The sequence below is a fragment of the Hyperolius riggenbachi genome, chromosome 7, assembly GCF_040937935.1.
Source record: "Hyperolius riggenbachi isolate aHypRig1 chromosome 7, aHypRig1.pri, whole genome shotgun sequence".
Lineage (NCBI taxonomy): Eukaryota > Metazoa > Chordata > Amphibia > Anura > Hyperoliidae > Hyperolius > Hyperolius riggenbachi.
The window spans coordinates 28,098,365-28,170,453 of NC_090652.1; the positions used below are offsets into that span (position 1 = coordinate 28,098,365).

A 72,089-nucleotide genomic window follows, 5' to 3' on the forward strand; every position below is an offset into this window, starting at 1 on the left:
TCCGGGTTGAAAACTGTGCTGTTCCAATTGTGTATTGGACACAATGTGGGCTTCACGACTGCTGTCTGGAACCTCATGGTGTTTATTTACGGCCCTGAAACCACCGCTAGGACCCAGGGCCTATTATGTCTCGCTGCATGCCCTCCTGCCTGCTGCCTGCTGCCAGTCTGCCACACACTCAACCTCCTCACGCTGCCTGCTGCTGTATTTCCTCTTGCTGTCTGTATGTTTCCACTGCCAGGGAACACATTACAAGGTGCTGCTGCCCATGCACCACCAGCTATTTACGCTCAAAAATAGCTGCATTATTTTGAAAAAAAAAATTAAAATTATTTTAGAGGTGTCCGGGTTGAAAACTGTGCTGTCCCAATTGTGTATTGGACACAATGTGGGCTTCACGACCGCTGTCTGGAACCTCATGATGTTCATTTACGGCCCTGGTACCACCGCTAGGAACCAGGGCCTATTATGTCAGCAGTCACATCACATTGCCTGACACACACTACTCCTCCTCCTGTAGCTGCATTGAGCTTCTGCTGTCTGTGTGCTGCTACCACTGCCAGGGAGAACAGAAGAAGAACTATTTTCTGCTGCCACCCACTTTCCTACCAGCTATTACCACACTACAATAGCTGCAACTACTTCCACCTCCTGCTGATGTCTGTGTTTTACCACCGCCAGGGTACACAGAAAAAGGCGCTGTGGCTTGCAATGTGCCACTAGTACTATTATGCCACCAACACAAATATAACTATGGTGTTATTAAAATAAAATATTTCCACAAATGAAGTAAAAAAAAATATTACAAAAGAAAGGAAGAAGGAGAAGGAGAAGGAGAAGGAGAAGAAGAAGAAGAAGAAGACGACTTACAACCATTTTGGACACACCTTCTCATGCAAACACTTTTCATGAAGTTAATTTACTTTTTTTGATACCTTTTTTTATAACTACTACATCATCACATAATCACTTGATGTTTTTCTTCATAAAAAAGGTGGTTTCATGCATCATTGACCTCCAATACAAGTTTTACAAGCTATTTAAGGCCATCTCTAATATTTTACTCGAATACAGACTCGGATAGTGACGTCAGATATCCGAGTTCGAATCGGATATTCGATTAACTCGAATATCGAACTTCGAGTGAATTCGGTTAGTTCACTATCCGAATTCGATCAAACTCGAATAGGATAATGAGGTATCCGATCAACACTGTCTCTGGCTACCTATACTTGGGTGAAGGGGGGTGTCAGAGGGCTACCTATACTGGAGGGAGAAGGGTTCTCTGGCTACCTATACTTGGGGGAGGGGTGTGTCATCGGGCTACCTATACTGGAGGGAGAAGGGTTCTCTGGCTACCTATACTTGAGGGAAGGGGGTTGTCAGAGGGCTACCTATACTGGAAGGAGAAGGGTTCTCTGGCTACCTATACTTGAGGGAAGGGGGGTGTCAGAGGGCTACCTATACTGGAGGGAGAAGGGTTCTCTGGCTACCTATACTTGGGGGAGGGGTGTGTCATCGGGCTACCTATACTGGAGGGAGAAGGGTTCTCTGGCTACCTATACTTGAGGGAAGGGGGTTGTCAGAGGGCTACCTATACTGGAGGGAGAAGGGTTCTCTGGCTACCTATACTTGGGTGAAGGGGGGTGTCAGAGGTCTACCTATACTGGAGGGAGAAGGGTTCTCTGGCTACCTATACTTGGGGGAGGGGTGTGTCATCGGGCTACCTATACTGGAGGGAGAAGGGTTCTCTGGCTACCTATACTTGGGTGAAGGGGGGTGTCAGAGGGCTACCTATACTGGAGGGAGAAGGGTTCTCTGGCTACCTATACTTGGGGGAGGGGTGTGTCATCGGGCTACCTATACTGGAGGGAGAAGGGTTCTCTGGCTACCTATACTTGAGGGAAGGGGGTTGTCAGAGGGCTACCTATACTGGAGGGAGAAGGGTTCTCTGGCTACCTATACTTGGAGGAGGGGTGTGTCATCAGGCTACCTATACTGAAGGGGGGCGGCTGCTGACAGTGGCCGTGGGCAGTAAGGAGTACAAATCCTGCCCTGGGGATCTGTAACACGCTCCTGTGTGATGGAAGTTTCACGTAGAAGAGAACCCGCAGGTGACACATATTAGGCGGATTATCAGAACAGCCCGGAACGTGAAGGCCTGAGCAGGGCGGGAGCGAGTCACAGATCAGCGGAACTCACGTCCCGTATCCAGTGACTCCGGGATCACACGCTGGGGCCGCAGCTTACACACTGAATTAAGCTGTCAGACGGGGGAATACGGATTTAGGACTGATGAGATTAGTTACACTGGTAAATGGCAAAAAAAAAGAGCATTAAGTGAAATTTCGCTACGCTCGCAAGAGAAGATTAGAGAGGAGCTCCGCGGGAAATTAATCATTTATATTAAAGCGGACCTGAACTCAGAACCTCTCTGCGCTAAAAGATATGCAACAGCATAACAACCTTTAAAGTAAAACATTTCTTTGTTACAGCTGATACAAAGCCTGCAATAAATCTGCTTTCATGGAAGCAGACATAAGGTTACCATCCTGTGTATACAAATTAGCTGCTCTGCCGAGAAAGCCAGCTGACACAGCTGAGAGATCAGATTACAGTGGAGATTAGTCACAGATGAGGGGGAATTAGACAGGCTAAACCAGGCATGGGCAAACTCGGCCCTCCAGCTGTTACGGAACTACAAGTCCCACAATGTATTTGCCTTTATGAGTCATGACTGTGGCTGTCAGACTCCAGCAATGCATTGTGGGACTTGTAGTTCCTTAAAGGGACACTTAAGCCAGGAATAAAAAAATCAGTTTTACTTGCCTGGGGCTTCTCCCAACCCCCTGCAGCCGTCCTGTGCCCTCGCAGCCACTCGGGGAGCCTCCAGTTCCCTGCCGCCAGCTAGTTTCGTTTTCGCTGACAGGCCCTGACAGGGAGTTGGTGGGGTTTCTGCGCCTGCACAGGCCAGGCCGGGCGTATCCTTCTTCATGTTCCCATCCTCAATAGCGTCCTGCACAGGCGCAGGAAGCTATTGCGGATGGGATCACAAAGAAAAATACTCATGGCCAGGCCTGTCGGGCCTGTCAGCAAAAATGAAACTAGCTGACAGCGGGGGACCAGAGGCTCCCCGAGTGACTGCGAGGCAGGGGAGGACTGGCCCAGGGGGACGGGGGGCAATTGCCCCCCGGGCCGCCCGAATCTTAAGTAATTAGGGCCGGCCGCTGCTATACGCAGCGGCCGCAGACATACCACAGGTGACAGGTTCGCAGTGGGGATCGCAACCTCGCGCGATATTTCCCGGCAAGTTGAAGTATCCAATCAGAGAAGAGGCTGAGGCGGCCGGCCGTGGTGTGCCCTTGTGCGTGGCTGCACCTGCGGTGGATGTGAGCGGCACAAGGACACAAATAGCTTAGGTCCTCTCCGGCCCGGTGGGTTGACCCTGCTTGACTCCGCCCCCCACCTGGAGCCATTGCCGCCCGCAACGTGCTGCTGTGCCTGCGGTGTCGTCGGAGTGAGCTGTCTCACTCTTCAGCTTTCTGTGCTGGGGGGGCTGGGGGCCTGGAGCTGCGGCTACGAGTGGCTGGCTGGCTGTCCTGGCTGGAGGAGTCGGACACTCTGGGGGCTGGGAGTCGGAGATGCCACGTATAGCTGCTTGCTGCTGTGGAGGTGGAGGAGGTGTAGGACTGAGGAGACAGGAGAATAGAAGAGGTCGGGTCCAGTTTGCCAGAGGAGAAGGTGGTTTTTATAAATTTTGTTTCTGTACTTCTCTTCTCCCTTCTTGTCACTGAGTTACTCACACTTTGCTGCCTGCCTGCTACTGCTGTCAAATTCAATTCTCAGCCCAGGCCAGTGCCCTCTGAGGTTTTTTTTTGTGTGATAATCATCCCCATTCTGACCCTGGCCTGAGGAGGAACGTTTTTTCTTCTTGTGGTGTGATTGGCGGCAGGGGAGGGGGGAGGCAGGCAGTTAGGCACTGTCAAACAGGTAGTTGGAGGGCTGGGGCTAGGTGTCAGACAAGTAGTTTGTATGGTGGGTGGGCAGGAGTGGGGTTAGGCATCACCAGGTAGGTAGGTTTGTGTGTGTGTGTGTGTGTGTGTGGGGGGGGGGGGGGGTTGTTTAAAGGAGTTATCAGGCATTTTTAATGAAATAAGTGCTACTTACCCGGGGCTTCCTCCAGCCCCACGCTCCCAGCATGTCCCTCGCCACAGCTCTGCAGTCAGCCATTCGCTGCTGCTGCCTCCCAGTCCCCGGCGATGGCACCAGTCCGACATGGATGTCGGCCTGTACTGCGCCTGTGCGAGCAGCACTGTCAATCACCGCCACGTGGACCGGAGTGTACTGCGCAGGCGCAGTAGTTCTGCGTCTGCACAGTACGCTCTGTTCCATGTGGCTGTGATTGACAGTGCCGCTCGCACAGGCGCAGTCGGCCTGAGGTCATCGCCGGGGGCTGGGAGGCAGCGGCAGCGAACAGCTGACTGCAGAGCTGTGGCAAGGGACATGCTGGGAGCTTGGGGCTGGACGAGCCCTGGGTAAGTAGCACTTATTTTCATAAAAAAAAAGCCTGATAACTCCTTTAAGGTTAGGCATCAGACACAGACAGGTAGATTGTGCGGAGAAATGGAGTTAGGCATCAGGTACATAGTGTGTGTGTGTGGCTGGGGCTGTTAGTCATCACAATTTGAAGATTTGCACACAAGAAAGATATGGCTTTAGGCTGGGGATGCCGTGAAACGGGCCTCTAGTTTGTGTTGTCCCCCCAGGCCAAAAGGTCCCAGTCCTCCCCTGCTGCGAGGGCACGGGACGGCTGGATGGGGCTGGTGGAAGTCCCAGGAAAGTAAAACTGTTTTTTTTTATTCCTGGCTTAAGTGTCCCTTTAACAGCTGGAGGGCCAAGTTTGCCCATGCCTGGGCTAAACTCTCTATACATACAGGCTGGATTCTTTACATTTTCCTTATGTTCTGTGCAAGAGTTCAGGTCCACTTTAAACCCTCACTCCAGGCATAAATGTGGTGCGATATATGTGCGGAGCCTGGCGGGGGAGCTTGCTCTTATCCATCCAGAAGCTCTCCGTCTCTTTCTTTGGTGGTGGATCATGCACATTTAACGCCGCTCCCAATGGGGGGGAGGGGAGGGGAGGGAGGGCATCAAGTCATTGGCTGCTTAAAGGGATACTGTAGGGGGGTCGGGGGAAAATGAGTTGAACTTACCCGGGGCTTCTAACGGTCCCCCGCAGACATCCTGTGTTGGCGCAGCCGCTCACCGATGCTCTGGCCCCGCCTCCGGTTCACTTCTGGAATTTCTGACTTTAAAGCCAGAAAACCACTGCGCCTGCGTTGCCGTGTCCTCACTCCCGCTGATGTCATCAAGAGCGCACAGCGCAGGCCCAGTATGGTCTGTGTCTGCGCAGTACACTCCTGGTGACATCAGCGGGAGCGAGGACACGGCAACGCAGGCGCAGTGGTTTTCTGACTTTAAGGTCAGAAATTCCAGAAGTGAACCGGAGGCGGGGCCGGAGCATCGGTGAGCGGCTGCGCGGGCACAGGATGTCTGCGGGGGACCATTAGAAGCCCCGGGTAAGTTCAACTCATTTTCCCCCGACCCCCCTACAGTATCCCTTTAAAGGAGTGGTCCAAGGAAAATAAAAATAAAAAATCCACTTACCTGGGGCTTCCTCAAGCCCTCGCCGCAGCTCCGGTGGCTCCGGGTCCCCTCCGGTGCAGATGCCGACCTCGCCAGGTTGGCTTCCACGTCGACTCTCTCTGCGGTCCAGCGTGCGGTTCACTGGTCGCGCTGAAGTCATCTGGACTGTACAGATCAGGCGCAGTAGTTCTGCACCTGCGCTGTACAGTCCAAATGATGTCAGCGCAACTCTGAGAGCTGCTCGCATAGGCGCTGTAGGAATCTTATGCCGAGAGGACCCAGGACCACCAGCGTGGAGCGAAGCTGCGGCGAGGGCACTGATCGGCAGGCAGGGGCTGTGTAGGAAGCCCCAGGTAAGTGGATTTTTTATTTTTATTATGCTTGGATGTGTCCTTTAAGGCTACAAAAACCTTAGCCGTGCCCCTGCTTTCAGCTTCAGTGCTGTTGCTGTAGATCGGAGGTGGGTTGGGGACATGCTTTCTGAAGCTGATCATCATCTCGACAGTTTTGGCTGTGTTGAGGACCAGCTTGTTCTCTTTACATCAGTGTCATGAATGCTGTGATCTCTATGTGTAGGGTGAGAGGGGAGTTATCACAGAAGAGCACAAGGAAGCAGGGGATATATTCAGGGCCGGATTTGTACTTCTTACCGCCCAAGGCCGACTATTACCAGCCGCCCCCCACACACACCCACCCAATAATTTTTGGGCCGCTGGTGTCCACTATTGCGGCTAGCGCCGAGGTCTCCTTGGCAACGTGAAGTGAATCAATCACGTCACACGGGGGAACAATCAAGTCAATCAAGCGATCTACAGGTGATGGGCGTGGTGGGAGCCGTCCACCACTCACACATAGTCAAAAGTGGCTCACAATTGGACATTGGGTGGGGTCAGCAACACGTAAAAGTGAGTCCTGTACCCACTGCTGTCTCCAGGGTAACAGCGCTGGCCAATCAATAATTAAGAAATGGGTACTGTGAGAGGCTGCCTTCTGTATTCTGTACTATTTGCTGGTAATGCCCCTGGACCTTTCATCCCCCATGCCAAGTGTGTGAGACCCGGCCTTCTGTAACTGCCTGTAGCTGCTGCTATGCCATTGGACAAGGCCTGGCTTTTTGTTAGTCACACACTGTTCACAAACGTTTGGTTAACGGACTGCAGCTGCCTGTAGCACAGCACAGGCAGATGCCAGCTGGTACTAATAGTGCAGTTATCCTGACCCCTTTCATTTGTTTGGACACTTGCAAATAATGCCCTGCAAATAATGCCCACTGTCTGCAGGCCGCCCCTTGTTTATCTGGTGCCCTAGGCCATGGCCTATGCGGCCTTGACAGAAATCCGGCCATGGATATATTGCAGCAGAGCCCATCACTGTGATGTTAGGACACATTTTAGCGCAGCAGGCACTTTAGTGCTATAGACTGGTGCACGCCCTATGCAGGGTTGGCCCGCTCATGAGGCGGGGTGAAACATTTGCCTCAGGCGGCAAACTTCTAGGGGCGGCACCCGCCCGGGGGGGCCGGCCGCCGAGCCGGAGGGGTAGCGGGCAGGTCGGGGGTATTGGGCCCAGCGGTGGGGAGGGGGGTCGGACCCCCCACTCCCTCGCCTGGGTCCCCCGATCTGCGCTCCCCTCCAGCTGTAATTAGGAAGCAGCCGCTTGCAGATCGTAAGAGGCAACGGGCGGGGAGGACTCACCTTTTCCGCGTTCCAGCGAGCGCTCCACTGACGTCACTTCCTGAATCGCCGCCCACTGTATTGTAAGTGGACGGCGATGCAGGAAGTGACGTCAGTGGAGCGCACGATGGAACGCGGATAAGGTGAGTCCAACCCACCCATTGCCTCTTACGATCTGCAAGCGGCTGCTTCCTAATTACAGCTGGAGGGGAGCGCAGATCGGGGGACCCAGGCGAGGAAGGGAGGAGTCCGACCCCCCTCCCCATCGCTAGGCCCAATACCCCCGACCTGCCCGCTACCCCTCCGGCAGCAATTTTCTCCTAAATTTGCCTCAGGCGGCAAAAAGTCTAGGGCCGGCCCTGGCCCTACGCACGAGTAAGTCAGGGTTCAGGCGAACACCAGACCCCAAATTACTTCTCCTTTCCAGTTGCTATGACTCGGAGGGGGAATAGTATTTAATACTGCCGGGAATTTGAGCAGCAGCAGGGTGAGCCATCAATAGGCTTTCCCTGCACCCAACTCACAGAGGGCCCACATATACAACTGTACATGAACACACACATGGAAGTAACTATCACCCCTGCAACCCCTGCCATCCCTGGTTGGGGGCCCCTCCTCCTCCCTCTCTCCAACCTCAAGTGCAGCCAATCAGAAAAATAACCTCTCCGTTCACTTACAAGATTCGTGTGCGGGAGCGTGCGTCATTTTTTCCAGCTTCCAGATGATGCTTAACAGCAAAACACTCTTGGATGCCATTCACCAGCTCCCGATCACATGACCCTCAATGGGGTTTGGGGACCAAGGGGGCCCCATGCTATTATTTTTGCAGGGGGCCCCTATTAAAGCAGAACTTAAGGTCTTAAAAAAAACAAAGAGTTGGGGCTTCTGCCAGCCCCCAGCAGCCGTCCTGTGCCTGCGCCGGTCCTCCATGATCCTCCCTTCTCCCGCCGCCAGCTAGTTTAGTTAATGTCGACTTGTAAGCGCAGGACGGTATTGCGGGGGCGGAAACGCAAAAAAAGCTGCGCGTATCCCGGGGTGCGCAGGCGCAGTTGCCGCCAACTTACAAGTTGATGGTAGAAACTAGCTGGTGGCAGAACACAGAGGATCGTGAAGGACCGGCGTTGGACCGGACGGCTGCTGGGGGCTTGAGGAAGCCCCAGGTAAGTGAGACGCTTTGTTTTTTTTTAAGATTTTTAGTTCCGCTTTAAAGAAAATCTGTAAACTCAAAAAATTCCCATGGGGGGTACTCACCTCGGGAGGGGGAAGCCTCCGGATCCTAATGAGGCTTCCCACGCCGTCCTCCGTCCCTCGGGGGTCTCGCTGCAGCCCTACGTACAGCGGTGAGGCGGCTTTCGGCTCCGAAATAGGCGGAAATACCCGATCGCCGTCGGGTCTGCTCTACTGCGCAGACGCAAGTCTCCGGCGCCTGCGCAGTAGAGCGGACCCGACTGAGATTGGGTATTTCCGTCTACTTCGGAGCTGAAAGCCGCTAGTGTCCCCGTTGGAAAAATTAAATGCTCCTGCTACTCTGCATGGTGGGAGGAGGTGGCGGTGGGCGGTTTTAATGAGCAAATGGGGAGGTATTTTTGCTAAGTGGCTGCACTTGCGGTTGTCGAGAGGGAGGAAGAGGGCCCCAAAGTCTCTGGGCCCCCCTGTGATGGCAGGGGTCACAGGGGTGATCGTTACGCCCATGCCCCTGGACACACACATTGTATAACCCACACACATGTATACATACAATGCAAGCCCAAATTTGGGTCAGCTTTCCAGGCCATTTTGCATTAACCACTTTATCCACCACTACAGTATATCTACGTCCTCTGTGACTTCATCTGAGCCACGAGTCAGTAGATATACGTCTTGTAGCAGAAGCAGTGCTGTGCAGGATTGGGCTTGCTCCTGAGCACATTTCTGGCAGCATCTGATGCAGCACTAATTGGTGAACAGGAATATATGTTTCCTGAGCTAATGAGATCGATTTTAACCATTAAAAATACTTTTATTTTCTCAGCTCATAGCGAAAAATACGCTTTGTAGCATTATTTCATAATAACATATTTTCACCATAAAGTCTGACAGGAACATAATCTAAGTTTTGTTATAAGCGGTAAGAATAGCCAAACAAAATGTGTGTTTTTATCTACAGTAGCACTTTTTATTTTTAAACTGGAATTGGTAAAACTGAGAAATAATGTGTTTTTTCTATTTTTTTCCTTGTTTTTTCATTAAAATTCATAGAGAACAAAATTGTTAGAGGCAAAAAATGGCATACAATGAAAGCCTAGTTTGTTTTGAAAAACAAACTGTGTCCTTCAGAAGTAGGGATAAAGTTATTTCTGATTAAATTAGGACATAACTAAACTGTCAAAACCGCTCTGGTCCATAAGTGGGAAACAAGGTCTGGATGCGAAGTTAGCAGGGAGGGTAGAACTGCTTGCGAATCACAGGATCTGCAGAAGAGGTGCCTCCAGGCAATATTGTACAATAGGAGGTGGTGTGCAGGTCCGCCATGTGAAGCATTAGGCCTGATTCGTGTTTTGACCACGAAATAAACTTGGACACAGATGATTAAAGGACAACTGAACAGAGGGACACGGAGGCGGCCATGTGTATTTCCTTTTAACCACTTGGCGACCGCGCACTCATACCGCGCATCGGCAAAGTGGCAGCTGCAGGACCAGCGACGCAGTTCTGCGTCGCCGGCTGCAGCCTAATTAATCAGGAAGCAGCCGCTCGCGCGAGCGGCTGCTTCCTGTCAATTCACGGCGGGGGGCTCCGTGAATAGCCTGCGGGCCGCCGATCGCGGCTCGCAGTCTAAATGTAAACACAAGTGGAAATAATCCGCTTTGTTTACATTCGTACAACGCTGCTAACAGTAGCAGCGTTGTACCAGATCAGCGATCCCCGGCCAATCAGCGGCCGGGGATCGCTGTCACATGACAGGCAGGAGCCTGTTAGAGGCTGCACAGGACAGATCCGTTCCTGTGCAGCCTCGGATCTCCGGGGAAGGGAGGGAGGAGAGGGAGGGGGGGAATGTCGCCGCGGAGGGGGGCTTTGAGGTGCCCCCGCAACACCCAGGCAGGCAGGAGCGATCAGACCCCCCCAGCACATCATCCCCCTAGTGGGGAAAAAAGGGGGCGATCTGGTCGCTCTGCCTGCACCCTGATCTGTGCTGGGGGCTGTACAGCCCACCCAGCACAGATCAGCTAAAACAGCGCTGGTCCTTAAGGGGGGGTAAAGGGTGGGTCCTCAAGTGGTTAAACAGCAGAGATTACCTGGCTTTCCTACTGATCATTCTGGCAGTAATAGTGTCTGAATCTCATACCTGGAACAATCATGTGGCAAAGCCACTCACCTAAACTGCATGCTTGTTCAGAGCTTATGGCTAAATGTATTAGAGGCAGAGGATTAGCAGGGCAGCCTTGTCGTCATCGTGCGCTGCTTGCCGCACGTCCCTGCGCTCTACCGCCCGACCCGTGTAACTAAGTATTAGCTGCAGCGGCAATTTAGGTGAGAAAGGAGGGGGGCCGAGGAGTACGGAGGGAGAAGTGGGCACGAGGACTGCATCCAGTACATCCACAAAAACAATCAACAGTGCGCTAATGGATAAATACAATAAGTTGTGGTGCACTGGTCAATAGCACCTGTATGTAATGCAGCACAAAAACAATCCTTATTTTGACCGCGCTCAAAGTTTAATGTCACCATCCATATAGGGTTCCACATGGGGTACACAAACCAGACCGATACTATTCAGAGCAGGCCAGTAAACCACTTCTTCACTTCAGTCCATCACGTAGCTCATATACATAGAGGAGAGAGAAACAAGAGGGCACATAGCGTAACCAGTTACTAATATTGACACCTTCACCATACCAGTGTGAACCAAACGCTTTCGCCACCCTCTCCTCTGTGCAAGGACCCGCACTTACCCAGCAATCCTCCTATACAGTATGTCCGGAGGTAGGATGGTAAAGGCTTTTTTGAGGGGTAGGCGGAACGTCACTAAAAACTTGCAAATCTGCAAACTGAAACCGCTTTGAATAGTGTAAAACCATTTAATAATAAAAAGGTAAAAAGTAAAAACCATATTGCACACACAAGGAACGAAGATAACAGCGCATTGTATTAGTGAAAGTAGGTCCCGGGTGGCCGCCTCCACATACGCTGCCTTGAATCCCCGCGTCCTCTTCGCTACATCAACTTCTAGTCGCGTGGGAAGTGGCTTCGGCCTACGCGTTTCATCACTGTATGACTCATCAGGGGCTGACGTAACCATGTTAGACCGGCATCTTTATCTCAACCTAGGACCTCCCACTCCCTCGTAGTAACCCCTAACTACATTTCCCGACATCAAGATTGCAATATATGCAGGTGCCACCACGGGGGAGTGCTTCTGATGTATGCCCTGTATTTGGTTTTTAAAGGGTTTGATGTGTAAGAAGAGTATAATTTATGACCTTTATGACCGTTAATAAAAAAATTATATTTTTACAAGTCCTAGGAGTGGCAGTCTGATCGCTTTTTTCTGCATCCAATACATGCCTGCTCCCCGTTTGTAACAACTGTTTCAGCTCTGGTATCCTGTGCATACTTCCAATTTTGTGTATGTAGAACAGGGGTGTCAAACTCAAATACAAAGTGGGCCGAAATTGTACACTGGGACGTAGTCGCAGGCCAACCTTAATGTCTACTGGCCACCTTCCTTCCTTATAAAGTTCCCAGGTGTCTAATGGCCCTCCTTAATCTCCTCTACAGTTCCCCGGTGTCTAGGGGTCCTCCCTCCCCTCTACAGTTCCCTGGTGTCTAGGGGTCCTCCCTCCCCTATACAGTTCCCTGTTGTTTAGGGCTTTTCTCCTACCTCCCCCATATGGCTTCCCTGGTGATCTAGGGCTGCACCCCCAATATAGCTTCCCTGGTGGTCTAGAGTGGGCTAAACATAATGTAAAGTGGGGAAACCACTTGAGGGCCAAATTGAATTGCTCTGAGGGCCAGATTTGGCCCGTGGGCCGGAGTTTGACATGTATGATGTAGAAGGATAGGTCGGCACCAGACACACCAGCCAGCAGCAACAGTAGCCAAATACTCAGCTATGGATGTGCTCCCTCAGTAGCTTTATCAATGTAGGAAGTAGATGATAGGTGAGGCATCAAATCCATGCAGTTAGGGAATTACTAATTCAGTATGAGGGTACAAACAACATTGGCCTAACAGTCGTTTCGCGGGTATCTTGCTTCTTCAGAGACCAAAATGTGCAATAGTTTCCTTCCAACATTCCATCTATGTATACATATACAGTTACCATAGTGACGCTTATGAGGTGGGGGTTACGCGAGTGGTCTCCAGGACGACGCGTACATGCGTCTCCTCTCTGCTGGGTCAGGTTTCCATGGTAGCAGAACGCTCCACACCTTCGGGCTATGGGCAGCGCCAGACATGATGACGTCTTGAGCCCTGAGTGGCTAGGACAGGTTTGTGACCCCGGAAGGGCTGGGACTACTCCCGGAAGTGATCAGGGGCACGATCTTGGCGGGCAATCTGGTGTTTTTCCAATCTGGCGGGCAATTTATTTATTGTATATATAAAGCGCCAACATATTACGCATTAGTTTAAGTTACAGACAATATTTAGGTGTGACATACAGCAATATGACAATAAAGGAATACAACAAAAACCAGATCACGCAGTACAAGCTAATGCTCACTCAGTCACTGGATGGGAGCATGGGGATTAGGCAGGCTGAGTTCACTCAAATGCATAGCATGAGTGCACAGTAATGGAGGTGCATGATCAGGTAGCAGACACAAGGAGGAGGACCCTGCTCAAAGGCTTACAATCTAGAGGGAGAGGTAGGGACACGAAAGGTAGGGGGCCAGAGTTCAGCTGCGGGTTTAGAGCACTTGTGAGGGGTGGTGGTAGGCCACAGTGAAAAAGTGAGTTTTAAGGGCCTTCTTGGAGATGTTGAAAGGAGGGGGCTGCCCTAATGGGTGGAGGTAGGAAGTTCCATAGTGTTGGAGCAGCTCTTGAGAAGTCCTGGAGGAGTGCATGGGACTGGGTGATGCGGGGGGCGGTCAGGCGAAGTTCATTGGAGGAGCGAAGTGAGCGGCTAGGTGTGTTTCTCTAAATAAGATCGGAAATGTAGGTTGGACAGGTTTTGTGGACAGATTTGTAAGTCAGACACAGTATCTTGAATCTGGATAGGAAGCCAGTGGAGGGATTCACAGAGGGGAGCCGCCGTGGTGGAGCAATAGGAGTAGTGGATCATTGTGGCTGCCGCATTCATGATGGACTGCAGCAGGGAAATACGGGTCATAGGGAGACCAGACAGAAGGGCATTGCAGTAGTCAATGCAGGAAATTATAGGCTTGGGCATGGTGAGGAGTTTGGTGGTAACAGAGGTCAGGAAAGGGTGGATCTTGCAGATGTTACAGAGGTAAAAGTTGTATGACTTTGTGTGTTTTTGGATGTGGGGAGTAAAGGTGAATGCGGAGTCCAAGGTGACACCCAGACAGTGGGCTTGAGAGGTAGGGCGAAAGGTAGTGTGGTTAACAGTGACATGCACATCTGGGAGGTCCAGGGATGACCGGGTGGGAAGATCATAAATTCCATTTTGTCTAGGTTTAGTTTCAGGAACCTAGCGGACATCCAGGAGGAGATGGCTGATAGGCAGGAAGAGACCTTGTCCATGGTAGTGGTGGATATGTCAGGGGTGTGGAGGTAGATCTGGGTGTCATCTGCATACAGATGTTAGTTAAAACCCATGGAGGAGATAGCCTTGCCAATGGAGGATGTGTATAGGGAGAACAGTAGGGGGGCCAAGGACCGAGCCTTGGGGGACTCCCACTGAGAGGTGGTTGGGGGTTGATGAGGACTCGTTGGAGGAGGACGTGAAGGAGCGGTTGGAGAGGTAGGATGAAAGCCAGGACAGGGCAAGATCGTGAATGACCATGGACTGGAGGAGTAGGGGATGGTCCACTGTGTCAAAAACTGCTGAGAGGTCAAGGAGGAGAATGGTGTATTTTCCTTCAAGAGAACCAGAGATGAAGCAACCTCATGTATTTTACCTTATAAATCAGTGGGAACATGACAGTAAACACCTAATCTGCTCTTTGTTACATTGTTCTCTGTTTAATTTGCCTGTTATCACCTCTAAGATAAGAATCCCGACTAAGCAGTCGGTCTGGCTTTGCTACAGAATAATTATAGCTGAGACTGTGTTCTTTGCTGTCTTCAAGTCCAAGCCTGCCCCCTGCTGGCTTTGCTCAGGAATCATTATAGCTGAGTCATTATAGCAAAGCCAGAATCAATGCTCAGTCCGGGATTCTTATCTCAGCTAGATAACAGACACTTTTAGCAGTGAGGATGGAACAGAGAGCATGGTAAATGTTTTCTCTAATGTTCCCACTGATTTCTATGGTAAAATACACAAGGGTGCTTCGTCTCTGGTTCACTTTCAGCAATCTGGCATTTTGATGCCTCACCCGTCATCTACTTCCTACACTTCCAATATTAGTTGGTCAATTCTACCACCTCCATGTAGTATGTGGGATTACCTACACAATCTGTTCATAGCATTCAATATATGTTGGCCCTCATACTACATGGAGGTGGTAAAATTGGCCAATCATAAGAAAGCAGGAAATTTGGACACCTAAGAGCTGCGTAAGTTTTGGTGCTGCCATAGGCACCCACACAAATATCCTTTATAGCAGGAAATGTGGGCACCTGCTATAGATATTTGTATGTTCGTTTATGACAGCGCCCGATATCATCAATAGAAGAGTGGTTAGGAATTGGGGGGGGGGGGTGGTTAGGCATTGGCAGAGGGGGTGGTTCTGGGTAACAGTAGGGTTGGGTTTAACTGTGGTAATAAGATATCAGCAATGTTTAACTTACAAAAAAAAATTAAATTAACACTTTCAAATAGTCAAATATTGGTATACATTACCAATATTCTATAGGCCAGTGATGGCTGACCTTGGCACTCCAGCTGTGGTAGAACTACAAGTCCCATGAGGCATTGTAATACTCTGCAAGCTCTAAGCATAACTCAGGGAGGCAGAGGCATGTTTTGTCACAGCTGGAGTGCCAAGGTTAGCAGTCACTGCTATAGGCCACGTCCCTACCTCCAAACTTCCTGGTGCCTTTCACATCTGCAATCATAGGCCAAACCAGTCCAGTTTGGATGTGTGAACACCTTAGAATAAAGTTATGGAATAATACCATCAATGTGGTTTGGAGATGTTCCCAGATGAATCTGTGTGCACCACAACAATACGCTGATCATCCAAAACATAGTTGGCCTCAATTCACTAAGCAGTTTAGACTAGTCTACTGATGGTTTGGTGTAAATCTGTCACATCAAAGGGGAATTCACTAACAATCACTAATAATTACCAAAAGTTTTAGACCTGGTCTAACATTCAGTAATTACACAATTCCCAAAGGCAGACAAGGAGTAACCACGCCCACTTTTTCTGACAGAGATTACACCAGCTGATTTCTGTCAATAAAGTACTTTTGTGAGGTATTTTAGACGTAAGGATGGAGCTTTTTGAATTTATTAACGATGGCTGGATAGTGTAATGGTTAAAGGCTCTGCCTCTGACACAGGAGACCAGGGTTTGAATCTCGGCTCTGCCTGTTCAGTAAGCCAGCACCTATTCAGTAGGAGACCTTGGGCAAGTCTCCTTAACACTGCTACTGCCAATAGAGCACATCCTAGTGGCTGCAGCTCTAGTGCTTTGAGTCCGCCAGGAGAAAAGCATGATATAAAATGTTCTGTGTTTATTATGCAGGAGTTTAATTATATCCAGAGGAGAGATCATCAGGAGAAGGATATCAGTCATAGCTACTCGTATCTTTAGACCTTGTACAGTAATTAGACCTAATTACCAAATGTTTTAGACCAGGTTTAAAACATTTGGTAATTATTAGTGAATTCCCTTTTGATGCGACTGATTGCTGGTTTACTCCAAACCATCAGTAGACTAGTCTAAACTGCTTAGTGAATTGAGGCCATGTGCAGGTCCCTCCTGTGTTGCCAAAATAGCTCTGCTGTTAGTGATGTGTCAGGTCTTGTGTATGAGGCTGGGCCTCCATGTGTCAGACTCTCCAGCGTACCACAGGTGTACAACTGCACAGATATCCATAGGCCTGGAAAATATACAATGGATTATGGACCTTGCCTCCTTCCAGATGAAAGAGAAACAAGTACGGCAGTATATAACACTCTAGTATCTTAGTGTGTAACTGCAAATGTCAGGTGATTAACGATTGAAGTGAGTCTCAATTACCATTTTTAACCTCCCTGGCGTTCTGGACGAGCTAAGCTCGTCCAAAGATGCCGGAGAGCACCGCTCAGGCTCAGCTGGGCAGATTTGAACTTTTTTTTTTTAAACACGCAAGCACTTTGCTTGCTGCGGGTTATACCTGATCACCGCCGCGATACAGGCGCACCCCCCCCCCCCCTTCCTGGCCAATCAGTGCCAGGCAGGATCGGGACCCCCTGTGACGTCCATCGCCATGGCGACCGGAGGAAGCCCTCCTGGAAATCCCATTCAGAACAGGATTTCCGGAGGGGTGATTGCGGCGGCAGCGATCGGAGAACAGGGAGAGACGCCACAGGGAGGGGAGGGGGGAAAATCATGTAGCTAGCACTAGGCTAGCTACATGATAAATTTAAAAAAAAAAAAAAGTGCAAAACGTTCCCGCGGCCACAGGAATCAGAACGCCAGGCAGGTTAAATAGTATTTATGTAAAGAAGTATAGGGCATGCTAAACCGCCGCTATCCCACAGCAAAACAAGGGGTTTATACCCCCAAATCCCCTCTTCTAGGTCCAGGGAGTGCTTCCTCAGAGGCAGAGCTAATGGCTGTAGCTCTGACTCTTGGCGCATCAACCTCTGCTGACCACCGCCTCTCCTCCACCCCTCTCAATCTGCCTTCACAGAGAGGGGCGGGGGAGAGGTGGAGATCAACACAGCAATTGAAGCACATGGAGGCAGAGCTGCAGCTCATAGCTCTGCCTCCATGGGCAGCAAAATCCACAAGAAAGTTGTGCTTTGTAGAGGGGATTTGGGGGTATAAACCCCTCGTTTTGCCACAGGATAGCAGCGGTTTAGCATGCCCTATACTGCTTTACATAAATACTATTTAAAAAAAGAAAATTGAGACTCACTTCAGTGTCTCTTTGAAGAGTTCCTGAGCTATTGGGGGGATGTAAAAATAAATCTACATACCTGGGGCTCCCTCGCCATCTTCCCAGGCCACCTGGATCCTCCGCTATTCATGCCACATGAAGTCCTTCAGTCAGAGCATGCGCAGTGCAGCTGTGCACTCCCCTATCACAATCCCCATCACCAGGCACGTTGTGCACCTGCACAGTAGTACTGACAGGAGTGCAATGGGGCCACATTTTACTCAGTACACCCCAGACTGAAGGCCGTTACAGGCCAAATAGCAGTAGATCCAGGTGGCACAAGAAGATAACAAGGGAGCAAACAGTGTAAAGGGGGTGGGAGGACGCCCCATGTAGTTTTTTTAATTCCCCCTCCTGGGGCTTCCTCTAGCTCCCTTCAGAATAGGAGCCCCGCCATCCGGATCTTCTGCAAATCAGGTCATACTGTGTAAAATCCAGTATGCCGGATCTTCAGCATATGTCTGGCTGCTGTGTACACACACACACACACACACACACACACACACACACACACACACACACACACACACACACACACAGTTCAGACCAGCATGTGTCCATAGCTTCAGTCAAGGCATCTGACCTGTATACTTGTTCTAGGTCATTAACTTCTAGCTTTACAGACAGAATCAGGACAGCCAGGCAACCGGCATTGGATATAAATCCAGAAGCCTCCACATCCCTGTCTCACCGCAAGATATTTAGGCTTTACCATTACGCTCAAACCCTTGATTAATAAATGTCTGACATTGACACAAAGTTGAAGCATTTGTCATGCTGATGTCAAGCAGCATATTTAACCAACCTGCAGGTGGCCAGTTACAAAAAAAAAGTGGTTGTGGGATACTATGCACTTTAAAGAGAACCAGCTGTGAACACGAAAAAGATACTTACCTAAGATGGAAGCCTCTGTATCCTATACAGCAGGGGAGTCAGAAACCTTCTTGACTGACAGAACTATAAACTCCGCATCTTTAAAAAATTTTGTGAGAGGCACACAATGTTTCAAACTGGAACAGTGCGCATGCAGAGCGTTCACATCCCTGTTGCCATGGTGATGTGTATACAGTTGATCCACCGGGCAGCGGAAGTGTCCGACACGTCTTTAGCTTCTCTTGGGTTTCAGCAACATCAGCAAATTCCCAGACAGGAGAAATACAGACTAACAGCTTGTACAATTAGCTAGCTGACTTGGGTGTTGATTCACTTTGTAGAACAAGATCTCTGCACTTTAAGCCAAAGTGCGAGGATCTCATCCTACAAAGTCACTGGACCTGACAGGGTCCAGGGGTGGGACAATTCAAGCAGCTGTTAGCTTTGGGGTAGCGTGAGTAAGTTAGTAGTGCCTGCTACAGCAGTAGCATGCCTACTTTGAAACAGTTACTTGCACTGCCACAGTAAGCTGTGCTGCTTGAGCAGTGTAGCTTAGTGAATCAACCCCTACTGATTTGTCTGTGAGCCAGATGTAGCCATCAAAAGAGCCACATCTGGCTCCTGAGCCATAGGTTCCCTAACCCTGCACCCACACCCTACAGCTGCTGCCCAGGACCCTGAAGATCAAAACTGCAATTGTTTTCATTCACAAGCGTAGCCATGCTGCACCTGCCCCAGAGTACAGCCCAGCCATGCCAGCGCAGCAGCTCTATTATACTTGCACAGGCACAGTTGTACTAGTGCATGAAGAGGAACGCATTTATGAACTTTCAGGGGTTCACACATGGCAACAGTGGGGGAAGGAGGATGTGGTAATCCTCTTCAGGATCCAGAGACTTCTCTCTCAGACAAGTATCTTTTCCCTAACTTGCTTTATGTACACTTTAAAGGGCATCTGAAGTGAGATGTATGGAGGCAGCCATTTTTATTTTCTCTTAATCAATGCACATTACCTGGCTGTGCTGCTGATCCCCTGCCTCTAATACTTTTAGCCATAGCCCCTGAACAAGCTTGCAACAGATCAGATGCCTGACAGTCACATCTGACAAGATTAGCTGCATGCTTGTTTCTGGTGTGATTCAGACACTACTGCAGCCAAATAGACCAGCAGGGGCTGCCAGGCAACTGGAATTGTTTAAAAGGAAATATGACAGCCTCCATATTCTCAATTCAGTTGTCTTTTTAAGAAGAGGTAGAACCAACACTTTTTTTTTAGAAAACCCAATGACTCAAAATTTAAGCCTAAAGCCATGTATACTAAATACATTTGCATAGCGCAAAATTTAAGGTTAAAGACCAGCATGTACAAGCCTCCCAAGATTAGCGATAAGAGGTTTTTGATTCAAGTCAGACTATTAGCAGCATGCTCATTTCAGGTGTGTGATTCAGCCACTACTGCAGCAGCCAAAGAGATCAGCAGAATGCCACATTTTAAATATGGCTGCCTCAGAAACCCCCACCCACCAAGGGCACTGTTCATTCAATCAACCCTTCTCCCTTAATAACAGAATGTGTTAGCCTAGGGCAGTGTTCCAACCCAGTCCTCAAGGTCCACCAACAGTAAGTTTTTCAGGAAATAAAAAATAAACTACCTCTGGCTTTCCACAAAACATGCAGTGTTGGTGGGCCTTGAGGGCAGGGTTGGGGAACACTGGGGTAGGCCAGTGTTTAACATTTTATTGTTATGTACACCTTATAAAACCCTGTACTCACCAAGTACCCCTAGCATAGTAAGATCACCACAATTACCCCCTGGCAAATATATATGTAGACATAGTACATGATAATTGGTTCTAAACAATTTCCAAGCATTTCCTTTTAATTTGCTAAAATACTAGTTTGGCATTTAGAGTATTTGAAAATGCTAAATCCTATATAAATGTTATTCTTTAAGTGTAATAAAGCCAGTGTACCCTCTGGAACCATCAGAAGTACCCCATGTTGAGAACCTAGAGCATAGAGGACCACAGCCCAAACTCATCTGAGCGATAGTGTCCCCAATCCTTGCAGGGGGCAACATTAGTCATGTGTCTACACAGCTTTAGGTCTGGAACCCACTACAAAGCGCCATCGCTAGCATTTTTGTATGAGTGTTTTGTAAGCGATTTCATGAGCTTTTTCTGGCGATTTGGGTAGAGATTTTAAAAAGTGTAAGCATTTTGCCAGCAATTGTGTAGCGATTAGCTTTAATTCGGATTAGTCCTTTAAATTCATTTTAATTTTACAGTGTGCAGTCATTTCAAAACACTAGCAAAATCACTCTGTGCAGGTTTTGATGAGAGGTTATGCCAGCGTTTATATACTTTACATTGCAGAAACATAAACGCTAAAAATTCTGCATGTCCTGCGTTCTGGTCATCGCAATCGCTCCAGTGTAATTTGGCCTATCCAGTAACAGTCGCTGAGTGTTTAGGGAAATCACTAGTGGTTTGAATCGCTCCCTAAACACTCACAAAATCGCTCTAGTGGGTTTGAGCCCTTACACCATTTAGCAGCAGTACACCAGAGCAATTACAAGACATGAATACCGTTTATTTGGCAGGATTGGATGATACAGAAGGAGTCGCCAGTTTCAAGGTTTTATTGGAATGAAAGTGCTGTGATTTGGCTCTGAAGCAGCCGAGATGGAGGAAGTGAGGCATAGATAATACTTCAGGAAAAGTTAACGGAAGTCAGGAGGCGTCCTCAGTTCTCATACACCCACTCGTAGGCACAGTTTTTCACGTCCACTAATTCTTCGTCTTTAAACCACAAGGCAATCTCTTTCTTGGCACTCTCCACAGAGTCGCTGCCGTGGCAAATGTTCCTATAGGAAAGAATAGGAGTCAATGACCATTTACCACAGTCACAAAAACTACCCAGAACACACCTAGGCAGCAGAATGTAACCCTGCTAGGCATGCCTGCAAAATGGGGTCAACCAGAGGGCTGCAGTACGCCTGCAAGAGTAGAAGGGATGTAGAACCGCAGCACAAGATGACTGCAACAGTGAAATACCACAGCATACAGGAGAAACTCGAAAAACTAGATTGTGCAAGTACTTATTTCAGTAATTTAATGAGAAACTTCATCTTCATCCCAATCAGTAGTTGATCCTCTCTTTCCCATGAGAAATCTATTCCTTTTCTCAAACCGATCACCAGAGGGCTCTGTATGGCTGATATTGTGGTGAAACTCCTCCCACAGTGTGATGTCAGGACCATGGTTCTGACAGTAGGAGCCTTGTTGCATTGTGGGAAACCGCTGTTTACAGCAGTTTCCAACTGCCAAAAAAGCAAGCAGCATCTCCTTCCACTGACATCACTTGCCAGCAGTAAAAAGGTCACCAAGTGTTAAATGTCAGAATGTAAATCAGGGAGAGGAAAGATTTTACAGCGGGCAAACACTGATTGCTTCATTTTTACAATTATGTATAAATGATTTACTGTTTTATTACATTATTTTTACTGGAGTTACTCTTTAAAAGGTGAAACTAATATAGGAAATGAAATCTTTTGCTCTGCATTTAATGACTCCATGCCTGTATTTGTTATAATGATTATGCTTACAGCTTATGAGAACCAAAAAATCAAAATCTCAGCCCATTAAAATATTAAGAAAGTGTTGAATATGCTAGGCTCAAAGTGCCAGACTAATCAGCCAATTCAGCCGAAACACCTGCAAAGTGTTCATAATATATTGGTCTTACCTTTCATGTTAAATTACATGGACTTTTTGCACAATCTTATAATTGAGTTTCACCTGTAGTGCATCAGGCAAACCACTATGGGCCACATCCCTCTTGCAGCCTGCATGGCTACCCTCTAAGTTGCAGGGGGTGTGTTAGGATACGTTTTAACTCACCCAATCACATGATCAGCGATCTCCATGGCCACAAGTGTGTCATGTGACACTGGCATGTACTGACTGTGGGTCACATGATGCCACTGTGGCCATAGATATCAGCGAGGGAAAATGTGGTTGGGATTCAAAAACACCCCACAGGCCAGGTACGGCCCACAGGTTGCCCAGCCCTGGCATAGCCACACCATGCCTGGGTGGGGAAGGGATCACAGCAAGAACCTCACTATCTGAACAAGACTTCAGATACTTTAAAAGTACCTTCAGAGGACACGTAAAGTGAGGGAAATGGAGGCTGCCATATTCCCTGCTAAATACCAGTATCCTGGCTCACCTGCTGTTGCTATGCCTCTAATACTTTTAGCCATAGACCCTGAACAAGCATGCTCTGAAGTAAAGACTCTAGAAAGGTTATTAAAGACAGGAGAGAAGCTTAGAGTTGTTACCATGGTGATAAGGCATGTAGTATTCTGGAAACCTTTTACCTCAGGCAAACCTAAAGTTAACTCATGTCTTTAAGTTAACTCTTCAATCCTTAAAATAACTCCACAGTTAAAAGACAGGCTGTTTATTAACTGCATGTGAAACTAACTACAGAGGAGGTAACTTAAGGAATGAAGATATAAGATAACTCTTACTGTGTGGAGGCAAGTTTTCTCTTGCCTTATCTCCAGCAGGATCTTAGTGAATTGAGGCCTAGGTAAGCCATATGCTTGTTGCAGGTGTGTGAATCAGACAGATCAGCAGGACTGCCAGGCAACAGATATTGTAAAAGGAAATATGGCAGCCTCCATATTCGATCACTTCAGGTGCCCTTTAAACGCCATCCAAGGTTTCTCCGCAGAGATTATACAGGGAGCAGAATGGAACAACTGACCACAATGTGACCTAAATGCGGCTTTTTACATAAAAAGACACGGCGTGACCTTATGATATACAGCTGTTACACCACCAGCTCTATTCCGAACGCTAATCCTGTCACACTATAAGCAGATTATAAGGTCACCAATATGGATGCTGGCAGCCATTCACAGATGCCAGGAAGCAAACTGCCAATCGGATTTATGCCTCTGGCCAAGACAGGAACCGGCCCAGGAATTAACAGAACTGATCTGATCTGTCTCCAGGCTAAAGCCGCTTAGTAACTGAGCCACACATGTAAACTGAGCACAGCAACTTTCCTTAGACTCTTGTTAAAGAGATGCTGTAATAAGAAAAAAAAAACCTGGAGTATACTTACCTCAGGAGGGGAAAGCCTCTGGATCCTAATGAGGCTTCCCCATCCTCCTCAGTCCTGGCAATCCAGCACTGGCAGCCCCAAACCACACTCAAGGATGTGGGCTGTGGTGAAGGCACAGCAGCGCCTGCAATATTTACCTTATGCTGCTCCAGCACAGGTGCAGCAGCGGCTATCTGACCGGGCTCGGTTGTTTCCGCCTGATCAGAAATCTGCTACTGCACCTGTGCTGGATCATGGTAGGAAACAGACAACTAGGGGATGGGAGCAGCAGGCATACTGGTGCAGAGGGAGGAAGAGGCAATGGAGGAAGAGGATCCCAGTGGATGGGGTGAGAGGATATATAGGATCGGTCCAGGACTCACCTTCCAACCTGGATGCAGAAGTCTCCTCGGATGGTGCCGGGTTTGGAGTCGGCAGGGTTGGTCTCCCCCAGCATCACACGGCCAGTCTTCACTGCATTCAGACCCTCCCAGACCTGCAAGCAGAGCGACAGTCTCAGCAAATACACAAAACACTTGCATCTAAATACGTTACACTAGGAGACTGAACAACGGATTGCACATTACCATTGTGAGGGCTAAGGGCCGATATGTGCTGTTTGATTGGGTCACACCCCTTTGTCACTGCTCTCAACCCAGCCTACTGACCAGGTCTGCGGATTGCTTGTGGGTCAGCGGTCACTGTACACACACCTAATTAACACACTGGACGTTGATCAGCCACCTCAGCCATCTAATCATCTGTAACCCCTTCCTAAAGGTGGCCACCAATGATCCCTTATTACATAGAAATGAAAAGATTGGAACTGCATAAATTATCCATTTAATATATTCACCCTAAAGGTGGCCACTAACTGGTCCAATTTCCAGTGAAAAAAAATAGTTTCTCTCCCCCTGCTTATGTGCAGTGCTAGAGGAAAGCCAAGGTAAAAAACTGATGTGATTAACAATTGTATCTATCCTCCTAAAAACGACTTTAGATACCCCACAGTTATTATACATTTAAATCTAGTTTAAGTTTTTACCGTTTCATCGGCTGATAAATGACACCTTCATTGAAGTATGCTACAGATCAAATCTGAATTGACATTCTTTCCTGCTCTCAGAAGAAGCCATTTACTGACAGGAAAGTGTTTTATGGCTGCAAATCCTTATCAGTGAGGGTTATGCTATAGTCTGACCCAGTCCCGACCCAGACAGTCACTTGCATGCCTGATTTTGGACTCCGGCAGAAGGGGGGGGAAAAAAAACAAAAAACCAGGAGTTAGCTCACCTGGTAACGACATTTTAAGTAACACTCCAGGACAGGTATACATTGAGACTTGGCTCCTCCCAGGAACAGGAAATATCCTTCAGCCTCTCTATAAATCAAACAAGGACCAAGGGTCAGGCAGTATAATATAAAGGAACAGGAACAATATACTCAACATAACCCTACTATATTACATTTACATACATATAACATAACATAACATGTATATCATGCAATACTTGATATATATGGGGGTGGGTACCCCCACCTGTCCTGGAGTGTTACTTAAAATGTCGTTACCAGGTGAGCTAACTCCTGGTTTTTCCAATAACACTCCAGGACAGGTATACATTGAGATGATAAGCAAGAAATCAATCACCAACCTCAGGGTGGGCTAACTGCCTTTAAGACAGTTCTTCCGAAGTCTTGATCGGACTCTGTTATTCGGTCCAATCGATAGTGCCTCATGAATGTTCCCAGATTCTTCCAGGTCGCCGCCTTGCAGATATTCAACGGTGATGTACCTGCCCTGTAAGCCCACGTAGTTGCGGCTGCCCTGGTGGAATGGGCCCTTAAGTTTTCTGGAGGATCCTTACCCATAATGCTGTATGCTTGTATGATGCAATCCTTTATCCATTTGGCAATGGTCTTTGTGGAGGTTTTTAATCCTTTGGATTTGCCTGTATAGTTGATGAATAACGACTCTGATTTTCTGAACTCTTTCACTTTTTCTAGGTAAGACATTAGATTTTCTCTAACATCTAATTTATGCTGTTTACTTTCTTTTTCCGTTTTTGGGTCTCTGCAGAAAGAAGGTAGTATTATCTCTTGTGTTCTGTGGAACATGTCTCCCACCTTTGGCAGGAATTCCGGGCTTGTTCTAAGAACGACGCGATCGTCAAAGAAAGAGCAGTATGGTTCTTTACATGATAGTGCGTGTAGTTCACTAATCCGTCTGGCAGACGTAATCGCTACTAGAAATACTGTTTTCAGAGTACACATCCTTAGAGAATCCTCATCAAATTCATCAGATGTCAATGCCTGCAAGACTAAAGATAGATCCCACTTTGGGAACTGTCTGACTCTTACTGGTCTATTCCTTTCCACCGATTTGACAAATCGAATAATTAGAGGGTCTAATGCTAATTTCTTATCTAAATAAACTGATAAAGCGGATATCTGGACCTTAATTGTGCTTAAAGGGAAGGTCCAAGCAAAAAAAAAAAAATGAGTTTCACTTACCTGGGGCTTCTACCAGCCCCATGTAGCCATCCTGTGCCCTCGTAGTCACTCACTGCTGCTCCAGTCCCCCGCTGGCAGCTTTCTGACCTCGGAGGTCAGGGCCACATTGCATACATTTTTACGCATTCCAGCTAGTGCAGGAACAAAAATTTACGTGTTGCACCACTAACGCACCACTAACGCGTAAAAATGTACGTGTTAATGTTTCTGCACTAGCGGTAATGTGTAAAAATGTATGCAATTCGGCCCTGACCTCCGAGGTCAGAAAGCTGCCAGCGGGGGACTGGAGCAGCAGTGAGTGACTACGAGGGCACAGGATGGCTGCATGGGGCTGGTAGAAGCCCCAGGTAAGTGAAACTCATTTTTTTTTTTTGCTTGGACCTTCCCTTTAAGGCCAGTCCTTTCTCTACTCCCTCTTGCAGAAATTCTAAAATTGTTGCCATTTGTTGATTGGAAGTTTGAGTTTTCTAACCATAAAATAAAAGTCTTCCAGTACTTCTGGTATATTAAACGAGTATTCTCTTTCCTACTCTTTAACAGAGTATTCACTACTCTTGAAGACAATCCCTTACTTTCAAGGACTGCCCTCTCAGATACCACGCTGTAAGTTTCCATTTTCCTAGATTGGTCACAGCCTGGTCTTGTACCTGTATCATATTTTCTGATAACGGTATTTCCCATGGTTGCTTCGTTAACATTGAGAGGAGAAGCGGATACCAGGCCCTCTTGGGCCAATTCGGGGCAATTAGTATCATTTGGCACTGTGACTTCATTAATTTTTGAAGTACCAGGGAAATCAAATTTAACGGTGGGAATGCATACAGTAAACTCTGATTCCAGTTCTGCGCCAGAGCATCGATTGCTAATGGACTGTCCATGACATTGAGGGAATAAAACTGTTCGCACTTTCTGTTGGCCTTGTTCGCAAATAAATCTATTTGTGGTTGTCCCCAATTGCTCACTATTGTCTGAAATAAATTTTGATTGAGGGACCATTCTGTATTTGAGGTCTGTACCCTGCTCAATTGATCCGCCAGAACGTTTAATTCCCCTTTCAAGTGTACTGCCGTTAGGGATAGTAACTCGAGTTCTGCTATATCCAGGATCTCCATAGTTAGAAATAGTAATCTTTTGGATCTCGTGCCCCCCTGGCGATTCAGATACGAGACAACCGTCGAGTTGTCTGACTGAATCTGAACATGAGATGACCTTAGAATATGTATCGTGCTGATTAGAGCCATCTTTACTGCCATTAGTTCCCTGAAGTTCGATGAGTGTTCTGCCATCGTTTGACTCCATACGCCCTGAACCTGAAAAGTGTCCACGTGGGCTCCCCATCCTGACAGACTTGCGTCTGTCGTTAGGATCTTTTGAATAGGTAACGACCATAGTCTGCCTTGGGTGAGATGCTGCAATGTTTGCCACCACTCCAAACTGGCCTTCGTTTGGGAATCCACTGTCACTTTGCTGTCTAGTGTCTCTTGATGCTTGTCCCATTGGGTCAACATCCATGACTGCAAAATCCTGGTATGTTTCAGCGCCCACTGGATTGCTGGCGCTGCTGAAGACAGCAGGCCGAGGAGTCGCATAATTTGTCTGATTGTCACTGATTGGTGTGCACAAAATGTACTCACTTCGGATACAATCTTTTGTATTTTTTCTTGTGGAAGAAAAATTTTCTGTTTCACTGAGTCTATTACAAACCCCAGGAATAAAATTTCCTGAGTTGGAGTAAGCTGCGATTTCTCTTTGCTCACAATCCAGCCTGCCTCTTGTAACTGCACTAGTACAATCCGTTTGTGTTCCTCTAGTTCTTCTAATGTTTTTGCTAGAATTAGTAGGTCGTCTAGGTAAGGAATTACAATAATTCCTCTTTTGTGTATTGCTGCGATTAGTTCTCCCATCACTTTCGTGAAGATTCTGGGCGCCGATGTTATGCCAAATGGGAGGCAGCGAAATTGTAAATGCTGAACCTCCTTTTCCATCTGCACTGCAAACCTCAGAAACTTTTGTGAATTTAGTTCTATTGGTATGTGCCAGTAAGCGTCTTGCAGATCTACACTTGCCATAAAGCCATCTGGTATCAGTAGATTCTTTATGGAATAAATGGATTCCATCCGAAACTTTTCGTATCTTATGTATGGATTGATTGGTTTTAAATTGAGAATTATTCTGTATTTCCCTGACGGTTTCTGAACCAGGAATACTTTTGAGTAGAAGCCTTCGCCTCTTTGCATCACTGGAACTACTGATACCACCTGCCTTTGTAGCATATCTGTGATGATCTCCTTTAATGCCTCCTGATGTTGAGGCAACCGTAATTTCTTGGTTATCACAAACTTTTTTGGAGGTCTTGTGTTGAAAGCTATATGATAACCCCTCTTTATTAGATCTATAATAAACGGGCTTTTTGTTATCTGCTTCCAATGTGGAAGGAAATAGCCCAATCTTCCTCCCACTTTTAGCGTGTCATTGTTTATTTTGCGTGTATGGAGTTTTAAAACTTGGTCCCGGCTTTTTTTGATCTTTATTGAAGGACCAATTTCTTCTTTTGTTTTGCATTTCAGGTTTGTCTGTCTGTCTGTTCTGACGAAAAAACCTTTTCCCAGTTTTAAACTGCCTTTTTTTCGGAAATGATTTTTTTCTTATTGGCGGTTCTTTCAAGAACCTCATCCAACTCTGGCCCAAAGAGAGTGTCCCCTACTACCGGAATGGCACAAACTCTATTTTTTGAAGCCATGCTACCATGCCAGGTCTTAATCCACAGATTTCTTCTGGCTACATTAGAAATCCCTGCTGCCTTAGCTGTCAGTCTTATAGATTCTGACGCAGCATCAATTATATAGGCAATTGCCTTATGCATCACAGTCATTGAACTAATGATCTGGTCTTTAGGTGCACCCTTATTGATATTATCTTCTAATTGTTGCATCCATAGCGCGAGCATTCTTGCTACGCAGGTTGTTGCAGCTGAAGGCCTAAAGTTGGCACAAATTGCAGGCCACAACCTTTTTAATGCATATTCAATCTTTATCTGATTGATCTTTTAAGTGACCAAGATTTTCAAATGCCAGTTCATCATCCTTATTAACTTGTGAAAATGCTGAGTCTAGTTTAGGGCTCTTGTCCCACATTTTACAGTCCTCATCTGAAAGGGGAAAACGTCTCTTGAATCCTCTGGACATAAATAACTTTTTGTCTGGATTTTTCCATTGACTTGAAATTAAATTTTTTGTTGTCTGATGTACTGGAAAATTCAACTCTTGCGGATTTTCCATACCTTCATATAATTTATCATGTAGAGAACTAGGTTCAGTACTTGCTTTATTTAAATTTAAATCTTCATATATTGCTGTTAATAGCATTTCAGTTTCAGCCACAGGAAATTTAAACTTAGAGGGTTTATTTTCCATTTCCTGTGCTTCAACAGAACTTGCCGAAACGTCATCATTATCGCTAATTTCTTCCTCCTCTGATAGGATAATTGGTTTATTAGTTTTAGTAGTAGCTTTATGCGTAACAGCTTCAGGTACTTTAATATGAGCGACCTGATCGGAATCTTCAGCTGGTGTGTCTGTTTTGGAAGGAGTTGCACTAGCTCTAAATTCTTTAAGGGCCCTTTTCCACTAGCAATCGCTAGCGTTCACGCTGAACGCTAGCGATTGCTGAATCGCAATTACCGGCGATTCCCCGACGTTCGCGGCCGCGATTTTGCTATGCTATGCACTGCATAGCAAAATCGCGGCAATAATCGCTCCGCCGCGCGATCGCGATCCGGTCAAAAACGAATCGCGGTAGTGGAAATGACCTACCGCGATTCCTATGCTAAAAGCAAACTGTAGCGATTTGACAAATCACTAGCGGTTTGCGGTTTTGCGATTAAGCAATCGCAAACGCTGTAGTGGAAAAGGGCCCTTAGTGTGTCTTTTAGATCTTGCCTCAGAGCCTGAATATCTCTGAGAGGCAGATTCTTGTTTCATTACTTTGTAGGTACAATCCTTGCATAAAATTTTTGTTGATGCAGGATTGACCTTTGTATTGCACACAGGGCACCGTTTAGTGGTCTTTGCAGGGTCAGGTACATTTGTAGAAGTGCCCTGAAATACACACAAAAAACATAAAGCTAATTGTGTCCTACAAAAATACCATGTGAAGTAAAGCAATATTTATCTATATGTTTTAACATATACCAATATGACTAAGCAAAAGTTATATGCAATAGACTGATTAATAACATAAGTCTGCATAAGTTAAAGTTTTTCAGAAGTTTCTCATTAACACAATCTGCACTTCAAAGTCAATATAAGCCTATGTATGCCAAAACATAAAAATAATGCTTAATAGGTAATACATCATTGCATAGCCACAGCCTATGCTTGTAATGCACCCTTTGCAATATAGGCACCATGGAGCCAAACTTTCCATGCTGCGTACGGTTGAATGCTCCCACAAGAGTCACCACCGCTGCCCGGGTCCCAGCAGAGCAATCTTACCTTTCCTGGCTCCTGCTCTATCTCAGACATCCTTCCGTGCTGCGAGACGCCGAGATTCAGACCAACTGGGACTCCGGGCGGCCGCACCTCTTCACCCAGCGATGCGGAAGTGACGTCACGCGACCCGGAAGTACTCTGAGGTCGCGGCCGGAAGACTTCCGCATTACGCCTCCGCCATGCGCATCATCCGGACGCCAACTTCCCTGCCGCTGCCTCCGCGTGGTGCGTCTTCGGTGCGGCCCTTCCTGAAGCGCTGCCTTCTCACCCCAGGCCGACCAACAGGGTGAAACATCCGGGCTGGGAACTGCAACCAGAACGGCAACCCCACAGGTAACTCCCAGCTCCAGCAGATCCTCTGTAGGTAGCAGGATCCACTGTGTGCCAACACCTTCCCTAGCCACCCAGGCTCTCCGGGACAGCGAGCACATAGAGAGACCTGGTTCCTGGACCAGGAAATATCCAATACTGCCTGACCCTTGGTCCTTGTTTGATTTATAGAGAGGCTGAAGGATATTTCCTGTTCCTGGGAGGAGCCAAGTCTCAATGTATACCTGTCCTGGAGTGTTATTGGAAAAAAAAAAGGGAACACAGCCTAGTTATTTGTGTGCTTGGCACTGTACATACACATGTCTATCTCACATCACATGTGACCTCTGTTGTCCTTTAAAGGGAACCTGAAGAGAGCAGGATATGGAGGCTGCCATATTTATTTTTTTTTAAAGGGAACCAGAGAGGAACGGCGGGGTGAAAAAAGAAAGATTTTATACATACCTGGGGCTTCTTCCAGCCCCATAAGCCTGAATCGCTCCCACGCCGCCGTCCTCAGCTTCCTGGATCCGCCGGTACCGGGCCTGTCACTTCCGGCGGACGCGGCCAATTGTCCGCATCACAGGGGCTCCCTCCATACATGTACGCATGCGGCTGCGCAGTAAGCAGCCACATGCGTATCTGTATGGGGAGAGCACCCTGTGATGCGGAGAATTGGCCGCGTCCGCTGGCCGACTTGAGGCAATGACGGGACCCGGTGGTGGCGGATTCAGGCAGCGGAGGACGGCGGCGTGGGAGCGATCTGTGCGTATGGGGCTGGAGGAAGCCCCAGGTATGTATATTGCATCCTCTCTGGTTCCCTTTAAGCAATACCAGTTGCCTGGCTATCCTGCTGATCTATTTGGCTGCAGGAGTGTCTGAAACACCAGAAACCAGCATGCAGCTAATCTTGTCAGATCTGACAATGTCAGAAACACCTGAACTGCTGCATGCTTGTTCAGGGGCTATGGCTGAAAGTATCAGAGGCAGAGGATCAGCAGGGCTGCCAGGCAACTGGTATTGTTTAAAAGTAAATATGACAGCCTCCATATCCCTCTCATTACAGTTATCCTTTAAATGCTTCCGTCACGCCAACGCAAATCCATAAATGTTTGTACCATGTGACAAAAGCATCCACAGGTCCTTCTCAAAAAAATTGCATATTGTGAAAAAGCTAATTTTCTGTAATTTACTGATAAACAGACTTTCATATATTTTAGACTCATTACACAACTGAAGCAGTGCAAGCCTTTTATTGTTTTAATATTGATGATTTTTGCATACAGCTCATGAAAACACAAAATTCCCATCTCAAAAAATTAGCATATCATAAAAGGTTCTCTAAACGAGCTATTAACCTAATCATCTGAATCACCTAATTAACTCTAAACACTTGCAAAAGATTCCTGAGGCCTTTAAAACTCCCAGCCTGGTTCATTACTCAAAACTGCAAGCATGGGTAAGACTGCCGACCTGACTGCTGTCCAGAAGGTCATCATTGACACCATCAAGCAAGAGGGTAAGACATTTCTGAACGAATAGGCTGTTCCCAGCGTGCTGTATCAAGGCAGCTCAGTGGGAAGTCTGGGAAGGAAAAAGTGTGGCAGAAAACGCTGCACAACGAGAAGAGGTGACCGGACCCTGAGGAAGATTGTGGAGAAGGACCGATTCCAGACCTTGGGGGACCTGCGGAAGCAGTGGACTGAGTCTGGAGTGGAAACATCCAGAGCCACCATGTACAGGAAATGGGCTACAGGTGCCGCATTCCCCAGGTCAAGCCACTTTTGAACCAGAAACAGCGGCAGAAGTGCCTGACCTGGGCTACAGAGAAGCAGCACTGGACTGTTGCTCAGTGGTCCAAAGTACTTTTTTGGGGATGAAAGCAACTTTTACATGTCATTCGGAAATCAAGGTGCCAGAGACTGGGGAGAGGGAAATGCCAAAATGCCTGAAGTCCAGTGTCAAGTACCCACAGTCAGTGATGGTCTGGGCTACTATGTAAGCTGCTGGTATTGGTCCCCTGAGTTTTATCAAGGGCAGGATCAATGTAGCTAGCTATCAGGAGATTTGGGAGCATTTCATGCTTCCATCTGCTGAAAAGCTTTATGGAGATGAAGATTTAATTTTTCAGCACGACCTGGCACCTGCTCACAGTGCCAAAACCACTGGTAAATGGTTTACTGACCATGGTATTACTGTGCTCAATTGGCCTGCCAACTCTCCTGACCTGAACCCCATAGAGAATCTGTGGGATACTGTGAAGAGAGAGTTGAGAGACACAAAACCCAACACTCTGGATGAGCTTAAGGCCGCTATCGAAGCATCCTGGGCCTCCATAACACCTGAGCAGTGCCACAGGCTGATTGCCTCCATGCCACACCGCATTGAAGCAGTCATTTCTGCAAAAGGACTCCTGACCAAGTATTGAGTGCATAACTGAACATAATTTGAAGGTGGACTTGGTTTTAAAAACGCTTTTTATTGGTCGGATGAAATATGCCAATTTTTTTGAGATAGGAATTTTGGGTTTTCATGAGCTGTACGCCAAAATCATCAATATTACAATAAAAGGCTTGAACTACTTCAGTTGTGTGTATTTGAATCTAAAATATATGAAAGTCTAATGTTTATCAGTACATTACAGAAAATAATGAACTTTATCACAATATACTAATTTTTTGAGAAGGACCAGTAGAGATGTTGCCACATGTGCCTGGGGTCACGTGGTAAAGGCGCTCGCAGTGACGCCAGAAACGAAGGGCCAAGAATCGCACCAGCATAACAGGCAAGCCTTAGGGGCGGTGGGGGAAGGAATGGCAGTAGGACAATTTCCAATAGAGTTCAATTGGTCTGCAGTGTGTGGAGGTGGCAATAGATCCCTATGATCAGATTGGATTAAATAAAAATCGCTGCCCAGTTTTACCACCACCACACAGTAAGAGGACCAACAGACTGAGTACTAGGATTAGATTGTGTAGCTAACACTACAGGGAAGTGGTAAAATTAGCCAATCAAAATTGGGTGTGTACCAGGCTTAAAAAGAGAACCAGGAGGTGGGCTTGAATAATATCTGCATACAGAGGCTGGATCTGCCTATACAGCCCAGCCTCTGTTGCTATCCCAAACCCCCCTAAGGTCCCCCTGCACTCTGCAATCCCTCATAAATCACAGCCACGCTGCTGACAGCTTGTCAGAGCTGGCTGTGTTTATCTCTATAGTGTCAGTCTGCTGCTCTCCCCGCCTCCTGCAGAACTCCAGTCCCCGCCTGCATCCCTTCCCTCCCTGCTGATTGGAGGGAAGGGACAGGGACCGAAGCTATGCAGGAGGCGGGGGAGCAGCTGAGACTGACATTACAGATGTAAACACAGCCTCACAGCACGGCTGTGATTTATGGGGGATTGCAGAGTGCAGGGGGACCTTAGGGGGGTTTGGGATAGCAACAGAGGCTGGGCTGTATAGGCAGATCCAACCTCTGTATGCAGATAACATTCTTTAAAAACACACCTCGGGTTCTCTTTAACCCCCTAGCGTTAAGATTCTTTCTGGATTTTAGGGTCTAAAAGCAGTGCAATTTTTTTGCACCCTTTCAGACCCTAAAACCTGGGGAAAAAGAAAAAAAAGACAGATCTGCAGAAGTTTGACAATCACTCACCTCCCTGGCTCCAGTTAAGCCTCCATCCTCCGGGTGGCGCTGCTACTGTAAAGTGAAATTGCCGGCTGTCATGAAGACAGCCGTCGAGCTCACCAGGAGGAAGCAGAGCCCTGAAGGAGAGGAAGAAGAATGGCGGCAGATGTCAGATCCCATGGGGGGGGGGGGGGGGGGGGGGGGGGGGGGGGAGGTATGTAGAAACTCCCACTATACTCTGCACACCGGCAGCTACCCCAAGCAGAGCTCGGGATTACCGCTCTTAGCTGCGGTTTTCTGCCCCGACCCTAGTTTGGGATTACCGCCAAGGAGGTTAATGGTCGATCTGATTGTAAATCAAACTACTTTATGTCCACCTTAAAAGATTTGATTGTTGAAAAACTGGTATGTTGCCACTGAACAGCTCAGAGCCCCCTATCTGAAGGCAGGGACTGCAGGCAGGGCAGGAAGTCAATGCAAGCGCTGTAACAGCACAGGAGATTTAAGCACAGCCGGCGCCACCATAGACCGAAATATGAATTACGGCTATAGCGGCGCTCAGTAACTTCGGCGCCATCAGAAGACGGATCTGAAGTTACTTTTAAAACACTAATTCGGCCGCCAGAAACGGCTGGAAGCCGAATTCCATCATTCCCCACCAGCCATGGACCTGGAGGGGGAATAGTAATTACCACCGCCAGGACTTATGCAGCAGGATAAGCCGTATATTGGCTGCATCCTGTGCCCAATCCTCCCAATGGAGATTTCATACATATGCAAGTCAAGGTACTTGCCCCATGCAGACCTAAAGCCAACAGGATGTGTAGCACTGATGCCGCTTTCTATAAAAGGTTTCAAGTCTGGAGAGCGAAGCGTGACCTCTGGGAAGGATATGTGAATCCTGCTGCTACAGGAGACATTAGAAGCTGCTTGTATAATTAGACTGAGATCTGCACTGCAGGCCTCTGTCTTATATACATTCTGCTATTAGAAAATACCTTTTGTCACATTAGGAGGAGCCATCCCCTCCAGACAGAATGCTCATCCATGCAGACAACTCACCATGGCCACCACTGGTCCAGAGTTCATGTAGTCCACCAGGCCACTGTAGAAGGGACGGTCCTTCAGGTCAATGTAGTGCTGCTTCAAGTGATCTTTGCTGGCCTAAAAGGAGAAAATACAAGAGGTTACCATTGCCCTGATGCCAGACCCACATCCACACTAAATTAGAAGAGTGCTACACCTGGCAGGACATGGGGACAGAAATTTGGTATGGAAGTGAAACCAGGCATAACAGTGCAGCCTGAGATCAGGGGACTTGCACTATAGAGACAACTAGAGGGCTAGAGGGGAGGAGTCAAGAGCTGCAGGGCCTCAACTCCTAACCTCCCCTACAGGGGAGTATCCTTCAGAGCAGTGTTCCGAAAGAAAGTCGGCCCACCATCAATTGCTTTGGGTGCTTGACAAAGTGGCATAGATAGTGCCACAAACCTAAGTACAGGTTGCAAGGATTGTCAGCACGCCACTCTTTACAGCACACACTTTATTGTGCCAGTTTACCACAATGAAGTCCAACAATTGTTTTGGAGGCCACGCGGGGTCCCCCTTTATCAAGGCATGTGGTTACATGGCGTTCCAACAATCGCTTTTTATCTCATGTTTATCCCTAAACACCCCACCCCAAATAAGTGACCTCACATAGGAGTCACAGCAATTGATCATGGTTTATTTCTGCCAATCACTATTAAATGCGCAGACATTCCAGGTTACAATATTTAACATTGCACACGGTTACAATTTCTGGCAGTGCGCACTGTTAAATATTGTAACCATGAATGTCTGATTGCCAGCATTTAATAGCAATTGATCATGGTTTACTTCTGAAAAAGAAATCTGATTGCTTTCTTGCTGGGGGAAAAAAAAAAAAAAATTGATTGATTTTTTTATAGAGTTGCTGTCAAAATATTGTACCATGTGTGGCCATCTTTATAATGTAAATCACAGTGAAGATATTGTACAATGGGCAAACATTAACAAGAATGTATAAAGTAACAAATGTCTTCATTAAAGTGGATCGGAGATAAACATACTCATTGCATAATTGTGTCCCTTTCATAGTGTATAGGGCATTCCTCAATCCAAATACTTTGTTTTAATACTTTAATTCCCTATAAACTAAACAAGCCTCGTCTACAGCCTTTCAGAGTGCCTTGGCATTTTCAGACAATAGCAAGGGCTTATGGGAGCTCAGTCTGGGCAGGAGGGGAGGGGGGAGGAGGTATTACTAGCCAGAGATTTCAAAGGCAGAGGGAAGGAGGGAGGAGGAGAGGGCTGAATTTACACACAAGAAAGCTGATAGCATCTACAGCCCTCAGCCTGTGACAATGTGACAAACAGAACATGGCTGCTGTCATTGTATCACAGGAATAAATAATCACACACTTCTGAAGCTGTTTGCAGCTAGATTTGCTGTGTAAACTATGTAAACTTTAGATAAGATATATAGACAAGTTACTTGTTATAGTTAGTTTTTCATCTCGGATCCGCTTTAAGTTCTATTTTGTAAAGTTCAAATGAAGGACAACTGAAGTGAGAAGACTATAGAGGCTGCCATATTTATTTCCTGTTAAGCTATTTGGCTGCAGTAGTGTCTGAATCACACCAGGAACAAGCATGCAGCTAATCCTGTCAGATCTGAGAAGAATGTCAAACACCTGATGTGCTGCATGCTTGTTCAGGGTCGATAGCTTAAAGTATTAGAGGTAGAGGGTCAGCAGGGCAACTGGTATTGCTTAACCTGCTGAGCGGTCTGGACGAGCTCAGCTCGTCCAACACCGCCAGAGGCTGCCGCTCAGGCCCTGCTGGGCCGATTTTCGTAAAATAAAAAGCAGCACACGCAGCCGGCACTTTGCCAGCCGCGTGTGCTGCCTGATCGCCGCCGCTCTGCGGCGATCCGCCGCGAGCAGCGGCGAAAGAGGGTCCCCCCAGCCGCCTGAGCCCAGCGTAGCCGGAACAAAAAGTTCCGGCCAGCGCTAAGGGCTGGATCGGAGGCGGCTGACGTCAGGACGTCGGCTGATGTCGATGACGTCACTCCGCTCGTCGCTATGGCGACGATCTAAGCAAAACAAGGAAGGCCGCTCATTGCGGCCTTCCTTGTTTATTCTGGGCGCCGGAGGCGATCGGAAGAACGCCTCCGGAGCGCCCTCTAGTGGGCTTTCATGCAGCCAACTTTCAGTTGGCTGCATGAAATAAGTTTTTTTTTATTTAAAAAAAAACCTCCCGCAGCCACCCTGGCGATTTAATCAGAACGCCAGGGTGGTTAAAATGAAATAAATATGGCAGCCTCCATTTCCATGTCACTCCAGTTGCCCTTTAAGTTGCCCCTTTGCCCATTGTGCCTAGGATAAGTCCTTCTGAACTTGGGAGAGGGAGAAAAAAAAAAAAAAAAAAAAAAAAAAAAAGAAGGTAAAGAAAAACCTGGTTTGAAAGGAGCTGGATTCATACATCCAGTAGCTGTTCTATAATTAATCGCTGCCGGCTCAGTAATTGGCACCCCTCCGAGTTGAGTTCTCATGCAGGCGTTCCCAGGGCTGCAGATCTTATACAGAACACTTGCATACCGGCAACAAAAGCCACCTGCAGGAGGCCTGGCTCAGCTGACGTGACTCCAGAGTCAGGTTTCTTGTGTAATTCCGGAAGTATAGCTATCCTGACAGCACACAAAGCAGCAGTGTACACCTCACAAAGCAAGGTCATGCCTCACCACAGGACACCAGCCAGGCAGTGCAAACCAGATCATCAATGAGCAGATTACACTTCAAGGTCACAGATCAAAACTTCAAGTGACAGCTGGCAGATCAATGTCCCCAGCAGCCACAGCACTGACTCCTGGTAACAAGACCCCATAATGTCCCCAGCAGCCACAGCACTGCCTCCTGGTAACAAGACCCCATCATGTCCCCAGCAGCCACAGCACTGCCTCCTGGTAACAAGACCCCATCATGTCCCCAGCAGCCACGGCACTGACTCCTGGTAACAAGACCCCATAATGTCCCCAGCAGCCACAGCACTGACTCCTGGTAACAAGACCCCCATAATGTCCCCAGCAGCCACGGCACTGACTCCTGGTAACAAGACCCCATAATGTCCCCAGCAGCCACAGCACTGACTCCTGGTAACAAGACCCCATAATGTCCCCAGCAGCCACAGCACTAACTCCTGGTAACAAGACCCCATCATGTCCCCAGCAGCCACAGCACTGACTCCTGGTAACAAGACCCCATAATGTCCCCAGCAGCCACGGCACTGACTCCTGGTAACAAGACCCCATAATGTCCCCAGCAGCCACAGCACTAACTCCTGGTAACAAGACCCCATCATGTCCCCAGCAGCCACGGCACTGCCTCCTGGTAACAAGACCCCATCATGTCCCCAGCAGCCACAGCACTGCCTCCTGGTAACAAGACCCCATCATGTCCCCAGCAGCCACAGCACTGACTCCTGGTAACAAGACCCCATAATGTCCCCAGCAGCCACAGCACTGCCTCCTGGTAACAAGACCCCATAATGTCTCCAGCAGCCACAGCACTAACTCCTGGTAACAAGACCCCATCATGTCCCCAGCAGCCACGGCACTGCCTCCTGGTAACAAGACCCCATCATGTCCCCAGCAGCCACGGCACTGCCTCCTGGTAACAAGACCCCATAATGTCCCCAGCAGCCACAGCACTAACTCCTGGTAACAAGACCCCATCATGTCCCCAGCAGCCACAGCACTGCCTCCTGGTAACAAGACCCCATAATGTCCCCAGCAGCCACAGCACTGCCTCCTGGTAACAAGACCCCATAATGTCCCCAGCAGCCACAGCACTGCCTCCTGGTAACAAGACCCCATCATGTCCCCAGCAGCCACAGCACTGCCTCCTGGTAACAAGACCCCATCATGTCCCCAGCAGCCACGGCACTGCCTCCTGGTAACAAGACCCCATAATGTCCCCAGCAGCCACAGCACTAACTCCTGGTAACAAGACCCCATAATGTCCCCAGCAGCCACAGCACTAACTCCTGGTAACAAGACCCCATAATGTCCCCAGCAGCCACAGCACTGCCTCCTGGTAACAAGACCCCATAATGTCCCCAGCAGCCACAGCACTGCCTCCTGGTAACAAGACCCCATAATGTCCCCAGCAGCCACAGCACTGACTCCTGGTAACAAGACCCCATCATGTCCCCAGCAGCCACGGCACTGACTCCTGGTAACAAGACCCCATAATGTCCCCAGCAGCCACAGCACTGACTCCTGGTAACAAGACCCCATAATGTCCCCAGCAGCCACAGCACTGACTCCTGGTAACAAGACCCCATAATGTCCCCAGCAGCCACAGCACTAACTCCTGGTAACAAGACCCCATCATGTCCCCAGCAGCCACAGCACTGACTCCTGGTAACAAGACCCCATAATGTCCCCAGCAGCCACAGCACTAACTCCTGGTAACAAGACCCCATCATGTCCCCAGCAGCCACAGCACTGACTCCTGGTAACAAGACCCCATAATGTCCCCAGCAGCCACGGCACTGACTCCTGGTAACAAGACCCCATAATGTCCCCAGCAGCCACAGCACTAACTCCTGGTAACAAGACCCCATCATGTCCCCAGCAGCCACGGCACTGCCTCCTGGTAACAAGACCCCATCATGTCCCCAGCAGCCACAGCACTGCCTCCTGGTAACAAGACCCCATCATGTCCCCAGCAGCCACAGCACTGACTCCTGGTAACAAGACCCCATAATGTCCCCAGCAGCCACAGCACTGCCTCCTGGTAACAAGACCCCATAATGTCTCCAGCAGCCACAGCACTAACTCCTGGTAACAAGACCCCATCATGTCCCCAGCAGCCACGGCACTGCCTCCTGGTAACAAGACCCCATAATGTCCCCAGCAGCCACGGCACTAACTCCTGGTAACAAGACCCCATAATGTCCCCAGCAGCCACAGCACTGACTCCTGGTAACAAGACCCCATAATGCCCCCAGCAGCCACAGCACTGACTCCTGGTAACAAGACCCCATCATGTCCCCAGCAGCCACAGCACTGCCTCCTGGTAACAAGACCCCATCATGTCCCCAGCAGCCACAGCACTGACTCCTGGCAACAAGACCCCATAATGTCCCCAGCAGCCACGGCACTGACTCCTGGTAACAAGACCCCATAATGTCCCCAGCAGCCACAGCACTGCATCCTGGTAACAAGACCCCATCATGTCCCCAGCAGCCACAGCACTGACTCCTGGTAACAAGACCCCATAATGTCCCCAGCAGCCACAGCACTGACTCCTGGTAACAAGACCCCATCATGTCCCCAGCAGCCACAGCACTGCCTCCTGGTAACAAGACCCCATCATGTCCCCAGCAGCCACAGCACTGCCTCCTGGTAACAAGACCCCATCATGTCCCCAGAAGCCACAGCACTGACTCCTGGTAACAAGACCCCATCATGTCCCCAGCAGCCACAGCACTGACTCCTGGCAACAAGACCCCATCATGTCCCCAGCAGCCACAGCACTGCCTCCTGGTAACAAGACCCCATCATGTCCCCAGCAGCCACAGCACTGCCTCCTGGTAACAAGACCCCATCATGTCCCCAGCAGCCACAGCACTGACTCCTGGTAACAAGACCCCATCATGTCCCCAGCAGCCACAGCACTGACTCCTGGCAACAAGACCCCATCATGTCCCCAGCAGCCACAGCACTGACTCCTGGTAACAAGACCCCATCATGTCCCCAGCAGCCACAGCACTGACTCCTGGCAACAAGACCCCATAATGTCCCCAGCAGCCACGGCACTGACTCCTGGTAACAAGACCCCATAATGTCCCCAGCAGCCACAGCACTGACTCCTGGTAACAAGACCCCCATAATGTCCCCAGCAGCCACGGCACTGACTCCTGGTAACAAGACCCCATAATGTCCCCAGCAGCCACGGCACTGACTCCTGGTAACAAGACCCTATAATGCCCCCAGCAGCCACAGCACTGACTCCTGGTAACAAGACCCCATAATGTCCCCAGCAGCCACGGCACTGACTCCTGGTAACAAGACCCCATCATGTCCCCAGCAGCCACAGCACTGACTCCTGGTAACAAGACCCCATAATGTCCCCAGCAGCCACAGCACTGACTCCTGGTAACAAGACCCCATCATGTCCCCAGCAGCCACAGCACTGACTCCTGGTAACAAGACCCTATAATGTCCCCAGCAGCCACGGCACTGACTCCTGGTAACAAGACCCTATAATGTCCCTAGCAGCCACGGCACTGACTCCTGGTAACAAGACCCCCATAATGTCCCCAACAGCCACAGCACTGACTCCTGGTAACAAGACCCCATCATGTCCCCAGCAGCCACGGCACTGCCTCCTGGTAACAAGACCCCATAATGTCTCCAGCAGCCACAGCACTAACTCCTGGTAACAAGACCCCATAATGTCTCCAGCAGCCACAGCACTGACTCCTGGTAACAAGACCCCATAATGTCCCCAGCAGCCACAGCACTGACTCCTGGTAACAAGACCCCATAATGTCCCCAGCAGCCACAGCACTGACTCCTGGTAACAAGACCCCATAATGTCACCAGCAGCCACAGCACTGACTCCTGGTAACAAGACCCCATAATGTCCCCAGCAGCCACAGCACTGACTACTGGTAACAAGACCCCATAATGTCCCCAGCAGCCACAGCACTGACTCCTGGTAACAAGACCCCATAATGTCCCCAGCAGCCACGGCACTGACTCCTGGTAACAAGACCCCATAATGTCCCCAGCAGCCACAGCACTGACTCCTGGTAACAAGACCCCATCATGTCCCCAGCAGCCACAGCACTGAATCCTGGTAACAAGACCCCATAATGTCCCCAGCAGCCACAGCACTGACTCCTGGTAACAAGACCCCATCATGTCCCCAGCAGCCACAGCACTGACTCCTGGTAACAAGACCCCATAATGTCCCCAGCAGCCACAGCACTGACTCCTGGTAACAAGACCCCATAATGTCCCCAGCAGCCACAGCACTGACTCCTGGTAACAAGACCCCATCATGTCCCCAGCAGCCACAGCACTGCCTCCTGGTAACAAGACCCCATAATGGCCCTAGCAGCCACGGCACTGACTCCTGGTAACAAGACCCCATCATGTCCCCAGCAGCCACAGCACTGACTCCTGGTAACAAGACCCCATAATGGCCCTAGCAGCCACGGCACTGACTCCAGGTAACAAGACCCCATAATGTCCCCAGCAGCCACAGCACTGACTCCTGGTAACAAGACCCCCATAATGTCCCCAGCAGCCACAGCACTGACTCCTGGTAACAAGACCCCATAATGTCCCCAGCAGCCACAGCACTGACTCCAGGTAACAAGACCCCCATAATGTCCCCAGCAGCCACAGCACTGACTCCTGGTAACAAGACCCCATAATGTCCCCAGCAGCCACAGCACTGACTCCTGGTAACAAGACCCCATAATGTCCCCAGCAGCCACAGCACTGACTCCTGGTAACAAGACCCCATAATGTCCCCAGCAGCCACAGCACTGACTCCTGGTAACAAGACCCCATAATGTCCCCAGCAGCCACGGCACTGACTCCTGGTAACAAGACCCCATAATGCCCCCAGCAGCCACAGCACTGACTCCTGGTAACAAGACCCCATCATGTCCCCAGCAGCCACAGCACTGACTCCTGGTAACAAGACCCCCATAATGTCCCCAGCAGCCACGGCACTGCCTCCTGGTAACAAGACCCCATAATGTCCCCAGCAGCCATGGCATTGCCTCCTGGTAACAAGACCCCATCATGTCCCCAGCAGCCACGGCACTGCCTCCTGGTAACAAGACCCCATAATGTCCCCAGCAGCCACAGCACTGACTCCTGGTAACAAGACCCCATAATGTCCCCAGCAGCCACGGCACTGACTCCTGGTAACAAGACCCCATAATGTCCCCAGCAGCCACGGCACTGACTCCTGGTAACAAGACCCCATAATGCCCCCAGCAGCCACAGCACTGACTCCTGGTAACAAGACCCCATCATGTCCCCAGCAGCCACAGCACTGCCTCCTGGTAACAAGACCCCCATAATGTCCCCAGCAGCCACGGCACTGACTCCTGGTAACAAGACCCCATAATGTCCCCAGCAGCCACGGCACTGACTCCTGGTAACAAGACCCCATCATGTCCCCAGCAGCCACAGCACTGCCTCCTGGTAACAAGACCCCCATAATGTCCCCAGCAGCCACAGCACTGACTCCTGGTAACAAGACCCCATCATGTCCCCAGCAGCTACGGCACTGACTCCTGGTAACAAGACCCCATCATGTCCCCAGCAGCCACAGCACTGACTCCTGGTAACAAGACCCCATCATGTCCCCAGCAGCCACAGCACTGACTCCTGGTAACAAGACCCCATAATGTCCCCAGCAGCCACGGCACTGACTCCTGGTAACAAGACCCCATAATGTCCCCAGCAGCCACGGCACTGACTCCTGGTAACAAGACCCCATAATGTCCCCAGCAGCCACAGCACTGACTCCTGGTAACAAGACCCCATCATGTCCCCAGCAGCCACGGCACTGACTCCTGGTAACAAGACCCCCATAATGTCCCCAGCAGCCACGGCACTGACTCCTGGTAACAAGACCCCATCATGTCCCCAGCAGCCACAGCACTGACTCCTGGTAACAAGACCCCCATAATGTCCCCAGCAGCCACAGCACTGACTCCTGGTAACAAGACCCCATCATGTCCCCAGCAGCCACAGCACTGACTCCTGGTAACAAGACCCCATAATGTCCCCAGCAGCCACGGCACTGACTCCTGGTAACAAGACCCCATAATGTCCCCAGCAGCCACGGCACTGACTCCTGGTAACAAGACCCCATAATGTCCCCAGCAGCCACAGCACTGACTCCTGGTAACAAGACCCCATAATGTCCCCAGCAGCCACAGCACTGCCTCCTGGTAACAAGACCCCATAATGTCCCCAGCAGCCACAGCACTGACTACTGGTAACAAGACCCCATCATGTCCCCAGCAGCCACGGCACTGCCTCCTGGTAACAAGACCCCATAATGTCCCCAGCAGCCACAGCACTGACTCCTGGTAACAAGACCCCATAATGCCCCCAGCAGCCACCGCATTGCCTCCTGGTAACAAGACCCCATAATGTCCCCAGCAGCCACAGCACTGACTCCTGGTAACAAGACCCCATAATGTCCCCAGCAGCCACAGCACTGCCTCCTGGTAACAAGACCCCATAATGTCCCCAGCAGCCACAGCACTGCCTCCTGGTAACAAGACCCCATAATGTCCCCAGCAGCCACAGCACTGACTACTGGTAACAAGACCCCATCATGTCCCCAGCAGCCACGGCACTGCCTCCTGGTAACAAGACCCCATAATGTCCCCAGCAGCCACAGCACTGACTCCTGGTAACAAGACCCCATAATGCCCCCAGCAGCCACAGCATTGCCTCCTGGTAACAAGACCCCATAATGTCCCCAGCAGCCACAGCACTGACTCCTGGTAACAAGACCCCATAATGTCCCCAGCAGCCACAGCACTGCCTCCTGGTAACAAGACCCCATAATGTCCCCAGCAGCCACAGCACTGACTACTGGTAACAAGACCCCATCATGTCCCCAGCAGCCACGGCACTGCCTCCTGGTAACAAGACCCCATAATGTCCCCAGCAGCCACGGCACTGACTACTGGTAACAAGACCCCATAATGTCCCCAGCAGCCACAGCACTGACTACTGGTAACAAGACCCCATCATGTCCCCAGCAGCCACGGCACTGCCTCCTGGTAACAAGACCCCATAATGTCTCCAGCAGCCACAGCACTGCCTCCTGGTAACAAGACCCCATAATGTCCCCAGCAGCCACAGCACTAACTCCTGGTAACAAGACCCCATCATGTCCCCAGCAGCCACGGCACTGACTCCTGGTAACAAGACCCCATCATGTCCCCAGCAGCCACAGCACTGACTCCTGGTAACAAGACCCCATAATGCCCCCAGCAGCCACAGCACTGACTACTGGTAACAAGACCCCATCATGTCCCCAGCAGCCACGGCACTGCCTCCTGGTAACAAGACCCTATAATGTCTCCAGCAGCCACAGCACTAACTCCTGGTAACAAGACCCCATAATGTCCCCAGCAGCCACAGCACTAACTCCTGGTAACAAGACCCCATCATGTCCCCAGCAGCCACAGCACTGACTCCTGGTAACAAGACCCCCATAATGTCCCCTGCAGCCACAGCACTAACTCCTGGTAACAAGACCCCATCATGTCCCCAGCAGCCACAGCACTGACTCCTGGTAACAAGACCCCATCATGTCCCCAGCAGCCACAGCACTGACTCCTGGTAACAAGACCCCATAATGTCCCCAGCAGCCACGGCACTGACTCCTGGTAACAAGACCCCATCATGTCCCCAGCAGCCACGGCACTGCCTCCTGGTAACAAGACCCCATAATGTCTCCAGCAGCCACAGCACTAACTCCTGGTAACAAGACCCCATAATGTCCCCAGCAGCCACAGCACTGCCTCCTGGTAACAAGACCCCATAATGTCCCCAGCAGCCACAGCACTGCCTCCTGGTAACAAGACCCCATAATGTCCCCAGCAGCCACAGCACTGACTCCTGGTAACAAGACCCCATCATGTCCCCAGCAGCCACGGCACTGCCTCCTGGTAACAAGACCCCATAATGTCTCCAGCAGCCACAGCACTAACTCCTGGTAACAAGACCCCATAATGTCCCCAGCAGCCACAGCACTGACTACTGGTAACAAGACCCCATCATGTCCCCAGCAGCCACAGCACTGCCTCCTGGTAACAAGACCCCATAATGTTCCCAGCAGCCACGGCACTGACTCCTGGTAACAAGACCCCATAATGTCCCCAGCAGCCACGGCACTGACTCCTGGTAACAAGACCCCATAATGTCCCCAGCAGCCATGGCACTGACTCCTGGTAACAAGACCCCCATAATGTCCCCAGCAGCCACGGCACTGACTCCTGGTAACAAGACCCCCATAATGTCCCCAGCAGCCACGGCACTGACTCCTGGTAACAAGACCCCATATTGTCCCCAGCAGCCACGGCACTGACTCCTGGTAACAAGACCCCATAATGTCCCCAGCAGCCACAGCACTGACTCCTGGTAACAAGACCCCATAATGTCCCCAGCAGCCACGGCACTGACTCCTGGTAACAAGACCCCATAATGTCCCCAGCAGCCATGGCACTGACTCCTGGTAACAAGACCCCATAATGTCCCTAGCAGCCATGGCACTGACTCCTGGTAACAAGACCCTATAATGTCCCTAGCAGCCACGGCACTGACTCCTGGTAACAAGACCCCATAATGTCCCCAGCAGCCACAGCACTGACTCCTGGTAACAAGACCCCATAATGTCCCCAGCAGCCACAGCACTGACTCCTGGTAACAAGACCCCATAATGTCCCCAGCAGCCACGGCACTGACTCCTGGTAACAAGACCCCATAATGTCCCCAGCAGCCACGGCACTGACTCCAGGCAAAAACATTCTGCCCCACTACTAAACCAGCCTTCACACCACCCTGAAACGACCAAAAATAAAGGCCTCAGTGCTCAGCTGTAGTCAGAACAGCACAATGAGTTGATACTATTTTCCGTTCTGGTGGTCTTCATTTTAGCCTATTGCCTTACAGCATACATGGCAAACTCCGGCCCGCAGGCCAAAGCTGGCCCTCTGCACCATTACATTTTGCACCCCAAGTGGTTTCCCCACTTTGCATTATGTTTGGCCCACTCTAGACCACCAGGGAAGCTAAACTGGAGGTGAAGCCCTATGAGGGAGGTAGGGGGAGAGCCCTAAACACTAGGGAATTGTATAGGCGAGGGCCTCTAGACACCAGGGAACTATATAGGGAAGGGTGGGGGCCACTAGATACCAGGGAACTATATAGAGGGAGGACCACTGGACACCAGGGAAATGTATAGGGGAGGGAGGAGGGCCACTAGACACCAGGGAACTGTATGGAGGGAAGACCACTAGACACCGGTGAACTGTATAGGGGTTGAAAGGGGGCAATTAGACACCAGGGAACTTTATAAGGTGGCCAGTAGACATTGAGGTTGGCCCACAACTCGATCCTAGTGTTAAATTACATCCGACTTTGTATTTGAGATGACACCCCTGCCTTACTGTCATTGTATTCTGATTGTGATTCTCTTACCACCCCTTGCATTTCAAATGGATAAAGTCTTCTAGAATATCAGGACCATGATGCTATATGAATAGGGGGGTGGCTAAGGCCTTTTCAAATAGTTAAAGCACTATTTAAAGGACAACTGAAGTGAAAAAGAGTATGGAGTCTGCCATATATATTAATTTCTATGCAAGTTTCCTGGCAGTGCTGGTGATCTATTTGGCTGCATTAGTGTCTGAATCACGCCAGAAACAAGGATGCGGGAAATCCAGTTAGAACACCTGATCTGCTGCATGCTTGTTCAGGGTCTATGGCTGAAAGTATTAGAGATAGGATCAGCAGGGCTGCCAGGCAACTGGTATTGTCCTTTAATTTCAGATGTGATCTGTTGCTGTCTGCACTTAATAAAAAACTTTCTTCCTGCCCCTGAAGGAGGAGGGGGGGGGGGGGGGGGGGGGACGGACTAGCTCATGCAGTATGTAATATACAATGCAAGGTCTTATTTGAATCTAAAAAGCTTCAGACATACGAACTGCCACTCAAAACAACTGTTCTTGATCATTTTCGGTGACCGTTCACAATCACTGCAAATGTTATTCAGAACCCTGCTGGGCTGTATGTGGCATCCTATAGTGGTGGCTGGATAGTGTAATGGTTAAGGGCTCTGCCTCTGACAGACAACCAGGGTTTGAATCTCAGCTCTTCCTGTTCAGTAAGCCAGCACCTATTCAGTAGGAGACCTTGGGCAAGTCTCCCTAATGCTAAACATACATGGTTAGATTCTTACTTATCAATAGTCAATAGAGCCGCTGATGGCTCGATTGATAATATTCAACAGGTCCAATGACCCGCCGGATAGATTCCCCACTCGAACCCTGCGGGTGAACAATAGTGGGGAATCGAGCGGCTGATAAGGAGCGCCCGCGGGGACGAGCGGGAATCAATCTGCGCGCATGAGCGGTGTTGCGCCAGCATCGAGCCGCTGGCTCATTACCAGCGCATAAACGCACCGTGTATGTATAGCATAACACTGCTACTGCCTATAGAGTGTCCTAGTGGCTGCAGCTCTGGCACTTTGAGTCCACCAGGAGAAAAGCGAGATATAAATGTTCTGTGTCTTGTCTATAGGAAGGACGGGAGAGGAACCAGGGCAGTGGAGTCGGAGTCTAGGCAATTTTGGGCACCCGGAGTCTGAGATTTCATAAACTGAGGCGTTGGAGTCGGATGATTTTTGTACAAAATCCATAGCCTTGTTAAGTATTAGGCTAAGGAGTCTGAGAATCAGAGCCATTTTGGGTACCCGGAGTTGGAGTCGTGGTTTCATAAACTGAGGAGTTAGAGTCAGAAGATTTTTGTCCCAACTCCACAGCCCTGCGGGGAACAGCACTCTGCCAAGGACACTGAATAAGAGAAGAGTACCAATGCCAGATTATGGGAGTAGATCACTTGAAACAACAGTTTCTGATGACCTATATAATATACTGTTTACACAGCTGAGGTGATCCTTCAGACACATTAGACTAATTCAAATCCTTCAGTTAGGGGGTCACAGTTCTCAAGCAGCATCTGGGTAATATATTGCCATAGTGAGGATTGCCGACATATATAAAAGTCTACTAGTTTTTGTTCCTTTAACAAATCCAAAACAGGCTGCATTGCTCCAAAAAGATCCTGCTGTAAGTGTCATACAGGACTACAACCAATCTCTAACTCGCTAAACTACTGGCAACCATTACTATGATCCAATATGACCCAGACAAAGGAGGCACTATTTTACCCCTCAAAAAAAATCCAGGCCAGAGACTGAGGATTATGGATTGATCATTCCAACTTCCATACCAGTTTAAAGTGGACCTGAGCTCTTACACAGGATGGGAGAATAAATGCTCCCTGTATGTATTTAGAGAGTTTAGCCTGTCTAATTCCTCCTCATTTGTAACTAATCACAACTGTAATTTAATTCCCCAGTTGTGTCAGCTGGCTGCCACAGCAGAGAGGTAATTGGTACAGGATGTTAATATGTCTGCTTCCATGAAAGCAGGAAGTAGTCACTACATATTTATTGCAGGATTTGCATCAGCTGTAACAAATGTCTCTTTAAAGGTCATTATGCCGTTGCTCATCTTTGAGAGCAGAGAGGAAGAGGGGAGTTCAAGTCTGCATTCATTTGTTAGAGGGGGGAAAAATGGATCATAGCACCTGCAATTTCATGTCAAGGAATAAGGCAGGACAAGCTTTTTGTGACAAATTATAAAGATTTAAAAATGCAGCAGGCTTTGCAATCTGTGTCCCCAGAATGGAGTTCTCACTTTACTTCCTGTCCCAGAAGGCACAACAGGAAGTAGAAGTATAAAGACCTTCATTGCCAAAAACAATGTGCCTGGTGGTCCTGTGAGCCAACTTTTTCCACAGCGCTTTATAGAGCAGACTAAATTATTCAAGTAACAGGGGCTTACCACCTAACAGGTGACAGCACTAATGGGCACAGTCTAGTTTAGGGGACCCAGAACACCTCATACCGGTAGGTTACAGTTCTCCAATCCCAGCACCCTCTAGAGCAGGGAGCGTTGTGATTGGCTGAATAGTGTGGGCGTAGTTTTCTCCAACCTATTGGAAACCTAGCTGCCCGAGAGGGTGCAGTCTACCCAATCACGTTAGCAGATGTTCCCTGCTGGGTCCCCTAAACCAGGCTAGCTCTCTAACATGCACAGGAAGCTTTACAAATGCCTCCACCTCACAGACCAGACACCAAAATGGTATCCTTAAATTTCTACTGGAGTGGCAACCCAACAAACTTCTCCAACTTTGGGCTCTATTCATAAAAGGTTACCGCAAGTTTTCCGCTCAAAACAGCGGATTTTCCCGTCCCATTTAGCAAAGTGGGCATTCATAAAAGCTGTTCCCGCATGAAAATCTACAATCCCCCAGCAGAGCGAGAAATTTCCGCCTTCTCCAGTGTTTTTCTAGATTTATCTAGAAAAAAGTAACAAAATGGCCATTCATAAAGTTTAGAGGAAGCGGTATGTGGACGGGAAATACCGCTTCCTCTGATTTTGCGGATTACTTACAAGTGAATGGGACAGACCTCCCAGAGAGAGCAGTGCACGGAGGGACTCTGCCGGCTGAAGTGTTTCCGCATGCCTTCCGACAGCTTACCGCCAGCTTTCAGCGGGATATCTCCGCTCTTGCATCGCAGCTGGAAAGATTTTTTTGAATGACCACCCAGAAGTGTAAAATACCGCTGCGGTATTTTCCCTCCAGGAGTTTTTTCGCCACAACTTTATGAATAGAGCCCTTTGTCTCATCAACTGTGAAGTCCATGCCAATAAAGTTGATGTAAATATTATGCAGGTTGAAAATGGGCCAGCGGCAATGCCTGCTGTACTTGATTTGTCCATGTTCAAGCTGCATAAGTTTCTATCTACAGCACATTCCCTAGCATCGGGCACTGGCAGGGGAGCGTCTGATGCAAGATACATGTGCTTGCCAGTTGCTTGAGTAACTGGCCTAACAAAACCACAAACCTCCCTCCCTACATACCTGCCAAGCCTCCAGCGATGTCTAGCAGCCTTCCGGTAGCACCTAGCTTTCCCCGTGCATGCAAGCTGGCCATCAGTTCAGGTGACACGCCGACTTGTGTGCACAGATGCCAGAAGCCGCTAGGCATTGCTGGAGGCTCGGTAAGTGTTGGGACAGGGTTTGAGGCTTTTAAAATAAAGTCCCCCATTATCCAACAGGAATGCCAGTTAGTGGAGACATCCAGTTGCCCGAGTTCCGAATAACTTTGCATCTTTTTTAGGAGCTAGCATGGTTTAGGTGGCCCAGCGAGAAAGTCCACAGGAAAACACCACTAGCCTGGTAGGAGTTAGAGAAGGTGCGCTCTACCCAAGGTTTCAGATAGGTTGTAGTAACACGCCCACACTATTCAGCCAATGAGAATGCTTCAAGTTGTAGAGGCTGCTGTGATTGGAGCACTGTTCCCTATGGATAGTGATGTCATGTCTTGGAGAACTCATGGAGAAGCATGCGATTGGTTTGATCAGCTGATCTGGGTCACCTAAAGCACACTAGTTGGTATTATTGACCATACCCGCCAGCCACAAACTGGTTGACAGCAGCCCAGCCAACCTGTGCCATTCAGACAATCAATACTACTGCCCATGATAGAACGGATGCAGTACAAAGATACGCAGCCTCTGATCCACTGCAATCCCCAGTTTAGCTGTCATTTTCACACAATGAGCCACGGAACCACTACTGGTTTAAAAGCTGAAGAATCCCCATCAATCCCATTGACAAGTCATGCAGAATTTGTCTTTTTGGAGCACAACTGTAAAGTTCCTGTACCTGCATGAATTTCATGGCCACCAACTTGAACCCCTTCTGTTCGAAACGCTTGATGATCTCCCCGACAAGCCCTCGCTGGACTCCATCTGGCTTAATGGCGATAAAGGTGCGTTCCTTGTTGGCGGCGGCCATCCTACGTAAGAATGAAAGACATATGGAATGTCAGAATGGACAAGCTGCAAAGCATCCTGGGAATACCACAGTGGACAAGACTGACAACTGCAGACAAACCATGCATTAAACATCAAGATATAGCCACAGCTACCACATAAACCAGCCTCGCAGGTACCACACAAAGCACAGAAAAAAGACAGAACATTTATACTGCTCTTTTCTCCCAAAAGACTCAAAGCCTCGCATTAAGAGTTAACGCAACAATTTGCAATTTGTAAGCGTCTCAAGCTTGTTATAACACTTTTTGCAGAAATAATCAGCAACACAAGACAGACCAATAAACACCAACCGCTTCAGCTCTCCCCCACCCAACATTCATGGAATTGCCAAAATAAAAGGTCAAACTTGTTCTAACTTTAATAATGACAAACAGAAGTCTCCCTAGAGCTCAGGTGTGTCAGAGGTAGCACAGTGACTAACAATAGCCCCCCCCCCCCCCCCCCCCAACTTGTCAGGGCAAGTTTAGGCCCACATCTGGAATGCACCTTAAAGGTGACAGGTTGAAACAATTGCAAAAAAAAATAAAAAAAAAATTGCAAAATGGCAACCGCCCCCTCCCCCCAAAAAAATAATTTGTTTCCTAAAATGCACACTGCTGATTAGTCATTCCGCATGTACAGCTCTGGTGAGCAGCACACTAGCAGTCTGCACTGGGCTCCCCAGCTGCTGTGCACCACAATGCTCAGCCCGTGCTGGGAGTTGTAGTTCTCCAGCAGTTAGCACAATGGAATGAAACAGGAGAAGGAACCCCCGCAGCCCCGACCACACACCCTGCTCAGCTTCACCCGGGACACTGGAGAAGAAAGAAAAGAGAACGCCCCGCGAGGCCGCTTTTATGGTCGCGGCCACGTCACGAGCAGAGCGCGGCTGCGATTGGTCCTTTCCACGGCTGAGGAACGCGAGCCGGGGAGGATGTAACGAGGATTCTGATTGGCCACAATGCACAGGCGGATCTATCGGCATTCTAAATAAGGTTATGCCGCGGTGCATGCTGGTCCTGACATGTGCACATGCCTGAGGCTATCTATAGGCGACGTGTATGGAGGGTGCGAATAGGAGATAGAATTGAATGGGATAGAGATAGATAGATAGATAGATAGATAGATAGATAGATAGATAGATAGATAGATAGATAGATAGATAGATAGATAGATAGATAGATAGATAGATAGATAGATAGATAGATAGATAGATAGATAGATAGATAGATTAGATTATAGTTTTTATTAGGTAAGAGTTTTTTTGTTTTTTTTAAACAGTTGCTAATTTCAATTAAAATATATAATTTGTATGCAGTAGCTCATTTCAGAGCCATTCTGCTTCCTCTCAGGCAAGATTCACACTTGGAATTTGTGCACGTTTTGCGAACGTGCAAGATCTAATGAAAGTCAATGGAGAATTGAACTACTGAAATACGCATTTTTGCATGGGCATAAAGAAACTTATTTCTGGCAGCATACATTTGTGCACTCCAAGTGTATTCCCACTGACTTTGATTAACTGAGGTAAAAAAAATGATTGGGCATGAAAATTCTCTCATAGAAACGCACATTTTTAATACAAATAAAAGTAGGTTTTTTTTGTAATAAGTGTGAACCCTGCCTCAAGGCTCACTGCGGTGTGATTGTTTGAAGACATTTCAATATCAGAATCTCAAGAAAAAGTTTGGTACTCCTTGGAGTATAATAAGAATAATAGACAAATGGGAAGGTCTATCCCGGGGTCGTAGTTACAAATGATGGGGTCCCCCAGCAAAACTTTGATGGTACCTTCCAATATCCACACCCTTTCCCTTGCCTACCCCTGGTGACCCTCCACACCCATAAGAAATGTAGCCAGAAAAACACCTGGTCTGAAGGATGGACCCCTTGATCAGAGAAAGTAGTAGCTGGGGTCCCCTTTCAGCCCTGAGCCCCCCTGTAGTCGCAGGTGTCACGGAAGAGCCGTGAGAAATCGCAATCGGTTTTCTGCACCAATTGTCAATGGCAACCCAGATTGTATGTTTAGGGATATTTTTGGGGGTGGGGTGATATTTGCGCTCCTCAGACAGAACTCCTTAAAAATGTCACAAACTAGTTGCCTGGTGCGCTTTTAACAACAGGGGTGTATACCCTTAACTAGTATAATATATTGCAGTAGTATTAGCGCTCAGCAGGTCTCTCCTATATGTTACTCGTAGTTCCACTTTGTGATTGCGCCACACATACAATCATATAATACAGTGCAAAATTCCCTTAAAACTCTCCAAGATACAATATATAAGAAGCCTACTATTTAAAAGAAGGTACAGATAAAAATTCTCATAACACTCTCCCAAACTATATATGCAAGCAGTCTGTTAAGGGTCTTAGTCCATTCTCCTTTGGGACCCTTTTCCTAGACTTCAATTTTCACTATTGCCTCTCTACAGCACATTTAGCTAACACTCGCAAAAGTCCTAGTTTCCAGGTCCAAAAACCAAACAGTATCAGTAATAGGGAGAAATTTTCACAGCTGCATGCTTTATCCTCATAAATACAGTATATCTGCTCACCGACTCGAAATGCCAATCACAACAGTTGGCTTTAATCGCATGTGGCCCAGCCTGTCAGATGCCTCCGATTCTTCTCTGTTTGCGACCGTTTCTCAACCGTGCATGTAAAGAAAAAGGAACCACATAGCATAGTATGTTTGAGGATTATCACCCCACAGTGCACTTCACACCATGCATATGTCGTGACCCAGCACCTCACACAGGGGCTATCCTAATGTAGTCCTAGCCTCTTACCAGATCTTATGGCTGATCCAATCTGACCAGCGTGCTCGCTTGTAAACCACCTTTGTTCTCTTTCACAGCATCCGAATTACATCAGGCACCTTAGACTCAAACAAACGATTGCATAGCCTAATACTGTTTATTCCACTTAAAAAAAAGTTAAAAAATTGCACTCACAATTCTCAGAATAAAATGCGCATATAAGTAAAATCCACGTGGTGTAGCGTCTCCTACCGTGTTTAGGCTCTGCGGAGCCTAAACACGGAAGGAGACGCTACACCACGTGGATTTTTTTAACTTTTTTTCGGTTCGGGTACATTCGAATTCGGGTCCGCATGACATTCGAATTCGCCTTCGACCACGAAATTCGGTTCGAGTTCATATTCGGTTCGAGGTTACGCCTAAAAATTCGTTAAAAATTCGTATTCGTGAATTCGGGATTTTTTTGTGAGTTTTTTTAAAGTGAATTCACATTGAAATAGGTGTACTTAAAAAAACAAAACTGAAAACGTGACGTGTGGCACTGGCAGCAGGCAATGCATAGTGTGAACCCTGGCGGTGGGACCTCTGACAGCAGCAGGATAAATACAACAGCAGCAGCAGGAGGAGGTGGAGTGACGTGTGGCACTGACAGCAGGCAATGCATAGTGTGGACCCTGGCGGTGGGACCACTGACAGCAGCAGGATAAATACAACAGCAGCAGTAGGAGGAGGAGTGACGTGTGGCACTGACAGCAGGCAATGCATAGTGTGGACCCTGGCGGTGGGACCTCTGACAGCAGTAGGATAAATACAACAGCAGCAGCAGGAGGAGGTGGAGTGACGTGTGGCACTGGCAGCAGGCAATGCATAGTGTAGACCCTGGTGGTGGGACCACTGACAGCAGCAGGATAAATACAACAGCAGCAGGAGGAGGAGGAGTGACATGTGGCACTGACAGCAGGCAATGACAGCAGCAGGATAAATACAACAGCAGCAGCAGGAGGAGGTGGAGTGACGTGTGGCACTGACAGCAGTCACCGTGACCATGGCCTCAAGCGCTGGTGGAGACCTGCTGCGGACAGGAGTGCTGGTGGCACTAGTCTCGCTGCTGCTGGAGGCCTGGCTGGAAAAGGTGGCTTCCTGCCCCGCCATCATTTCCACCACAGCCTGCACCTGACTCTCCCCAATGGGCCGTGGGCGACGACCCGTCTCAAAGATGGGCGCAACACGCTGCTGTTGCGCCTCTGCTCCCTCCTCCCTGTGGTCAGTGGCTGGCGGCGCACCAGTCCCAGACCTGATGCTGCTGGCAGTGGCTCCTGCAATGGCGCTTCCTCTCCTGGTGGTGCCTCGCCCTCTACCTCTGCCAGTCATAGTGCACTATACAAATACAGTAAAAAAAAAAATAAGTAGAAGAGGGCGGGAAAGGGTGTAAACTTTAATAAAGTCTGTGTTGATGTGGTGACTTGGTGGTGACTAGTAGTACAGTAGTAGACACTAGAAGTATGCACGCACGCACGCACGCAGGTAACTAAGAAACACCTAGCGACAATAAAATCACACAGTAAAATTGAATAAAAAATTAGTGAACAGGTACTAGACTAGTAGACTAGTAGTATAGTAGTAGACAGTAGACACTAGTAGTATGCACGCAGGTAACTAAGAAACACCTAGCGTAATAGGCTACAAGTAAGTCATGCGGCAGACAATCGGTGACAATTACAAACGGTCACACACGGTCAGACGCAATCAATCAATAGGCTCGGGCAGGTGAGGTGACAGACAGTCACAGGTCACTCACAACGGATGCTGGTGTGGTGGCCTGTATGTGTTGTAAGTAACTCTTATTTATTACACACACTACGGATGATAATAAAATCACACAGTAAAATTGAAAAAAAAATTAGTGAACGGGTACTACACTAGTAGACTAGTAGTACAGTAGTAGACACTAGAAGTATGCACGCACGCAGGTAACTAAGAAACACCTAGCGTAATAGGCTACAAGTAAGTCGTGCGGCAGACAATCAGTGACAATTAAAAACGGTCACACACGGTCAGACGCAATCAATCAATAGGCTCGGGCAGGTGAGGTGACAGACAGTCACAGGTCAGGTCACTCACAATGGATGCTGGTGGTGACCTGTCACTCACAGTCAGTAACTAACTAACACAGTACTGAAACTAATAAAGTAACAGACTACAGCAGTAATAATTAACTAAACTAGTACTACTAGTACACAACTAACTACAATCCCTAACCTACCTAAGCTAGTAGTAGGCTAAGGCTACCTAGGCTACCTAGGCCTAGCCTGCTCACAGACTAACACTAGCCTAGCACAGTATACACTAGCTGACTAAAAACAATCAAAATACTAGCTAACTATATAAGACAACAATAAATGTGTTTAGGAGGTGTTTAGGAAGCAAAACGCTAGGTTTAGCAGTGAAAAGCACTTGCTCAGACACAGCACAGCACTGGAGAATCTCTCAGTACCAGCAGCAGTCACACAAGTGCGTGGCTCCGCAACATGGCCGCCGCCTTATATAGAGGAGGGGAGGGCCAGGCTCCCCTCCTCTGATTGGTTGCTAGGGTTGCCAGCTCCTCGGCAGGAGGACTTCTGATTGGTCCAATCACGTCATCCCCGAATCCCGAAGCCGAAACCCAACCCACAGCTCCATCCGGCCGAATTCCAGCGCGCGCATTCGGCATGCTTCGTATTCGGGTTCGGCTTGGAATCGCAGCATTCGGGTTCGGATTCGCATGCGGTAAACCTAAAAAACACCCGAATTTTTCGGGGAAACTTCGCATTCGGAGTCCTGCTGAGCAACCCTGCTGGGTCATGCCCGGAATTGGGCTTGGCACATGAGTACAGGGCACGTACATAGAAACATAAGAGAAAGCATAGCATAGAGCATAGTGGCATCACTTCATATTAACAAACATATACAAAAAACTTTCCAAACACAACTGGATCCAAACATATACATATACTTTTACTTTTCCCGAACACATCTGTCACATGGTTTGCATACAGAAAATCAAGGGGGGGCGGGGGGGGGGGGGGGGCAGCCTACGGGGGGAGAGCATGGGTAGAGTTTATTGAGTTCAGTGTAATTACAGCCGAGGGGAAGAAGCTGTTTTTGTGTCTCGTGGTCTTTGTTGAGATGGACCGGTACCTCAGATACATCCGCCCCAAGGGGAGCTGATTGAAAAACTGGTGGCCAGGGTGGGAGGGATCCCTGGCAATCTTCAGTGCTCTGGAGCGTAGTCTGGCATTGTAGAGGAAGTCTAGGGCAGGGAGTGTGTTCCCGATGATCCTTTCCGCTGACCTGATGACCCCTGTAGTTTGCGTCTGTCGCCTTCGGTGGAGCCAGCATAGCAGGCAAGGATGGAAGAGCAGAGGACGGATTCGATGGTTGCGGTATAGAAGTTCGTCAGGAGTTTACATGACATGCTGAACTTCTTCAGTTGGCGGAGGAAGTAAAGCCTCTGCTGGGCTTTCCTCTGGGTGGAGACAGTGTTAGCCTTCCACCTCAGGGTGTTGGAGATGGTGGTGCCCGGGAGGCGGACACAGGGCACTTTCTCCACCTCCGTTCCTCCAATGTGCAGTGGGGGTGGGGTGGAGGCATGTTTCCTAAAGTCAATGATAATCTCCACGGTTTTTGCATTGTTGAGGACCAGCTTGTTCTCCTTGCACCAGTGGCAGATCCTGTCCACTTGCTGGTGGTATGCCTGCTCATCATTATTGGAGATCAGGCCGACTATGGTGGTGTCGTCTGCAAATTTGATTACCTTGACAGAATTTGCAGAGGATCTGCAATTGTTCATGTACAGGGAGAACAGGAATGGTGACAAGACGCAGCCTTGTGGAGCCCCTGTGTTGCGAGGAGGTGGAGCCCTGCTTTACCACCTGGGATCTGTTTGTAAGGAAGTCAGTGATCCACAGTTGGAGTGTGGGGTGGACCCCGAGCTCAGCCAGATTCTCTTGTAGTATATGGGGGCTAATGGTGTTAAAAGCCGAGCTGAAGTCGAGGAGGAGGACCCTGGCGTATGAGTTTGGTTTGTCAAGGTGATTGTTGACAAGCTCCAGACAGATGTTAATGGCGTCATCAGTCAACCTATTTGCCCTGTATGCAAATTGATACAGGTCTAGCTGGGTTTCTGTTTTGTGTTTAAGGAGAGGCAGGACCACCTTTTCGAAAGTTTTCATTTTGACTGATGTAAGGGTGACAGGCCTGAAATTATTGAGGTCGGACGCGCGATGCTTCTTGGGTACAGGGATGATGGTGGACCTCTTGAAGCATGCCGGTACTTTGCCACACTGTAGGGACTCATTGAAGACGGAGGAAAGGATAAGAGCGAGCTGCTGTGCGCATGTTTTCAGGCAGGCTGGCGACACTCCGTCAGGGCCTGAGGCTTTCCTGGCCTTTAGTGTGGACAGGTGGCAAGTTTTGGCCTGGTGGTACTGCGGTATGGGGTGAAGTGAAGGGAGCCTGTGGCATCGGTAGCTCCGCAGGAGCCTCGTTCTTCTCAAACCTGCAGTAGAAGTCGCTGAGGTTTTCCGCCAGCTCAGTGCTGGGAGGTGCGCTTTGGGGGGGGGGGGGGCTTGTAATTGGTGGCAGCTTTAAGCCCTCGCCAAACAGCTTGTGAGTCGTTTGAGGAGAGGTCCTCTTTCAGCTTGTCTGCGTATCCTTTCTTTGCGCTTCTCAGTTCCCTGTCCAGCAAGTTTCTTGCCCTCCTGTATTCCTCCTGGTTCCTGGACTTATGTGTGGCTTCCTTGCTTCTGCGCAGTTGCCGAAGTTTCTTGGAGAACCATGGCTTGTCGTTTGGGTAGAGTTTGTGAGTTTTTGTTGGTATACAGGAGTCCTCGCAGAACCTGATGTACGAGCTCACGTTGTCTGCCCACTCATCCAGGTTTGGTGATTCCAGGGCCTTCCAGTCTGTGCAGTCAAAGCAGGCCTGAAGTTGAAGCTTGGCCTCGCTTGACCACACTTTGGTTGATCTAAGGACTGGTTTTGCAGTTTCAAGATGCCTCCTGTAGGTGGGAATCAGGTGAATGAGGCAGTGGTCGGATGCGCCCAGTGCTGCCCATGAGATGGCTTTGTACGCGTCCCTCAAGACCGTGTAGCAGTGGTCAAGGGTGTTCGCGTTCCTAGTGGGGCATGTGATGTGTTAGTAGAAGCGTGGAAGCTCTTGGCGGAGGTTGGCCCCGTTAAAATCCCCTAGGATGATGAACAATGAGTCTGGCAGGGTTGACTCCCAATGCGTGACCATGTCACTGAGCTTGCACAGGGCAGTTTTGGCATCGGCATCGGGTGGGATGAACACACCAACAAGGACGTAGGATGAGAGCTCTCTGGGAGAGTAAAAGGGCCTGCAGTTAATCAGTAGGAGTTCAAGCTCTGGAGAACATGCTCTGGCCAGTACAGAGGTGTTGGAGCACCAAGTGGGGCTGATGTAGAAGCAGATGCCGCCCCCTTTCTTTTTCCCGGAGAGGGTGCTGTCGCGATCTGCTCGGATGAGGTTGTAGCCTGGGTGGTACAGGGCACTGTCCGGGATGTTGTCATGGAGCCACTTCTCCGTGAAACAGAAGTAGTGTTGGGCGAACAGTGTTCGCCACTGTTCGGGTTCTGCAGAACATCACCCTGTTCGGGTGATGTTCGAGTTCGGCCGAACACCTGACGGTGCTCGGCCAAACCGTTCGGCCATATGGCCGAACTAAGAGCGCATGGCCGAACGTTCCCCGAACGTTCGGCTAGCGCTGTGATTGGCCGAACGGGTCACGTGGTTCGGACCCGAACGCGCTCTGATTGGCCGAACTGTCACGTGGTTCGGGTAAATAAATACCCGAACCACGTCATATCTCCGCCATTTGTCTGTGGGTTTAGCTTTGGGTAGGCAGGCAGGGTAGTTCGCGCTCCAGCCACGCTAGCCAGGGTCCCCCCCAGTCATTGTGTGTCGCTGCTGGGAATAGTAGTACACCGCTCGCTCAGCATTCTGTTTACTGCCACTCTGTGTACCTCGCTCAGCCACACTATATAGCATTCTGTTTACTGCCACTCTGTGTCTGCTGGGAATAGTAGTACACCGCTTGCACAGCCACACTATATAGCATTCTGTTTACTGCCACTCTGTGTACCTCGCTCAGCCACACTATATAGCATTCTGTTTACTGCCACTCTGTGTCTGCTGGGAATAGTGGTACACCGCTCGCTCAGCCACACTATATAGCATTCTGTTCACTGTTCTGTGTCTGCTTGGAATAGTGGTACACCGCTCGTTCAGCCACACTATATAGCATTCTGTGTACTGTTCTGTGTCTGCTGGGAACAGTAGTACACCGCTCGTTCAGCCACACTATATAGCATTCTGTGTACTGTTCTGTGTCTGCTGGGAACAGTAGTACACCGCTCGCTCAGCCACACTATATAGCATTCTGTTCACTGTTCTGTGTCTGCTGGGAATAGTGGTACACCGCTCGCTCAGCCACACTATATAGCATTCTGTTCACTGTTCTGTGTCTGCTGGGAATAGTGGTACACCGCTCGCTCAGCCACACTATATAGCATTCTGTTTACTGTTCTGTGTCTGCTGGGAATAGTGGTACACCGCTCGCTCATCCACACTATATAGCATTCTGTTCACTGTTCTGTGTCTGCTGGGAATAGTGGTACACCGCTCGCTCAGCCACACTATATAGCATTCTGTTCACTGTTCTGTGTCTGCTGGGAATAGTGGTACACCGCTCGCTCAGCCACACTATATAGCATTCTGTTTACTGCCACTCTGTGTACCTCGCTCAGCCACACTATATAGCATTGCGTACTCTGCCAGTCAGTGTGTATATTGCTGGGATCAGTAATACTCCACTCACCGTCAACCACTATATGAGCTCAACATGAGTTCCCCAGAGACCTCCGCTGTGAGCAGCACTCCCAACAACAGCAACAGCCAACGCCCCACGCAAGCTATAACATCCACCCCAGCAGCCAGTGGTCAGCAGCAGCCCTCCCCGGAGGAGAACGTTGTGTCCATCAGTCCGTCGCCAGAGCGATTAATGAGGGCTGCCATTGAGGAGATGATGGGGCCTGATGTGGAGGAGGAGGTCTGGCTCAGGCCAGCATCCCAAGTTAATGTTGAGGACGATGAGGGGTCTGTGTCTGGGGATGTTGGGGTGGCAGAGGTGGTGGGTGGGTCAGACTCAGGAGAAGAGTTGTATGATGAGGATGATGATCGGGACCATCTGTATGTGCCTCAGAGTCCGACCCCGGAAAACATGTTGTATCGTGTGTTTAGGTACTAAAATCTGCGTTCCCTCCCAGTAGTGTTGGGCGAACAGTGTTTGCCACTGTTCGGGTTCTGCAGAACATCACCCTGTTCGGGGTGACTATATAGCAGACTATATAGCATTGTGTTTAATGCCACTCTGTGTACACGGCTCAGCCACACTATATAGCATTGTGTTTACTTCCACTCTGTGTCTGCTGGGAACAGTAGTACACCGCTCACCCGCCACTGTATAGCATTGTGCTCTGTGTCACTGCTGACAATAGTGGTACACCGCTCACCCACCACTGTATAGCATTTCTGTACTGCCACTGTACTGCTGCCAGTCAGCGTGTACTTTAAGGATAAGTGAAATGAGGAAGAAATCCGGTGAAAGAGGGAGGGGCAAGGGAAGAGGTGTTTCCCCTGACGGTTCACGTACAGGCCACAGGGGAGCACCCAAGAAAACCCACTCAATACTGCCCATGTTGTCCAGGACAACAACCCTCACAGATCCAAAAGAACAGGACCAGATAATTACTTGGATGACCTCTCAAGCGTCCAGCAGTGGGTTAAGCAGCACCAGCACATCACGCACGAGGTCCGAGTCCTCAGCCAGTTAAAGTCTGGGCTTTCTTTGAAGACTGCACTGAGGATGTTACCATGGCGATTTGCAAGGTGTGCAAGACCCGCCTGAGCAGGGGGAAAAGTATTAACAACCTCTCCACCACCAGCATGAGCCGCCACATTCTATCCAAACATCCCACTCTGTGGGCAAACGCGGCAGGACAGGGTACCACCAGCAACACTGCCTCCCTTGGGTTCACCAGACTCACCACCAGACCCGCCTCAGCAGCAGCAGTAGCCCAGCCATTGCGTGGTTCACAACATTCACAAACATCAGACGATGCTGACACTGTCACTTTCCGGACTAGTGCTCTTGAGGTCTCCCAGTGTTCATCAAACACAACAACCAACAGCCCTTCGGTGTGCAGCGCTACGGTTGAGTTGTCTGTTTCTGAGATGTTTGAGCACAAGAGGAAATTGCCAGCAAATGACCCCCGGGCCGTGGCAGTAACAGCCAGCCAGCATAGCCAAGCTTCTGGCCTGCGAAATGCTGCCATATCGAGTGGTGGAGACAAACAGCTTCAAGGGCATGATGTCAGTGGCCATCCCACGTTACGTGGTTCCCAGCCGCTACCACTTTGCGCGCTCTGCAGTGCCTGAGTTGCATGAGCACGTGGTCAGCTAAATAACCCGAAGCTTGAAGAATGCCGTTGCCTGCAAGGTTCACCTCACCACTGACACCTGGACGAGTGCGTTCGGCCAGGGTCGATACATCTCCCTTACCGCGCACTGGGTGAACCTTGTGGAGCCTGGCAGCGATTCCTCACCTGCTACGGCGCGGGTGTTGCCCACGCCGCAAACAGCTGGATAACAACAGCAGCACCTACCTCTCTGACTCCTTCTCCTCCAACGCATCTCAAAGCTGTACCTCATCCGGAAATGCTAACCCAGCACCAGCAGCAGTAGGATCGTGGAAGCAGTGCAGCACAGCTGTTGGCATGCGTCAGCAAGCGTTGCTGAAGCTGATCTGCCTTGGGGATAAGCAGCACACAGGGGAGGAAATTTGGAGGGGAATAAAGGAACAGACGGATTTGTGGCTGGCACCGCTGGACCTGAAACCGGGCATGAAGCTAGACACCTGGCACGAACTGGCAATGTACGCAATAGAGGTGCTGGCTTGCCCGGCAGCCAGCGTTATGTCGGAACGCTGTTTCAGTGCTGCCGGAGGCATCATCACAGATCGGCGTATCCGCCTCTCCACAGAAAATGCAGACCGTCTGACTCAAATTAAAATGAATCAATCCTGGATTGGAAACGACTACGCAACACTCCTGGACCCCAACCAAGTAACATGACCGATGAACATCTGGGATGGTTTAGCGTTTCCGGTCCCTGTTTATTGAACCTCTCATCTGTATTACATTTATGACTGCATGGCGGCAAAAAGCATTGCTGCTATATCCGCACGCTTTTTGTCCTCATGCAAGGCCTGGGTTGTTGTGTCTCACAAAGCGTGGCCTTCTCCTCCTGCGCCTCCTCCTGTTCCATCACGTGTGCTGCTGCTGCTGCTGCTGCTGGGTTAGCGTTGCCGCGTGGTCCCTGTTTATTGAACCTCTTATCTTTATTACATTTATGACTACATGGCGGTACAAAGCATGCTATCCGCACGCTTTTTGTCCTCATGCAAGGCCTGGGTTGTTGTGTCTCACAAAGCGTGGCCTTCTCCTCCTGCGCCTCCTCCTGTTCCATCACGTGTGCTGCTGCTGGGTTAGCGTTGCCGCGTGGTCCCTGTTTATTGAACCACTTATCTTTATTACATTTATGACTGCATGGTGGTACAAAGCATGCTATCCGCACGCTTCTTGTCCTCATGCAAGGCCTGGGTTGTTGTGTCTCAAAGCGTGGCCTTCTCCTCCTGCGCCACCCTCCTCCTGTTCCATCACGTGTGCTGCTGCTGGGTTAGCATTACCGGTCCCTTTTCCTGGAACCTCTTATATGTATTACATTTATGACTGCATGCCGACAAAAAGCATGTTACCTGTGCAAAGAAAACAGACATTTCCCGCATTTAAAAGACAGTTTTCCCTTTGAAACTTTAAAATCGATTTTCTCAAAAACTTTAAGCTCTTTTTGCTAAATTTTTTTTTCCTCTTGTACCCACTCCCAAGGTGCACATACCCTGTAAATTTGGGGTATGTAGCATATAAGGAGGCTTTACAAAGCACAAAAGTTCGGGTCCCCATTGACTTCCATTATGTTCGGAGTTCGGGTCGAACACCCGAACATCGCGGCCATGTTCGGCCTGTTCGGCCCGAACCCGAACATCTAGATGTTCGCCCAACACTAAACAGAAGACTGGGGTGTTGCTGCCGAGATCCCTCTTTTCCCCCAGGAGCCGCAGTTCCTCTAGCTTGTTAGGGAGGGAGCGGACGTTCGCCGGGAGGGTTGCTGGTATAGCTGACCTCATGCCTTTCCTCTGTAGCCTCGCACAGGCACCTGCCCGGCAGCCCCTCCGACGCTTACGTGCATATGGCTCTGTCGTAGAGGCCATCTGTTTCCTAACATGGCTCCAAACGGAATCAGCCAGGAGCCTATCCTCTGGGTGCAGGGCAGTGACATGTTCCCACCTGAGTAGCTGTGACCTGGTGTAGGTGGTACGTGCGGATAGGGGTGTTATGGGAGACATGGCCGCCGTGCAGGGCTGAGCTTACGCGCCAGTGCGACAGCAGTGATCCCGCAGAAACAATGCGGTACAGACCATAGGTCAGTGCATTGCAGACCATAATAGTGCATAGCAGCAGATGTAGTGCAAAACAGTCCGTGAGTCATAGCAGCAGATGCAGTGCAAGACAGAAACTGTAGTACAGTCCATAAGTCTATGATTTAGTTAGACGTAGCAGTGCAGAACAGACCATAAATCTGCACATATCAGCAGAAGCATTTCTGAGCAGTGCAGAACAGACCATAAATCTGCACATATCAGCAGCAGCATTTCTGAGCAGTCCAAGGTCACAAATGCAGAGCAGAACAGATTGATTCCAGTACAGTGTCAGCAGCCGTGACTGTGGGGTAGTGCAAAGCTGGGTACCGACTATGGTAGCATCTGACCCATGCCCAAAGGGGAAGTGTTAAGCAGTCTGTGGCAGTGGCAAAAGCAATTTAGCAAAAGTGTGAACTCTTACCAGTTCCAGAGTGGAAGCCTGCAGTGTGGGCCGCTGGGTTGGGCTGGGGACCTCAGCAAGGATCATCCAGCAGTGTGTGTTGCGATGTGAGCTCCCGCAGCTGGGTCCTCAGCAGTGGTCCCTTGCCTCTGTGGGCTGCAGTGAATTTGGAGCCGGTTTCGTGGGGCAGGAGCAGTCGTGCCGGGCCTGTGTGTTGCCCGAGGGGGCCTCCTCGGGACGAGCGCTTTCTGCTGTGCAGTGCTGGGACTGTGTGCAGGTCGGGGCCTCTGCGGGCTGGGGGCTTCTTGCTGTGGACTGTGTGCAGCCCGGGGGGGGCTCTGCGTGCTGGGGGCTTCTTACTGTGCGGTGCCAGGACCCGTGTGTCCCCAAGCAGAGGAGCGGGGATAGGCTGCTCGCGATCCTCTGGGCGGCGGTGGCGGCCAGCTGTGTCCGGCGTGCTGCTCGGTGCTGGGACCTGAGTGTCTCCAAGCGGAGGAGCGGGGATAGGCTGCTCGCGATCCTCTGGGCTGTGTCCTGCGTGCTGCCCGGGTGGCTCCTGCGGGCTGAGGGCTTCCAGCTGTGTGGTGTGGTGCCAGGAGCTGTGTGGCGGTGGGCGGCGGTAGGGGCCGGCGGTGGAGGTTTGCCGCCTACCACGTGGATCGCTCCGCATCCCTGGCGCTGGCACGTGGAGGGTGCAGGCAGCCGCAGCCCCGGGAATCTTCTCGGGATGACGCAGGGGACGTCCCTGGGATCCGGACAGTGAAGCGGCGGGCCGAGGAGGAGCGCTCAGCCCCAAGGGAGAGGGGGCACAGCCCGGCTGGCCGAGGAGGAGCGCTCAGCCCCAAGTAAGAGGGGGCACAGCCCGTCCGCCTGGCCCCTGCAGCTGTGTGGCACGTAGTCTGGGGAACCACCGCAGCTGACAGACTACAGCTATAACTAAAAGCTACAAAAACTACAAAATTACAAAAGTAAAATAAAAGACAGAGAAAGAATGAAGGAAAAAAAGAAATACAGGAGAGCCCTGTGTGCCGAGGCAGCCTCCTAGCGCCATCTTGGAACACGTCAATAAGTCACAAACAATAAATGTATTAACTTTTTGCACGGCAACCGTGTCACATATTATTGATTGTTATACAATTGTGGCAGTTGGGTTAGAAATACCTGGTGGAATTTTGGAAATAAAAACAATTGTCTGTCCCCTTCCCTTCCCCTTAAGCCCCTATGCAATAGTATATGATTTTAGCTTGTTGAATGTATAACGTTTATATGAGAGGTACAGGGGCATAGCAATAGGGGTTGCAGAGGTAGCAACCGCATCAGGGCCCTTGGGCCAGAGGGGCACCGAAGGGCCCTCCCTCAACTACAGTATTAGCTCTCTATTGGTCCTGTGCTCATAATAATCACTTCTATAGATACTTTGAATAGTGGTAATCCTTAACAAGCTGCTCCCCGCCCCCTTCTTGCTCCTCTGACACTGTAGTTGCCATTGGCAGGTTTTGGTGCGCCGTATCAATTATTATGTATAGAGTGCTTGGGGGGCCCCATTGAAAAACTTGCATCGGGGCCCACAGCTCCTTAGCTACGCCACTGGAGAGGTATGAAATTTATATCATTCTGCTGGTCTGGATCTGGTTAATTTTTTAATATTAAATTGGGGCCACTGACATACCCAGTCACTGAGGTATGCAGCTGCCTCATTCCAGAACGTTACCCTAATCAAGTTTGACGTCCTAAGAATTTTCATATTCTGAGGAATATGAATCTGTGGTTGTTATGTGTGTGCGGGACGCGTAAGCTGAGTTATGAAATATGTCATATTGGGTGGATGGAAAATGTCCCTCCCAGAAAGATAACTGCCCCTGTCCAGCCCCTGGGCTGAACCTGAGACCCCACCCAAAAATGTGGGTCATTCAAAAGAACTTGACAGGGACTCCTCCCCTGAGTCCTCCAAATTCCATCGTCACAACGGCATGCTGTTGCTCTGAGGACTGAGCAGCGGCCATATTTGTTTGAACTTTGCTCCGGAAACAAAAGAAATTAATGTGCATACACAGAAGGACATTTTCACCTGAACTTAAAGAGGAACTCCAGTGAAAATAATGTAATAAAAAAAGTGCTTCATTTTTACAATAATTATGTATAAATGATTTAGTCAGTGTTTGCTCATTGTAAAATCTTTCCTCTCCCCGATTTACATTCTGACATTTATTACATGGTGACATTTTTACTGTGGGCAGGTTATGTAGCTGCTCCTAGCTGTTTTGGCTGTTAGAGACAGCTGCAAGCAGCTAATTCCTGTCTGTGAACCTTGTTACATTGTAACAGACTGCCAAAAGTACCGCGGTCCCAGAGCTTCTTGTGGGAGGGGTTTCAGCACAAAATCAGTCATACAGCGCCCCCTGATGGTCTGTTTGTGAAAATCATTATATTTCTCATGAAAAAGGGTGTATCAGCTACTGATTGGGATAAAGTTAAATTCTTGGTTGGAGTTTCTCTTTAAGTATCTGTTTATTTCTTTCCTTACTTTTATTTTTATACTGCGCTACTATTGTCTCTATAATTATTGATTTTAATGATTTTCTGTATATATTAATTATTTATATTGCATTTATAATAAAAGACTTCTAAAAGTCCTTTATCTTTCGGCTACTCCTACTATTCAGCCACACACACAGAAAGAATCCTAGCTTTCTGAAGATTCGCTACCGAGAATTGTGGTTATTAGTCAGAACAGGGTGTGTTTTAACCGTTTAATTTTCAGCCTTATTTCTTCTATCCTATAAGTTCCTCTACCTGTTCTAATGTAGTCTGTCTTACTGCAGCCTTTCCTAGTTGCACAGTGGCTGTATTATCTCTGTTATCTAATCTTTCCTTTGCCGGCTTTGTCGGCTCAGGCAGGAATGTGCTGCTCTGCTGTGATAGGATAGATAGTTATGCACACCCTTTCCACGCCCCCTGCAGGCTCTGTATGAGTCACAGACTGAGTTTCTCTGAGCCTGTCACATGCTGATTAGCAGCCATGTTTTTTGTTTGTAACCACTGCCTAAAACTGTCAATTACAAGCCAGGATCTCAGCAGGGAGTGGCAGAAACAGCAAATAGGGGCCCAGTAAAACATAATGAATAGAATGGTATGCTTTTTATTGTAAGAATTTTAGAGTACAGATTCTCTTTAAAGTATAGGGTGGGCCATTTATATGGATACACCTTAATAAAATGCGAATGGTTGGTGATATTAACTTCCAGTTTGTGGCACATTAGTATATGTGAGGGGGGGAACTTTTCAATATGGGTGGTGACCATGGTGGCCATTTTGAAGTTAGCCATTTTGAATCCAACTTTTGTTTTTTCAATAGGAAGAGGGACATGTGACACATCAAACTTATTGGGAATTTCACAAGAAAAACAATGGCGTGCTTGGTTTTTAACGTAACTTTATTCTTTCATGAGTTATTTACAAGTTTATCTTTGTTTACAGCCATTGACATGTCGCCGAGATTAACATGTGAGGAGCGGATAGAAATTGTGTTGATGTCTGGTGAACGCAGTAACCGGGTCAATGCAGCAGATTTCAATGCAAGACACCCTACGAGACCACCCATCTCCCGTGCTACAGTTAGCAAACTGTTTGCTAAGTTTCGTGAAACTGGTTCAGTGTTGGATTTGCCATAATGTGGACGCATGAAATCTGTCACTAATGAAGAAACATCAGTGGCTGTCCTAGCTTCATTCAGCAAGAGCCCACAGCGTAGCACTCGCCGCATGTCACTGGAGAGTGGCATTAGTCGAACATCCCTTCGGCGGATATTAGCTACTCACAAATGGCACCCTTACAAACTCCAGCTACTGCAGCATCTCAACGAGGATGACCCAGATTGGCGCACTGAATTTGCAGAATTGGCAAAACAAAAATTGGAACAGGACCCTCAGTTTATGCAGAAGATTTTGTTCAGTGATGAGGCAAACTTTTATGTGAATGGTGAAGTTAACAAACAAAACCATCGCTATTGGTCTGACACTAACCCACATTGGATAGATCCCTCCAAGACTGTTGGAACAAAAACATTTATGGTATGGTGTAATATATGGGGTACAAAGATAGTGGGGCCATTCTTCATCAATGGAAACCTCAAGGCCACTGGATATGCGAAATTGCTACATGATGATGTGATTCCCTCTTTATGCACTGAAGCTGGCACGTTCCCTGAGTTATTCCAGCAAGATGGTGCACCACCACATTATGGGTGTCAGGTCCGAGCATTCCTAGATGAACAGTTTCCTGGAAAGTGGATTGGTCATCGTGGGCCAGTTGAATGGCCCCCAAGGTCTCCCGTTCTGACCCCCTTAGACTTTTATCTTTGGGGTCATCTGAAGGCAATTGTCTATGCTGTGAAGATACGAGATGTGCAGCACCTGAAACTACGGATACTGGAAGCCTGTGGTAACATTTCTCCTGCAGTGTTGCTATCGATGTGTGAAGAGTGGGAGAAGAGGGTTGCATTGACAATCCAACACAATGGGCAGCACATTGAACACATTTTATAATTGGTCTCAAACTTGAAAATAACTCATGAAAGAATAAAGTTACATTAAAACCAAGCACGCCATTGTTTTTCTTGTGAAATTCTCAATAAGTTTGATGTGTCACATGACCCTCTTCCTATTGAAAAAACAAAAGTTGGATTCAAAATGGCCACCATGGTTATCACCCATCTTGAAAAGTTTCTCCCCTTACATATACTAATGTGCCACAAACAGGAAGTTAATATCACCAACCATTCCCATTTTATTAAGGTGTATCCATATACATGGCCTACCCTGTACTATAAGGACACACATCAATTTCCATTCAACAGCTTTCCCACATTTGATTTCAGTTCTTACAATTGCCATCCATTCTACAGCAGACCACTGCTTTCCCACATAATTTCAGTTTTTCTGGGATAATATCAGAAGATCTGAAATTATGTGAGAAAGCAGTATGTGGGAAAGCTGATGTAGAAGTAGAATGGAAAAAAGGAGAGAGAAAGAGAGAGAGAGAGAGAGAGAGAGAGAGAGAGAGAGTGTGTGTGTGTTACCTTGGGCCCCGATGTCTTGTAGTTCCCTCATTGTCTTCCAGGACTATGGGGGCTGAAGGAAACCCCAGGTAAGGTAAGTAGAAGAACAAGCAGATGTAAAAATGGATCCTATGTTAAATGTTGTCTGGGGGCTGCCATGGCTATTTAATTTATGTATGTGGGGGCCTAGTGACTGTCACAGGAGCCCTAGTGGTCAGAACGCAATTTGCCTTCCAATCGGTTTCAGCACACGGATTATGCAAGCTGTGGTCGCACTCTGTGCACGGAAATCGACGGAACTTGGGCAGCAGCCCGACTAGAAGGGAGCCTGTGAGGTACGGAAATTACAACTTTACACACTATTTCAGGGTATCTGCCACCACCTGAGACAGAGGAACTCACTAACTGGCTATTTCTCGACCTGCAAATAAAACGGTTAAAACACGCTGTATTCTGTCTAGATATCAACAATAGTAGCATCTCTTCAGAGACCTGAGTTCATTTTCTGTGTATGCTGAATAATAGGGTAGCTGGAACAACAAATGTCGATAGCGTCGGTTTATTGAACGCAATATAAATAATTAATATATACAGACAATCATTAAAGTCAACAATTACTGAAACACGAATAGCCAGTATGAAATAAAAAAAAGGGAGAAAATACTTAGAGTTTGTGGAAATATGTCTGTTCTGGGAAAATCAGAAAGTTCTTGGTTCAGTAGCAAAGTCCAAACAAACCGGATGCCAGCATGTCCTCAAGCTGGCAAGGATGTAATTCAGGAAGATGTTTCAGGGTGGAGGACACTGAGTTTGGCTCCTCTGCCATTCTTATGCCCCTGATCCAGTAGGAGGGAGTGAGGGCGGGAGCCACACACCCCCTTAGAATATGAGATGAGTCCTCCCCTTGTCCTGGGGACCAGAAATCATATCTAACCATATATGGGCTCTATCTCACAGAACCGTACAGGTCAGGGCAGATTTACTAACATTTTCAGGTCTGTCTCGATTTACCCAGCAGCCTAATACCAAACATTAGGGGTGGGACCCCTGTGGTATCATCAGGGCACTTTCAAACTG

General features: G+C 48.9%; 1 protein-coding gene across 1 annotated transcript; it reads right to left on the minus strand.

Moving 5' to 3' along the window:
- Positions 1 to 20,963: 20,963 nt before the first annotated feature.
- On the minus strand, positions 20,964 to 53,099 carry LOC137524200 (nucleoside diphosphate kinase A1). The gene is made up of 5 exons (XM_068243792.1): positions 52,995 to 53,099; positions 52,051 to 52,183; positions 35,511 to 35,612; positions 23,894 to 24,006; positions 20,964 to 21,258 (listed from the first exon to the last, which is right to left on the minus strand). Exons 2-5 carry the CDS (start codon positions 52,180 to 52,182, stop codon positions 21,138 to 21,140), a joined length of 468 nt encoding a protein of 155 aa, XP_068099893.1. The 5' UTR covers position 52,183; positions 52,995 to 53,099; the 3' UTR covers positions 20,964 to 21,137.
- Between the last annotated feature and the right edge of the window lie 18,990 nt (positions 53,100 to 72,089).

Coding starts and splice junctions, on each gene's coding strand:
- LOC137524200 (XM_068243792.1), bottom strand. CDS start 52,182: ATGGCCGCCGCCAACAAGGAACGCACCTTTATCGCCATTAAGCCAGAT. Junction 35,613..52,050: donor TGGCCATGAAATTCATGCAG/GTACAGGAACTT, acceptor TTCTCCTTTTAG/GCCAGCAAAGATCACTTGAA. Junction 24,007..35,510: donor CTGGACCAGTGGTGGCCATG/GTGAGTTGTCTG, acceptor CTCTGCTTGCAG/GTCTGGGAGGGTCTGAATGC.